The sequence below is a fragment of the Crinia signifera genome, chromosome 3 (assembly GCF_055691185.1).
Source record: "Crinia signifera chromosome 3, ASM5569118v1, whole genome shotgun sequence".
Lineage (NCBI taxonomy): Eukaryota > Metazoa > Chordata > Amphibia > Anura > Myobatrachidae > Crinia > Crinia signifera.
The window spans coordinates 33,275,663-33,347,751 of NC_139219.1; the positions used below are offsets into that span (position 1 = coordinate 33,275,663).

Sequence of the window (72,089 nt, forward strand, 5' to 3'; positions counted from 1 at the left end):
ATGTTTGGTGAATGTAATAGATTATATATAATGGGTTCCCAACTTATTTTACACTGTCTGTTTAGGAGATAGTAAGTAATGGCATGGTCTGCTCAACTATGCAAAGGTACAGCAAGTGTGGGTTTGCGATGCAATGGGTTCGCCCTCTGTTGTGGCGCATACACGCTGTTACTGTCAAAATGAACAATAAAGTTAATACCAAATATCACTCTGATCAACCAATGACAGGACATGATTGCTTGAATTGTGCCATTGCTAAGATGGCGGCCTATGGGAGAGCAGCCCCATTCTCGCCAGCGGAGCTGAGGACACTGGTCTCCGTTATAGAGACCAGGCTGGGGCGGGCGGGCCCATTTATTTCTAACCGCCAGAAGCGGAATGCTTATGCGGTGGCTCCAGCAAATCAGGGCCAGGATTGCGCGATGTGAGTGTTTACTCATTAAATGGCCATTTGTACATGATTGCTTACATGACCTTATTTAAGCCAATAAGGTAAACAGCCTGATCATGAGTTAAACATGGCATACACTATATGTGTGCTACTTCCTGTTTGACACCCTGTAATGGTGATAAAATATGTCATTGTGTAGGATTTTTGTTTGTGATGCTTACAATGGCCCAAATGTCACATCATAACTGCCATGTTACAGGCTGTGTTTTATAAAAGCCAGTAATGAGCTGATTGGCTGTACATTTATCTCTACTTATGACCTTTGTAATTATTGCTTGTTAAAGCTTAATACATCTGTCCAAATGACCCCTAATTGGCATTTTTTTTTGTTCTCAAACACAGCACGGGATCGAGCAAGACAGGCCCGGGAGGAGGCAGAGGCGGCCCAGGCACAGGAGGAGGGCACTGATGGGATGGCCGAGGAGCTAGTGGCAGAGGAAGGGGAGCAAGTGGAGGAGGAGGTGGTGCCACTAGAAGAGGAGGAGGTGGTGGCAGCCGAGGAGGGCCAGGAAGAGGAGGAGGATGAGGAGGCCTGTGAGGTGGAGCAGGCGGCCGAAAGTGGTATGTATACATAAAGAATCATTATTCCTTTTGTCATCTACTATTTGCTATGGAGCACTGGTGATTCAATTGTGTTTGAAAATACTATAAAGTCAAACAACAAACTGGGTAGCAACAGACACACTTTGGGGTTAGATAGGGTGGCCAAACCATCCCTTTCATCCTGGACACATATTTATGACACAGGTTGTGAGGATGGCTTTCAGGTCGATTTTAAGTGCCACTGAACCTGTGTAGTTAATCTGTATCCTGGAAGAAAGGGATGACTTGCTCATGTAAGAGTTACATGTCCCTGCTGCAAGCATACAATCTGTAGCCTCATATAGGTGAGTAGAGTTTACTGGTGATTGATCTTTCTAAACTAGATTAAGTATGGCATAAATGGAGTATAGACAGGCGTGGCTTAGAATGGAGTAACAAGTGGTCAGTGCCCCTGGGCCCTCCTCTAGCTAAACCCCCCCTGCGGTCTGCATGTATTGTTGGCACCATAATTGTGTGTTGATTTGGTCTTAGTAATGATTTTGTGCATGGGAGTGGGTTAGTGCTGCAGCTTCACCTAATTGGCATTATGACAATGATTTATGGAGCAGACCATCAGCAGCCAAGCCATGCTTGATTGCACAAATGTACTGTGCATTCCTGAGAGTTGACTAAGTCCCATGCCACGCTCCATCATATAACAGACACTGAGCGCTTTTTGATGAGTTGGGATTGGTGCAGCTCATGACATGCTTCTCAGAGCTTAGTCATGGGTGGGTTTGGATTCAGAAGGAGCACTATGACTGTGAGGTGTTCTACAGAGTAAAGGGTAGAGGGAAAAAACAGGCTTTCCATCTAGGATGTATGCATGTATGTATAGCTGTATGTGTCATATATATAGTTATATATGTGTCTATATACACATACATATATATATATATATATATATATATATATATATATATATATATACACACACACACCTGTCACCTTGCATTTTTAAAATTTAGGTATGACTATGTTAAATGTATGCATGAATATCATTAGTAATTTGACCCTTTTTAATATGTCCACAGATGAGCCAGCCCAAGCAGAAGAGGGTCTACGTGGGGCCCTCTTGAGAATAAGGGAGCACATGCGGCTGGTCATGGCCGAGTTGGACCAGCTGCTCGATGTAGCTTTATAATTTTTTTTTTTCATTAAAAATATGTTAATTTAATAAATAGTTTATTACAGTTCGAAGTTGTCTGTGTGTTTTGTTTACATGGAACAGTATATGTGTAACTTGTTTATACTCTTTTAAATTAGCAAAATGTACATACTGTATATAGATGTATGTTATGTTCACATGATGTAAGGGTTAATGTGTGTAATGAATGTAGTAGTAATGTGTTTCAGTATGTATTAGGATTAAATTGATTCCAATAGAAAACAAACACTTTTTAATGAGGTGGCCTAATTGCATAAGTGGGTCATGTGATCAATTTCTGTGTTCAGATAAATAGTGTGGAATTGTGCGTAAATACACCGCATCGGTGCGTACGGCCAGGTTCCCGTCCGTTCTGACGCGGTAAGACCGTGCTTACGCTGTAAGACCGTGCAGAATCTGTGCGTGTCCACCGCACACGCAAGGTTTATATGTCGTCCGTAAACACGCCCTGTTCTTAAAGAGTGAGTCCGTCCGAATGCGGAGGCTCGGTGGGCGTTTGTACGGCCGATGTCCGCACAGCGTGGCGTGCGGACCGCTCCGTAAGAATTCGGGAAAGTACGCACCGATCAGAATAAGGGCCATAGTTTTGTCTATCTAAGAAGGATTTTGTCAGAAAGAGTGAACTAAAATAATAGGAATTTGGTACTCACCGGTAATTCCGTTTCTCCTAATCCACAGGGGACACTGCCTTTAACCATGGGGGGATTAAGATGTGGTCTGGAGGAGCCGGCACTTTAAGAAAATTTGACCTGCTGGCTACTTCCCCTCCCATTCCCCTCCAGACTGTAGTCTTAGGAAAAAACTGTGTCCGAGAGAAAAGGAAACCCGGAAAGTCTTGGGAAGAAACAACCAGACAGGAAACAGGAAAATTGAAAAAATAACAAAGAACCATCACCAGTGAAATCATACATGTTCATACACATCAAACAGAAACGGGCCTGAAATAAATGGTAGTGCTGGGAGGGCGCGCAGTGTCCCCTGTGGATTAGGAGAAACGGAATTACCGGTGAGTACCAAATTCCTATTTTCTCCCACATCCAGCAGGGGACACTGCCTTTAACCATGGGGATATACCAAAGCTACCCCCACGGGAGGGAAAGCGCTACTCTTCCTGTAACACGGCCCGGCCAAAAGAGGCCTCCGGCCTTGTAAACAAATCAAACTTGTAGAATCTAATAAAAGTATTAGTTCCTGACCAGGTAGCTGCCCTACATACTTGGGACAAAGATACCCCTCTGGCTGCCGCCCAGGACGTTCCCACTGAACGAGTGGAATGGGCTGACAAGACCCTCGGAATTGGACGGGAAGAAGAAACATATGCTTCACGTATGGTCAAACAAATCCAACGAGCTAAAGTCGCTTTGGATGCTGGAAATCCCTTCTTTCCAGCCTCATACAAAATGAACAAAGAATCTGTTCTTCTGATATTCTCAGTTCGCTTCACGTAAATCCGTAAAGCCCGAACTACATCCAGATATGAATGATCCTCTGATAATACTGGAACCACGATAGGTTCATTGATATGGAATGAAGACACCACCTTTGGTAGGTACCCTTGACGTGTCCTCAATTCTGCCCTATCCGAATGGAAAATTAGAAAAGGAGACCGACAGGACAATGCACCCAGATCCGATACTCTACGAGCTGATGCCAGTGCCAACAACGTAAGAGTCTTCCACGTTAGATAACGTAACTCCACTGTCTCTAAGGGCTCAAAACGTTCTGACTTCAAGAAGTCTAGCACTAAAGGAAGATCCCAAGGCTCTGTGGGACCCATAAAGGGTGGTCTTAACCGAAGTACCCCCTTTAAAAATGTCTGGACTTCTGGAATGAGGGCTAACCTTCTATGAAAAAATACCGACAAGGCTGAGATTTGGACCTTTAAAGTACTCAGACTCAGACCTTTTATGAAACCGAATTGTAGAAAACCAAGAAGCCTGGCTAATGAGAAGACTGCTTTGGGAAACTGCTGCCTCTCACACCATCCTATGTATGCTTTCCAAATACGATGGTAGTGAGCTGATGTAACCTCCTTCCTTGCCCTCACCATGGTCGGAATTGCCACTGGTGGAATACCTCTTCTCTTTAGCAATTCGGCTTCAACAGCCATGCCGTCAAACGAAGCAGATGTAAGTCTGGGTAAACGCACGGACCCTGCAGAAGAAGGTCTTCTCTGAGTGGCAATCTCCACGGTTTGTCCACTAGTAACTGTCTGAGGTCCGTGTACCAGGACCTCCTCGGCCAATCTGGCGCAATCAAGATCACGGTGACTGATTCTCTCTTGATTTGTTTGAGAAGACGAGGTAGAAGTGGAAACGGAGGGAATGCGTAGGCTAGACTGAACCTCCAGTGGACGGAAAAAACATCGGTTGCTGCTGCCGCTGGGTCCCTTGATCTTGCAACATATAGCGGCAGCTTGTTGTTCCTCCTGGACGCCATTAAGTCCACCTGAGGAATTCCCCACCTGAGTGTTAATTGGTGAAATACCTCCGGATTCAGAGCCCATTCTCCTGGATGGAGATCCTGCCGACTCAAGTAGTCGGCCTCCCAATTCTCCACTCCGGGTAAAAACACTGCTGACAAACTCAGGGCATTGTGCTCTGCCCATAGAAAGATCGGCCGTACTTCTCTCATGGCTGCCCGACTCTTCGTGCCCCCTTGTCTGTTGAGATATGCTACGGCAGTGGCATTGTCTGACTGCACTTGAATAGCTCTTCCCTGCAGGAGATGAGATGCCTTGTGTAATACCAACCGAATAGCTCTTAGTTCGAGCAGATTGATGTGGAGATGTAATTCCTGTTGGGACCACCGACCCTGAAAAGAATATCCCAGTGTCACTGCCCCCCAGCCTCGGTTGCTGGCATCTGTCGTCACAATCGTCCAGTCTGAGAGAGCAAACAGACGACCCTTCCTCAGATTGTCTGTGCACAGCCACCATAGCAGCGAAACTCTCGTATTGGGTTTCAGCATTATGCGTCTTCTTAACTGAAGATGAGACCCTGACCACTGGGAAAGAATATCCAGTTGGAAAGTCCTTGATCGGAATCTGCCATATTGGAGCGCCTCGAAGGCTGCTACCATTTTCCCCAACAGCTTTATACAAAGGTGGACTGTAAGGTGTTTCATCTCCAACACCTGCCTCACCAAACCTTGTAGGGATGTAATTTTGTCCTGAGGAAGATATATCCGTTGATGAACTGTATCGAACACAAGTCCTAGGAACAATAACTTCTGCGTGGGCTGCAACTGAGACTTCTGGAAATTGATTATCCAGCCTTGTTTGATCAAAAACTGATATGTTTGATACGCGTCCGTCATCAACTTTTCCCTGGATGGAGCCTTGATCAGGAGATCGTCCAGGTAAGGAATAATGGTAATCCCCTGAAGACGTAATGGTGCCACCATGCATGACATTAACTTTGTGAAAATCCGGGGTGCTGATGACAGACCGAATGGCATTGCTCGGAATTGAAAATGAGCCTTTTGTACCGCAAATCGAAGGAACTTCTGATGAGGTTCCCAAATGGGAACATGGAGATATGCGTCTCTTATATCCAGAGACATTAGGAATTCCTCTGGCTCGAGCCCTGCTATCACTGAGCGGACCGATTCCATCTTGAATTTCCTGTACACAATGAACTGATTTAATCCTTTCAAATTGAGGATTGGACGAAAAGTTCCGTTTGGTTTCGGCACCAAGAACAGGTTCGAATAAAACCCTTGTCCTCTCTGTTCTATGGGCACTGTCACAATTACACCCGATTGTAACAACCCCTGAATCAGGACCTCGAGAGCTTCCCGTTTTAACTGCAAACGCGGAAGTCCTGTTCGAAAAAAACTTTTCTGGAGGAAATGTTATGAATTCCAATTGGTATCCTTTTGTTACCACTTGTAGCACCCAAGAATCTGTGCAAATCTGTTGCCATGCTTCTGCGAAAGCTAACAGTCTTGCACCCACCCGGGGATCTCCCAGGTGGTCTGGTAGACCGTCATGCAGCAGGTTTCTCAGGGGGTTTCTGCTCCTGACGCCTAGGCGTGGGAGCTGTTGACCCCGCCGTGGCTGTTCCTCTGCCACGTCTTCCTCTAAACGCTGAAAATGTACCTCTTCCTCTACCTCTGGCTCCTGCCGCACCTCGAAAGGCCCGAAAGGATGGCCCTCCATAAGGCCTCTTTGAAGCCGGCATTGATGATGGCAAGAAAGTGGATTTACCACCTGTAGCCTGGGAGATTAATTTATCCAATTCTGGTCCAAACAAAACCTCCCCATTAAAAGGTAAAGCCTCTACTGCCTTTTTTATTTCTGCTTCCGCCTGCCAAGACCGAAGCCAAAGTGAACGTCTAGCTAATACCGCCGAAGCCGAAATCCTGGCCCCCAATGTAGCGGTGTCTGTGGCAGCTTCCACCAGATACCCGGCTGCATCCTGGATATATTCTGCAAGAGACAATAATTCAGCTCTAGGTCTATTACCTCTTAGGCCATCTGCCAACTGAGTGGCCCACTTCTCCACTGCCTTACTCACCCAGGCCCCTGCTAAAGCGGGCCTTAACAACATACCAGAGGTAGAATAAACCGACTTAAGAGTGGCTTCCATCCTGCGATCTGGAGCCTCCTTAAGGGATACAGCTCCCGGTATGGGGAGAGTTGTTCTTTTTGATAATCTAGAAACTGAAGTATCCGCTGGAGGAGGACACTCCCACTTGTTTCTAGCCTCCTGTTGAAATGGATACAACACCTTAAACTTTTTAGACACCTGGAACTTTTTATCCGGCGATTGCCAGGCGTCTAACAGCAAACTATCCAGTTCAGGAGACTCTGGAAAGCACACCTGCTGTTTTGGAGTCTTTCCAAAAATAGATACCGGTACCGGAACCTCCGGATCTGATAACTCCAAAGTTTGCTTTACTGTTCTAATAAGAGCATCCATACCTTGAAAATCCTCCTCTACATATTCTGTGAGGGGCTCATAATTCTCTTCTATAACAACCTCCCCCTCTTCTGCTGAGGAATCATCATCATCAGTCTGAAAATACCTCACCTGCCCCCTTTTCTTAGGGGAGGACTGTATAGTCTGTGAAGAAGAAGGTAAAACTCTAGATAAGTTTTCCACTGACCTTATCAAGGACGTGGCCCATGGGGGTTCTGATGATAAGTTCTCCATCTGAACCTGCAAAATTTCTCTCTCTCTGCGAGAGGCAGACAATTCTGCTGCTAAATTAGAGAGAACTGCAGTAAGCTCCGAATTCTGCTGAGAGGCTACCTGAGAGGACTGAGGTGCCACATAACAAGCTTCACATACATACACACCCTTCAGGTGCTGTTTAAACTGCACCTTACACTTCTTACATGTGTATACCTTAAGAGCAGCTTTAGAAGTAGTCCCCTCTGCCATTATAGCAAGTGCTGAAAGACTCCACAGAAATTGAAATAAACTGAGAGTCTACTGGGAATAGGGGAAAAGATAGCCACTTACCCCTAATTCCTCCCACTACCGCACTTTCTCCAGACCACAGTACCTGTGAATGGAGAAATCCAAATATGACCAGCGCAGGTTCCCTGCCACCAGGAGATGCCGCTGCCGCTGAGAACAGGCATGTAGTGGGTTTTAACTAGAAGCCGCAGCTTGTATCTGGCTTCCGGTCCCTTTTGGCGCATGTGAACCAAGCTGCGTTTCCAAACTACACAGCCTGGCCGGACCGCGGACCTGGTAAGCCGCAGCGTGTTCTCCTACAGCTAGTAGCACGCTTTTAATGCCTGTCTCACGCCAACCAGATTGAACTGGTCGGGACCACACCGCGCTCCCAGCGCGCCTTCGATCCTATCCCTGGAGGTGTGTGGAAGCCCTGGGTCCGTAACGCTGGTTGCATGCAACCGTGGCGGACCCCCGTAGAATACCCGGTGGCTGAGTGCAGGAGGTGCACTGCATGCAGTGACGACCAGACTCCCTCCAGGGATCTTTGCAGCCAAAAACACTGCCAATATAAATAAAAAGTAAACCAAAGAAAAACCTAGTCTCACAGAGACATATGGCCGGGGATCCGACTCCTCCGGACACTTTTTTCCAAAGACTACAGTCTGGAGGGGAATGGGAGGGGAAGTAGCCAGCAGGTCAAATTTTCTTAAAGTGCCGGCTCCTCCAGACCACATCCCAATCCCCCCATGGTTAAAGGCAGTGTCCCCTGCTGGATGTGGGAGAAAAGGCCCATAGTATCATAACTTATTTTTTGACATAAAAAAATCAATCTATAAATAGGTATATCTTGTTTTCAATATAGCCAACACCATTTTAAAAATGAAATAATAATAATAAAAAATATATGGTATGTACTATATGTTTGTAGAAATTAGAGTGTAAACATGCTCACGTGTTTAAAACAAATATATTATTTAATGATAACATAATGAAGATCGATGTGTGTATATAAAATAAAAATAATGCTAATAAAGGCAGATTCCAATATTTGGCAATTATAAGGTTAATACTGGAGTGCTGGAACCATACTGCATGATAGCCAATCAGAATTTTAGGCAGGGCATTTAAATTCTGGAAAGAGGACAAACAGGTTGATGCCTTGAGATAGCCAACAGGTGAAATGATCATAGTGAGGGCTGCTGACCATGTGAAATACCAAATGTACTATTGAGCTCACTATGGGCCTTATTCTAGTTCACTCTTTCTGACAAAATCCTTCTTAGATGGACAAATCCATGTGCACTGCAGGGGGGCAGATGTAACTTGTGCAGATAGAATTAGATTTGGGTGAGTTATTTTGTTTCTGTGCAGGGAAAATACTGACTGCTTTATTTTACACTGCAATATAGATCTCACTTTGAAGAAAAACCCCACCCAAATCTAATTCTCTCTGCACATGTTACATCTGCCCCACCTGCAGTGCACATGGTTTTGTCCATCTAAGAAGGATTTTGTCAGAAAGAATGAACTAGAATAACCCCCTATAAGAGCTCCTGTCTTGTACGCCCCATAAATAGATTTGAGGAATTACTAAGTGGACACACTGACATATATTGATAACTATTGGAATTTCCTGAATATGAGATTTCATTAAATCCTTTGGTACTCTTTACCTAGAACGGCGCCCATCGCGGGCATCGCATGTACATCGCATGCCATTATAATGGCATGCGATGCGACCGATTCGATGCCCGCGATTTCACATAGGGAACAATGTTAAATGGCCCAATTGACCCGATTTTACATAGGGAACAATGTTAAATGGCCCACAGAGGCCAAATAGCCACCCTCAAGTGTGAAATGGCCCCCCCAATTGTTAACGCCACCCCACGATGAACGTCAACCTGAAGCGTGGCGTGCGCAGCGAGCCCGCGAGGGGCGGCGGTACGCATCCTAAGACCTTTTCATACCCCCACTATCCATGTCGGCGTGGAGTTGAGAATAGAAAGTGTGGCGAGCGCAGCGAGCCCCGCGAGGGGACGCGGATACCTGTGGAGCCCGCGAGGGGACGCGGATACCTGTGAAGGTATCCGCGTCCCCTCGCGGGGCTCGCTACGCTCGCCACGCTGCGCTCGCCACACTTTCTATTCTCAACTCCACGCCGACGTGGATAGTGGGGGTATGAAAAGGTCGGAGGACTTGTACCGCCGCCCCTCGCGGGCTCTCTGTGCTCGCAACGCTTTGGGTTGACGTTGATCGTGGGGTTGCGTTAACAATTGGGGGGGCCATTTCACACTTGAGGGTGCCTATTTGGGCTCTGTGGGCCATTTAACATTGTTCCCTATGTAAAATCGGGTCAATTGGGCCATTTAACATTGTTCCCTATGTGAAATCGTGGTAATCGCGTCGGTCGCATCGCATGCGATTTTTTGGTCGCATGCGATGCGACCGACGCAATTTTTTACCTTGCGATGCCCAAGATCAAAATCTTGGGCCCCGTTCTAGGTAAAGAGTACCAATCCTTTGTATAGGAACTGGATACATTTGCGTATGTGATACTAAAGTTGCAACATTGATACATACATATTGCAGCTGGAAAACTAATGCTGGGTACACACCAGGATGACTATGGCCCAATTCCCTCAATCTAGACCAATTCCGACCAATTGGATGTAGATTGTGTGGTGATTGGGCCCTTTTCTGTCCTGGTGTGGACCGATACCGATCCGATGCGCAGTCCCGCGGGTCGGTCGGTCGTTATTCAGATCCTACCCGCTGCAGGTAGGATCTGAATAACGACCATACTGTCAGGTGCGCGTCGCCATCGGATCGGACCCGCACATGGTGAGCGGGTCGTGCCCCCCCCGCATCATCGTGAGCGGGTCTGAAGAAACACTGACGACCCGCTCACAATGTGCATCGTGAGTGGGTCGTCATGGTGTGTACCCTACATAATATTGTCTACCTCTCATATATTTTTGACACAGTATAACAATTTTAAGACAGATATCTCACCGAATATTTTGTGAACCAGGTTAAAAGTTCATTATATATTAATGTAAGGGTCTATTATACAATCTTTAGTGCACCCACGCCATTACTTTTTTTTGCTTCAGTGGTTTAAGAAGTAGATTCTGATTGGTTGCTATGGGCAACATCCTCTATCTTCAATAGAACTCCCATCTTATTACATGTACCCCTTTGTGTCTTTCTTGGGTTCTGTCCTCCCTGGCTGGTTCCTCTATATCTCAGATAAGAGACTGATCAGTAACAAGTTGTATTGGGCATCACTGAGCTATGTGACAGCTGGTGCAGTAGGGGTCATGCATCACAGGACGGGGTCATGGCCTCACTTCCCGAGCCCTGTTTTCATTAGGTTCCGGTTGATAGATCTACAGTGTCTGTGACTATTACATATTATACCACACACTGTAATGCCCAAAACACATTATACCACACACTTGCATGATTACACATTATTACCCCACCAATGCCCTATACATAATGCTCCCACCAGTGCCCCATATGCATCATTTCCCAGTAGACTTACCGCTCCAGCCCGGGCTTGCCTCTGTAGGTGCTTCTGGCTGTCGTGAGGTGCCCGCTAGTAGGGTGCGAGTGTTACAACCTGAACCTGTGAGTCACCCTCCAGAGAGGTGACACCAAGCAGGGGACCACCTCCAGTCTCTGCGCTTCATCTGCCGTGGCTCTGGTGGCCTTGTCCATTTGAAATGTGGCGCCGATAATCCAATCAGAGCTTATAGCCCGTCAGCCAAACAGCACGGCTGCCAGGCCATGAGCTCTAATTGGCTCTCAAGCTGGCGCCACAATTCAAATGGATCAGGGCCACCGGAGCCGCGATAGTTCAAGAGAAGAAACTGCTCACGGCTTGGTGTCACACATCTGAAGGGTGGCTGCACCACTCGCACCATCATTTTTAAAAAACCCTAACTGTCAGCAGGTGGCATGCAGTGGTACAGCCATACTACCCCATACCCCCCATACTTGCACCACTGCCTTACATTATATAAATATAAACACATTGTGGGAAATCAGAGCTGACAGCTGTATTCCATGTTCATGGCTATGATTCTCATGTGATATGATTTCCGGAAATGTGATGTGTATTGACAGCTGTCCGACCACAGCTGCAGGATTCTCTCTACTCTCCCCAATCGGTGGCATCTCACCATTGCTGTCTGTGCATCACATTCCCAGCACGGCAGATTATACACGCTTTAGCAACTTGAGGGAAAATGCTAATTCTAGAAGTATATTTACTAAACCTCCTAAAAACGGAAAGAGGTGATGTTGCCCGTAGCAACCACTCAGATTCTGCCTCTCATTTTCTAGGATGCATTACAGAAATGGCATACGGAATATGATTGGTTGCTATCTAACATCACATTCAGTTTTAGAAGCTTTTGTAAATTTACCTCCTAGAGTTGTGATGTAAAAAATGTTGACCTACGTCGACATGGACACTGTATATAAGTGTACCGCATGATTCTTAGGTATCGACCTAGTCACTGTCAACCATTCTTGGTCAACCTAGTGGCTGTCTACCTAGACATTGTCGTTCGGTGGGGCAGTGAGTAGCGCTTACCTGTTTGCTAGGACTGAATCAGGCCCATAGATTGTACGCTCCAAATATGCTCTGTAAAGCGCTGTAGAATATATGCGCGCTATTTAAACAATAATGTAGGGCCGCCATCGGGGTGGGACTGTCAGGACTGGATTCCTGGGCCCAGACAGAGAGGAGAATCTGTCCTTGGCTCCTACCACTGCATAGACGGACTACCAGCGGTGTAGCCAGGGCCGGATTAAGCCCTGTGGTTCCTGGGGCACTTAATAAAGGGGGGCCCAGGTAGAAAGTGTGGGTGGGTGTATATTATATTGTGTATACCTCCCAACATGACCCATTCTAGGAGGGACTGTACTGTATACTATCCTGCTTGGGTTCTAGATGCTTGGTTTTGCTGCTGCATAAGAGGGAAAGCTAGTGATGCTCTGCCAAAGGAGGGCCTGGGGTACTGACTACTGTATGCCCTGCAGCCCCCCCCCTCCTCAATCTGGCTATGGGTGTAACTGCTGCATTGCAATTGGGCCCACTGTACTTGAAGAGCCCACTGCCAGCATTAGTATGTATTAGTATTAGTAATGACTAAGTATAGTACGTCGTCCAGCTCTAATTTATAATGACACAAATATATAGTTAAAGGGATTTTTATACGCCCTTAATTTAAGAGGGTTTTTTTTTTTCCAGAAAAACATCTGCTTTCTATCATTTTCCACTATGTTAGAAAAATGCTTCTACCAACCGTGTGGCAGAAACCAAATACTTTTATTATGGCCACTTATAGACTTCTATCCTGTTTGCAATATTTTAGGGGTACAGGCAGATTTCCCCATTTTCACCTATATTTAACATGCAATGAGCCAGCAATAATTATCAGATGAAACACTTTACACCCATAGTCTGATTGTATTGCACAATAACTTAAGTGAAATGAACAGGTAATATGAGCGATATGAGAAAATAACAGGCAATATGGGCAACAAGGACAATGGGAAGCGGTCATCTATTAGAATTAACTTAGGTCTACAGTCATTAGGTCGACCCCACTAGGTTGACTGGAAGTAAGGTCGACCTGACTTAAGGTCGACATGGGCCAAGGTCGACATGACTTAAGGTCGAATTTGCATAAAGGTCGACATGGGGTTTTTCACTGTTCTTTGAGCCGACATGTGCCGACAGGCGGTATTTCATGCCCTATCATCCACTAGGGCGTGGAGGAGGTTATTAAAGCTGTGGCGAGCGAAGCGAGCCACCATGCCCGAAGCATTGCGAGCGAAGCGAGCGATGCGAGGGTCTGATTCTCATTGCCAACGGTGTCCATGTCGACTGTGTCGACATTCGGATAAAAAAACAGTGAAAAACCCATGTCGACCTTATGACCAGTCGACCTTCCTCATGTCGACCTTTATGCAAATTCGACCTTAAGTCATGTCGACCTTGGCCCATGTTGACCTTAAATCAGGTCGACCTTCCTGCCAGTCGACCTAATGGGGTCGACCTAATGACTGTAGACCTAACTTCATTCTGACAGATGTACCGATTCCATATGGGCCCCTTAATATGCATTTTTTGGGGGGATACAGACCAGTAAATGTAAAACTATTCAATTAGAGGTGATAAAGTATTACATTTAATGTATTGAATTCTTGGAGAGAGAGAGATAAAGTACAGATGGAGCGCCTTTCAGCCAACTCAGGTAATCACAGGCTGGCGGAGAGACCCTCCATCTGACGCGGACGCTCGAGCATCTCAAACGATTGCAGGTCCCAGTCACTTGGCGGCGGAAAGTTGAATTCCTGCCCATCTCTGTTTCAGGGAGACAGGCAGGGTTAGGGGGGAGCATGGGGGCTATGAGTGAGACAGGGGAGCGGTGGGGAGGCGGTAGAGGGCACACGAGTATCTAGTGCACGCCTTCTGGCAGATGGCCAAAGGCGGCGATTGGCGATAGAATCACCAGGAGCAGCTTAAATGAGAGCTGCTCCATCTGTATCCACCAATTAGTTCCTAACTGCCATGTCACAGGCTATGGGGCTCATTTGTCAATGGGTGATGAATTGCTGTGAATGATAAAACTCATTGTGTATGACAAACGGTGCTCCAGCCAATCAGCTCCCAACTGTCATGCAGCACCTAATACCTTTCACACCACACAAATGTTGCCGGGTTGACCCAGGTCACTGTGCGGTGTGAAAAGGCCTTTTGAAAAATAACGGGTATAGCAACCTGGCAATCCGACCCGGGTGTAAAGAAGGGTTCTACCCACGTCAATGGGCAGTGTGAATGGTTAACCCAGGTCGAGCGACCCAGGTCCAGTTCACTTCTATGGAGGAGGTAGCAGCGTCACCTTAGTGCTGCCTCCTGCCCTACCCCCACCTGAAGCGCCCACCCTTCAGACAGCCGGGTTGCTGTCAGTCCCAGTTAACCCGAATGCCGGGTCGCTCCTGGGACGGACCTGTGACCATATCCCTTGTGAGACCATTTGCGATATGAAAGCAGCATAACTGTCATGTGTTTGAAATATGGCTGGATGCGGATTGGCTGGAACACTGAGGTTTATCATGTTGATAAATGTGTCCCTGTGTTTTAAAAATGACAGACAGTTCGGGAGCTGGTTGTTACAGTAGTTTATCTCTCTCCACTATATCTCTCCAAGCTTTGATATATACAGCATGCCCCTAAGAGTGTTACACAACAATATTAAAGAACAGCAACATCGATATCCTGATAGAGTAAAAAGCAAAAATGTGGCATAAGGAAAGAGCAGGCCCCTCTCCTCCCACCTATTACATGTACATTCCTTCTGGAATATAAATATAGAATGTTCTACACCTTTCCTTGTCTTTTGTTTATATTGTCTCAGAAGAATTGGTGATTTTGCTCTAGAGGGTGGTTCTGCAGCTCTCGTGGTAATGACAGGGAGTTTACACCGGGCAGGCGGGTGATTGCTTCCAGTAACTCCCAGCATGGAATAATGTGAGGAAATCACTGGTGGGATAGTACTGGCAGGAGAAACCTAATCCCAGGCGATGTCATCCTGCTATCCGATGTAAGTCGGAGAGAAGAGGCACGCATTGGCATGTGCGTGGGGAAGCGGGGGGGGGGGGCATGCTGTGATAATTCTACAAAATGCCGTTTTCATATGGCACGTGTTCTCACTTATGCCCACATGCTGCTTCGTATGGATGTTATATTCTCAAAGTATAGGAAATGCCTGCGAGAGGAACGTATACAATGAGAGGTCAATGTACTAAGCTACCATATGTGGATGATGAATGTAAGATGTGTGGGATACATATGTTAAATAATAATACCTTTAAACACAAGCACATGCCTGACCTAGGATCTGTAGTGCTGGAGAGCTTAAGGCAGAACTATGGCTTCTCACGTTACTGGGCACTTGTGTTAAAGGATGAAATAGGGTACTTGTCTCCTAGCACGGTGCCCCCGATTTTGATCGAAGTGCATCTTATCGCATCGCATCTCATGCAATATAGTGGCATGTGATGCGATGCAATGCGATTCTATTTTTAATTGTACAAGCACCCTAGTGGGTGCTTACAATGTTAAATGCATCCCCATTGTCAACGCCACCCGCACTATCAACGCCAACCCGAAGCGTGGCGAGCGCGAGCCCGCGAGTGGCGGCGGTACGCGTCCTCCTACCTTTTTCATACTCCCACTATCCACGTTGGCGTGGAGTTGATTTTATATAGTGTGGCGAGCGCAGCGAGCCACCGAGCCTGAAGTGTGGCGAGCGCAGCGTGCCCCGCGAGGGGACACTGATGACTTTACATGTATTCCGCGTCCGCTTACCACGCTTCGGGTTCGGTGACTCACTGCGCTCGCCACACTATCTAACATCAACTCCACACCGACGTGCATATTGGGGGTATGAAAAATTCGGAGGACACGTACCGCCGCCCCTCGCAGGCTTGCTGCGCTCGCCACGCTTCGAATTGGCGTTGATAGTGGGGGTGGCGTTGACAATGGGGGTGGGTTTAACATTGTAAGCACCCATCAGGGTGCTTGTACAATGAAAAATCGCATCGCATGCCATTTGCTGGCATGCAATATTTCATTGTACAAGCACTCCTGTTAATTTAACGGGAAGATCGCATCGCATCGCACACATCGCACACCACTGAATACGGTCTATGTGCAATGTCTATGCCCATGGGTACGCATCGTGCCAAGGATGAGACTTCCTACATCTGTAAAGAAGATCACTGTTCTAGCAGCTCATTATTACTCACGCATCTATTTAGGTAATGCCCCTTTCACATATACCACCCGGGATTTTAAACCCGGTACAATTCCAGGGTTTTTAAAAATCCTGGGTCAATTGCAGGTGTGCAGGACCTGGGATTTTAGTAGACTAAAATCCCAGGTAGAGCCATTCAGACATACGCTAGTCCCGGGATTATGCGCGTCCACGTTATGTCTGAAAGGGGTATCAATTTACTAAAGCTTCTAAAAATTAGGTGATTGACTATAATTTCTCTATTGCATCCTAGAAATTGCTAGACAGAATCTGACCAGTTGCTATGGGCAACACCCCCTCTTTTCATTTTTAGAAGCTTTAGTAAATTGACCTCATAATGGGCCTTATTCTAGTTCACTCTTTCTGACAAAATCCTTCTTAGATGGACAAAACCATGTGCACTGCAGGGGGGCAGATGTAACTTGTGCAGAGAGAATTAGATTTGGCTGGGGTTTTACTTCAAAGTGAGATCTATATTGCAGTGTAAAAATAAAGCAGTCAGTACTTACCCTGCACAGAAACAAAATAACTCACCCAAATCTAATTCTCTCTGCACATGTTACATCTGCCCTCCTGTAGTGCACATGGTTTTGTCCACACGGGGCAATATATCGTTGAGCGATATATTGCTCACGCTGAGCGATATATCACTCGGTGTCTCGTTTGCATCAGCGACCAGAGATGGTCGCTGATGAAAAAGAAACTGCCGGGGGAGCCCGGCAGTGAAAAATCAGCTGGTCGCAGGAGCAAGCTCCTGCGACCAGCGATCACTACGGCCAGAAAACAGGAGCGCGCACCCGGCGATTTATCGCTGGTGCACACTCCCATCGCTGGCAATATGGTCGCTCAGCGACCATATTTCCAGAGATATTCGCCCCCGTGTGTACGCACCTTTAGAAGGATTTTGTCAGAAAGAGTGAACTAGAATAAGGCCCAATATATCAAAGCAATGATTTACTGTACACAATACATGTCATTTCCATAATACATAATAGGCTTTGGTACAAATGTGTAACCTCTGAAGGAAACCCAATAACTCATGTCAAGCACATACACAGGCTCCATAAAGAGAATATAAGGATTGTGTATCACCCGAGGAATCTATATAATGTAAACTATGCAGAAAATCATACCATGTTTAGCGAAACCGTTGCCACGGCTCTGCTTTGTTCCAAAAGGTACTGTAGTTACGGCATGTGTTCTAGTAACCAAAACATACCTCCCAACCAAGGGCGTAACTACCATAGGTGCAAGGGGTGCAAGGGGTGCAGCTGCTATGGGGCCCAGAGCTGAAGGGGGCCCATCTTTGCTGTCTAAGTAATATGTTTTACATACATTTATCACCATCAGTTGCTAAATAGGGGGCCCTTACAAACTTTTGCTATGGGGCCCATGAACATCTAGGTACGCCTCTGCTCCCAACTGTCCCGTTTTTTGCGGGACCGTCCTGGTTTTATGGGATGGTCCTGCCCCCCTGCCTTGGGCCAGCAGCGTGCCCCGGCGGGGGGCACACAGCACCTTTACAGCGGCACAAATGACGAAAATGTGGGCATGGCCATTTACACCTTTTGGGCGCTCGAGTGTCCCTTTTCCACACCTCAAAAAGTTGGGAGCTATGCCGAAATGTTCTTGGGCAATAGACTAATACATTGGCGCTAGAAGCAGATTATAGCCTCCAGCCCAGCCCTGACCTAACGGGTCGCAAATCTGTGTATGGTTCATAGCGTGGACACTGTGAAGGTCGACAGGGTCAGATGGTCGACACAAGCATTAGGCCGACAATTGGAAGGTCTAAAGTCAAAAGGTCGACAAGAGTTTTTCACATTTTTTTGTCCTGAATTTCGCATAGCTCGCTGCGTTTATGCTTTAGGCACACTATTATACTCTCCCCCCATGTCCTAGTGGATGGTAGGGAATGAAATACCGCCCGTCGGCACAAGTCGGCTAAAAAAACTGTGACCTAATGCTTGTGTCAACCTTCCAACCCTGTCGACCTTAGCCATGTAGACCTATTTCATCTGTCGATCTGCCTTGCTACAGTGAAATCCCACCTTCAGAATGAATGCGATCGGATGTGTCGGGCTGCACATCCATACGCAGCCTTGAGAACATGTCCAAAACCCGTCATCTCAGGCTGGCGCATGTGTACTGCAAACCAGAGGCGTAACTAATATTGTGGCGCCCCCCCGCCAAAAAATACCTTACCCCCCCTTACCCCTCCGCATGCCGCCGCCACCGCATTCAGTCCGGCACCGCAGATAGCCTCCGGGCTCGGTCTCCTGCAGTAATGAAAAATGACACGACAAAATGGCTGCCCCCGTACAGCAGACAGTTTTTTTAGGGATGTTAGAGGAGGCGGCGGCCTCCTCTAGCATCCTTAAAAACTGTCTGCTATTAGGGGGCAGCCATTTTGTCGTGTCATTTTTCATTACTGCAGGAGACCGAGCCCGGAGGCTATCTGCGGTGCCGGACTGAATGCGGTGGCGGCGGCATGCGGAGGGGTAAGGGGGGGTCTGACCAGAGTGCCCGGGCACCGGGGGCGCCCCGCTGGCGCTTGCTCCCCCAAGCAGCCGCGGTGGCTGCCTTACGGTAGCTACGCCTCTGCTGCAAACCTTACGCATGCGCAGCGCATCGACAATCATCCGTCCTGCGATCCGGTCTGAATCAGGCTGCTAATTCTGTGATGTCACGGAGGCAGTGATGTATTTAAAATAGGTGCAGTGTGTGGAATTAAACAGGCCCCCCTGAGTCCGGCCCACACAACACACGCCTCATGCATTTATTTAGCCACCGCGTGGAAATAAAGGTAAGAAAAAGCCCGTTTGTTTTTTAAACAATGAAAAAGGCATGTCAACCTTTTTTTTGTGTGTCGACTATTGCCATGTCGACACCTTGCTCGTGTTGATATTTAGCCAATATTGACCAAGTGCATGTCGACCTTTTGTCAGTGTTGTCCTAGCGCATGTCGGCATTTCGGTGATGTCGACCTTGGGCATGTCAAACTTTTGGTGTCGATCTAGGGCATGTCGATCCAGACACCGTCATCCGGATACCAATGTAATCACATGTTATGTGAGAGCTGCAGAACACATTGATTGCCGGGAAAGGATAATGAAGAAGCACAGCACTTACAGTACATAACTGTGCTGACCGCATAAATAAATTGTAAGAAAAGCAGAAGTATCTGTCCTAGAAGGGATTATTCCTGGCAGAAATCTGCAACCGCAAGTATCATTTTTACTATTGTTATGTTTTATGTGTTTGTGTAGAAACCAATCACTGGCGTAACTTGTTATCAGTATGAAGTGTTTCTGATCCATATAAATAAGAAATGGAACAGCTGGGAGCTGTATAATACTGTACTCACAGTACAGTGCGGCTTGTTAGATATACACGGCATTATTGTGTACTCAGAGACAGGGTGTTGCAGGGTCTCTCCCCAATAAAGGAAGGCAGTTGAAATTCTAGCGAGTTTCTCAAGAAACTGCTGACCAGCTCCACCCAGCCTGAATTAGTTCAGGGTGTATCAGTATCACTTCCAGATCACTGAGCAGGACCATTAGGGCCGATTCAGAATAGCGGCGTAGCTGTACCTCACTTTTGTTATTATTTCTTTACTGAGCTGAAGTGTTTAATTACAAAAAGTTGTCAGTCCCTGACTGAAACCAATGTCTACCACCCCCCCAGTGTCTCTCCAGCAAGGTCCTTCTGTCTCTCCAGAACCCCATCCTAGAGATCCAAACCCCCCGAACTTACCTGATCCGAGGAGTTCGATGTGTCCCCGCCATTTTCTGAGTCCAAAACGAGGCCGAACGTCATCGTCACGCTGTCGGATTCTCGCAAGACCGCAAGATATAAAAAAAATAATAATAATTTTTAAATTACTGCTGCCAGTGTATCAGGATAAGTCCAGGGTGCCAGCATCTGTGCCGTATAATTCCATGGGTGCCCCCATTTGTCCTGTATCAGTCCAGGGGTGCCAGCATGTGTCCCGTATCAGTCTAGGGGTGCCTTCATCTGTGCCGTATAATTCCATGGGTGCCCCCATTTGTCCTGTATCAGTCCAGGGGAGTTGCCCTTTTTTAATGAAAAGGAAAAAAAGTGTTTTATTTTTATTTTTACTGCAAGGGCTGTTAAATGCGCTGTATCAGTCCAGGGGTGAGCCAAGTGTGCTGTATAATTCATAGGGTGTTGCTAAGTCTGCCGTATATAATTCCAGGTGTGCTGCTCTTTTTGTAATTAAAATAATAAAAGTTTTTCTTTTTCTACTGCAGGAATGTCGCCATGTCTGTCGTATAAGGCCATGTCTGCCGCCATGTGTGCCGAACTAGTCCAGGGGTGCCGCCATCTATGCCGTATAATGACATGTGTGCTGTATCAGGTCAGGGGTGCCCGCATGTGTGACGCATAATTCCTGGGGTGAGCCAAGTGTGTCATATAATTCAAGGGTTGCTGCAAAGTCTGCTGTATAATTCCTGGGGTGATGCTAAGTGTGCCGTCACAGTCCAGCGGTGATGCTAAGTGTGCCATATCAGTCCAGGGGTGAGCCAAGTGTGCTGTATAATTTATGGGGTACTTGTGGAGTATCATGGCTCCCATCGTATGGCATCGTATGCCATATGTAGTGGCATACGATGGCATACGATGCGATACGATTTTTACAGATTTTTGAGCATTTTTGCTCAAAAATCGTATGCGATCGCATCGGATGCCATCGTATGGCATCGTATGCGATGGCACCCGATTACGATTTTTACCGATTTTTGAGCATTTTTGCTCAAAAATCGTATGCGATCGCATTGGATGCCATACGATGGCATCCGATGCGATGCGATGCGATGGCACCCGATTTGGCACTGAAATGCATCAAAATGTATTGAAATGTGTATTAAACTTGTGAAATGCTCCCAAATGCCATTTTTCATAGTGCACCACCCCCACTATCAACGTCAACCCGAAGCGTGGCGAGCGCAGAGAGCCCGCGAGGGGCGGCGGTACGCGTCCTACGACCTTTTCATACCCCCACTATCCACGTCGGCGTAAAGTTGAGAATAGAAAGTGTGGCGAGCGGACGCGGATACCTGTGAAGCCCGCGAGGGGACGCGTATAGCTGTGAAGGTATCCGTGTCCACTCGCGGGGCTCGCTGCGCTCGCCACGCTTCGGGCTCGGTGGCTCGCTGCGCTCGCAACACTTTCTATTCTCAACTCCACGCCGACGTGGATAGTGGGGGTATGAAAAGGTCGTAGGACGTGTACCGCCGCCCCTCGCGGGCTCGCTGCGCTCGGCACGCTTCGGGTTGACGTTGATAGTGGGGGTGGTGCACTATGAAAAATGGCATTTGGGTGCATTTCACAAGTTTAATACACATATCAATGCATTCTGATGCATTTCAGTGCAAAATCGGGTGCCATCGCATCGCATCGTATGGCATCCGATGCGATCGCATACGATTTTTGCGCAAAAATGCTCAAAAATTGGTAAAAATCGTATCGCATCGTATGCCACTATATATCGTATGCGATGCAATGCGATTTTTAGCATACAATCAGCATACGATGAAGATCGTGGGAGCCGTGATCCTCCACAAGTACCTTTTATGGGATGCTGCTTAGTCTGCTGTATCAATCCAGGGGTGCTGCCATTTTTTTTATTAATAGAATAACTTTTTTTACTGCAGGAGTGTCACTATGTGTGCCGTATAATTCCATGTGTGCTGTGTCAGTCCAGGGGTTCCGCCATCTGTGCCGTATAATACCATGTGTGCCGTCATGTGTGCTGTATCAGGTCAGGGGTGCCACCATCTGTGCCGTATAATTCCTGGGGTAAGCCAAGTCTGCCGTATAATTCATGGGGTACTGCCAAGCAGAGGCGTAACTAGAACTTCACAGGCCCCATAGCAAAATGTTTAAAAGCCCCCCCCCCCCCCCCCCCCCCCCCCCCATTGTCACAAAAATCATAAAATGCGCCTTAGGGGACGGAAGAAAGAGTGAGGGGAGTGAGAGACAAAGCGGGTGTCCAGAGAGTGGATGTTGTGAGTGGGTGTTGCACTCACCAGCTCTGATCTGGCTGCTGATTCTCTTGCTCATCGGTGCCAGCAACAGGGTCTCCTGCTCTCACTGCTGCTGAACTTTGGCACAGGATGGCAGCGCAGCCACTTCCTGGGTGACAATATTTAAAAAAAAAAAATTAAAGGGGTGCAGGGGATTGTCTGAAAGAGGGGGACAAAAGAGGGAAAATGGGTTGGGTGGGGAAGATTAAGAGAGAGGGGGTGAGGAGAGAGGGGGAGGGAAGGGGGAATAGAGAGATGGGGTGGGGTGAGGAAAGCAGGAGTTTGAAAGAATTCCGATTTTATTTTTTGGGGCCCTCCTAATTCCCCCCTGCACTCACTGGCTCTGTGTAAACTGCTCAGCGGCTCTGGCTACTGGTATCTTGCGTAACGCTGCTGGGTCTCCCGCACAGCGCCGCTGGATGCCGGGTCTCCCATTCATCAGTGGCAGGCAGCAGCAGGGTCTCCCGCACAGTGCCGCCAGATGCCGGGTCTCCTGCACAGCGCCGCTGGATGCCGGGTCTCCCATTCATCAGCGGCAGGCAGCAGCAGGGTGACGGTCTCCTGCACAGCGCTGCCGTCCACTGGGGGCTCTACACTCTACAGCACATCAGCGGCAGGCAGTTGCTGCAGCGTTGCCGCGCTTCGGCAGGGTCTCCTCTCCTGCAGTGTCTCCGCCCTGGCTTCAGAGTTGCTAGCAGCAGTGTCGTCTGCTCCCAGCCCTGTTGAACTAGGGCATTGGATGGCGGCGCAGCCACTGACTGGGCGACATAATTTACATTTAATAACTAAATATATAGTTATGCTACTGGGTATGATATAAACCGGGCAGGGGTGAAGCAGAACTGCGGGACAGCAGAGCAGTCAGTGACTGGGTGCAGGGGGAGCATCGGGCCCCCGGATCAGCTCGGGCCCCATAGCAGCTGCACCCCCTGCACCCTCTGTAGTTACGCCACTGCTGCCAAGTGTGCCGTATCAGTCCAGGGGTGATGCTAAGTGTGTCGTATCAGTCTATTGTTTGTGCCGCCCACTTGTGTCGCTTATCATAGTTATCCAGCTACTTTGGTGCAACCTTTTGGCTTAAAAACAATATTGTGAGGTGTGAGGTGTTCAGAATAGACTGGAAATGAGTAGAGATGAATGTTATTGAGGTTAATAATAGCGTAGGAGCAAAAAATTCTGTGATTTTAGTATTTTTTATGCTTTAAAAAAAAAAAAAAAATCAGAACCCAAAACCCAAAAACCCAAAACGTTGAGGGGGTGTTTTAGCAAAACCCAGTAGAACCCAAAACCTGAAGGTAATCAGAACCCAAAACCCAAAACGCGAAAAGTGGCCAGTGCACATCCCTAGTTATGTGTACATTTTTGGGTGCATTTGACCAATTTTAAAAACACAGAGATGTACTAACTCTAAACATGGCTGAACAAACACGATTCTATCTGGTTTAACGCCCAAAATACAAATACGACTAAATACACCATCGATCCAACTCACAAGTACTTTCAATAGAAAAAGATACAACACACCAAGAATCGCGATTGCAGACGTGCCCCAAAATACTTTTTAAATATAATGTTGGCTGGAGCTACCAATCAAAATGCTAACACCCAGTTACTATATGAAAACCTGTCGATGGACTGCAGGAGGGGTCATTTATGATTTTTTATTTAATTAGGGACCCACTTAAAAATTACCATCCAGGATCGCATTGTAATACGCAATCCTATCACCTTCCTGCACACACATGGAGGGAGCCTGTCCCTGCGATGTGCTTAGCCGGGTGGTCTGCATATGCGCAGTCAGTGCTACCCCCCACACACACACACACCGAACACCGGCCTTGCTGATGGTGGGAAGTGCGGCGCACAGCCCCTATCACCCATATTGCCATCCCAGAATTGCAGTAAGTTCGAGACAGAAAACTGTGACTAACAGATAATGAACAATACAAGTATAAAGAAAGGACTACTAGCACACACACTAAGCAACAATAAGTAAATCAAAAGTTCCTGCTACAATTGCACAATAGGAAGGGTTACCACCCGTCTGGGATTACTCTGGACAATCCAGTAATTAAAGCCGGCTATTCCCGGTCATGGACTCCAGTCTTAAATACCGAACTGTCCGGAGTAATCACAGACGGATGGGGGTAACCTTAACAATAGGGTGACTTGGAGTTTGGCCTTAGTGCTCAAATGTTGCCATTGGGGGGCAATAGCAACTTTGCAAAACTGCAACCCTGGGTTAATATCTTTTTTCCCGGCAAGCAGCTCAAAGTTTCGAATTTTTAGTCAAAATTTTAAAACTGATGGGGTAAATTTCATAAAGCTTTTGAAAATGAAAATAGATTCTGTCTAATTTCTCTACTAGAAATGACTACTACTACTACTACTACTACTACTACTGCTACTACTACTACTACTCATTTCTAGAAGTTTTAGTAAATTTACCCCCAAGTACAGTATTTTTGAAGTTTGGTTGGTCCAACCTCAAAGTTAGGCATATATGGGTCAATAAAATTCATGGATAAGCACAGGTATCCCTCACAGCGGGGAGATTTAGGGGTGGAGCGATACATAGCAGTGTGTGTGTGATCTTTCTCTAAGGAGAGGGGCGGAGTGATTTATCCTGGGGGTGATTCGTCCTGTCAGAAAAACTCCTGAGGGAGAAGAGCAGTGGCAATGGAGGAGAGAGCTATGTGCCAAGACACTTGTAATGGAAAGCAACTGTTATTTATTGATGTAAACCAGGGAGAAGCCCGGAGAGGAGACATTCAGCAGGAGTTCAGGGGGCTTGAACGTGACGTCATTAAGCCCCGCCCCATGCTTGAAAATTATCCGTTTTGCCCATCTCCATGGAGGGGGCGGGGCTAAAACGGCGCGATTATGACACTTTAGCCCCCGTCCCCTCATCGGAGAAAAGCATATCATGTTACATCTCACCCAAATAGGAATCTTTGTACATATTCCCCTAGCCGTGGATTGGGCCGCCGGGAAACCTGGAATACTTCCTGCTGGGCCCGAAGGCCTCTCTTATTAGCAGCCTGATTCTAATCTGATTGATCCCCTGGGTATTCGCTCCGGGGACCGATGTTTGCATTCTGCGCATTTGCAGGGCGGCTGTGCAGATGCAGAGATCTTCGCATGGGGGGAGGGGTGGGATGGAGGCGGGTAGGACCTCCCCAGGGTGTCCGCATGTAAACGTCAGCTGCCCCATTCTTGGACCCAGAAGGTGCAAATATAGTTCGGTCAAATGATTTGGTATCGAATGCATATGAAATATTTTCTATTAAAACATAAAAGTACATGAGACACCCTTTACTGGACAGTGAGAGGACAATGAGCAGTGTATGCTGAGTTAGGTAGAGAGGCCGCTGCAGCCTGTCCTCTCTCACTGACTGTCCGGCTCCCTGCAACACAGGAAGGGGGAGCGGGATCGAGCCCCTCCATCAGACCCGGGCCTGGGTAAAAATTACGGTACTTGTGGAGTATCACGGCTCCCATCGTATGGCATACGATGGCATACGATGCGATGTTTTACCGATTTTTGACCATTTTTGCTCAAAAATCGTATGCCATCGCATGGCATCGTATGCCATATGTAGTGGCATACGATGACATACGATGCGATACGATGTTTTACCGATTTTTGAGCATTTTAGCTCAAAAATCGTATGCGATTGCATCGGATGCCATACGATTGCATCCGATGCGATGCGATGGCACCCGATTTTGCACTGAAATGCATTAGAATGCATTGAAATGTGTATTAAAGTAGTGAAATGCCCCCAAATGCCATTTTTCATAGTGCACCACCCCCACTATCAACGTCAACCCGAAGCGTGGCGAGCGCAGCGAGCCCGCGAGGGGCGGCGGTACGTGTCCTACGACCTTTTCATACCCCCACTATCCACGTCGGCGTGGAGTTAAGAATAGAATAGTGTGGCGAGCGCAGCGAGCCACCGAGCCCGAAGCGCGGCGAGTGCAGCGAGCCCCGCGAGGGGACGCGGATACCTGTGAAGCCCGCGAAGGGACGCGTTTACCTGTGAAGGTATCCGCGTCCCCTCGCGGGGCGCGCTGCGCTCGCCGCGCTTCGGGCTCGCTGCGCTCGCCACACTATTCTATTCTCAACTCCACGCCGACGTGGATAGTGGGGGTATGAAAAGGTCGTAGGACGCGCACCGCCGCCCCTCGCGGGCTCGCTGCGCTCGCCACGCTTCGGGTTGACGTTGATAGTGGGGGTGGTGCACTATGAAAAATGGCATTTGGGGGCATTTCACAAGTTTAATACACATTTCAATGCATTCTGATGCATTTCAATGCAAAATCGGGTGCAATCGCATCGCATCGCATCGCATCGCATGGCATCCGATGCGATCGCATACGATTTTTGAGCTAAAATGCTCAAAAAGCGGTAAAACATCGTATCGCTTTATATGCCATCGTATGCCACATGCGATGCGATGCGATTTTTAGCATACGATCTGCATACGATGCAGGTCGTGGGAGCCGTGATACTCCACAAGTACCAAAATTACGGTACTTGTGTATTATCACGGCACCCGTTAAGTAGTTTATGTACTGTCCTATTCACTGGGATCGCATGCAATGCGATGCAAAGCGATGCAAAGCGATGGTATTTGGGCAATTTTATGGCACCCCTGCCCGCGAATCGCATCGCACGCAAATCGCATGCGATGCAATGCGATTTAGCACACCCCCTCACTATCCACATCACCCCGAAGCATGGCGTCCTCCCAACCTGTTCATACCCCCACTATCCACGTCGACATGGAGTTGATCCTATAAAGTGTGGCAAGCGGATGCAGAATATTCATCAAGTAATCCGTGTGCGCTTACCATGCTTCAGGCTCGGTGGTTTGCTGCGCTCGCACACTTTATAAAAGTACGCAAGTACCAAAATTACCCCCCTTCCCCCTCTCAGTACCACTGCCCATAGGCTACAATACACTTCCTCCAGTATTGAAAAAATGTTTCCTTCCATATATTGGAATATTGGGCAGCATCTCACCAACCATAGAAACCTATTGGCTGCTGATAGAAATGGAGGGATACAGCAGGTATCAGTGATGTCTTCTGCCTTCCCTCCTACATACATGGCAGGGATACTACATATTTGTAGCTAACCCCCAGAAAATGGGTGTTTGGGGGAAAATAGCCCCAAATATAGTTTAATGAATAGGTCCCTTAGTATACCCAATGTGCGCTCAGACTTGGTTAAACAGGCGAGTCATCTGTATGTTTGCCTCAGGAACTGCTGTTACACAGTACGTTTCCACAGATAAGACACGAGGCTTTGGAGTTTCTCACTGTGAATTGTACAAGAGCTTATCGCCCAGGCAGCCAGTTACTGTTTCCAGCTGTAAACTTTTCATCAGAGAGCTGTCAGTCATTACTAAGGCCTGCAACAGCTGCTCGCTATGTCAGCTGACTCATGTTCAGTCAGGCTGGCAAAGGAGACTGTTGGGGAGAGCGAGTCCTCATATGGGCGTACTGTATCACTGCTTAAATGCTTGTGGCCAGAGACAGTATTTCTATATAACATTACAATATTTTATGGAAATTCTGCAAGTATTGATGCTAACAATGCTATCTGTGATATTACATTTCTTATTTGCAGCAGGAGATTACACAGTGAAAGGGGAGTTCAGTGTATGTGTGTGTGTGGGCGGAATGTATTAATATACATCGCCGCCCGGCTGCCGCGCTGCCAGCGAATATGTACTAACATATGCGGCTGGCATCGCAGTGCGGTGATGGAGACCCGCCGAGATACCTGTAATGTGGTGTGCAGAGGGTCTCCGTCACCTCCCAGCCGCCTCCTGCTCCGCTCATGCCGGGACAGCTCAGCATGCCTGTCCCCGGCGCCTCCTCCTCCCCCCTGCAGCCTGAAGGACATCTGGCTGCGCCACTAGGGAGAGAAAGGTTTTACCTTCCGGGTCCAGGAGGACCTGGAACAGGTAAGCCAGAGGGAGGGGGAGAGGGGGGTCGGCGGGTTTGCAGTGGTGGCTTTGCGCGGCAAAAATAAGCCCATAGGTTTCCATAGGGTATCGCCACCCAAAGCGATACCCTACTATGCGGTATTGTGGCGGCGGCGTTGACCTTCTCCATGAGGGAGAAAATGTTCTGCTCCTGGATTTCCCTGGTAATGTGTGATTACCATCACCTCTATATCTGTCTGTTGTTACCCAGTTTGTTCTTTTAGTGTTGTCAACATTTGTAAAGCACAACGGAATCTGCTGCACTATATAAGAAACTGTAAATAAATAAAAATATATCTATATATACAAGGTGGTCTAAAAACAAGCACAGGCACTCGGTGGTCTTGTAAAAAATAGCAAAACTTTAGTGAATAAAGTGACCAACGTTTGGAGGTTCACCTTGATAAATGGGTTTGTGAACCCCGAAACGTTGGTCACTTTATTCACTAAAGTTTTGCTATTTTTTTCACAAGACCACTGAGTGCCCCTGCTTGTTTTTGGACTACCTTGTATTTATACACTGAGAGGGCACCCGAGGCAGCTGCTCTGCAATAGGAAGAGTGCCAGGCTGAATCCAAGGCTGATATAGATAGATAGATAGATAGATAGATAGATAGATAGATAGATAGATAGATAGATAGATAGATAGATAGATAGATAGATAGATGCCACACATTGGACCTTATTCTGATTCACTCGCAGAGTCAAATTCCTTCTCAAATGGACAAAACCATGTGCAATGCAGGTGGGGCAGATGTAACATGTGCAGAGAGAATCAGATTTGGGTGGGGTTTTACTTCAAAGTGATATCTATATTACAGTGTAAGAATAAAGCAGTCAGTATTTTTCCTGCACAGAAACAAAATAACTCACCCAAATCTAAATCTCCCTGCACATGTTACATCTGCCCCACCTGCAGTGCACATGGTTTTGTCCATTTCAGAAGGAATTTGCCTCTGCGAGTGAACCAGAATAATGGCCATTATGAAGACCTGCATTCGATTTCACAAGTAATAGCTCCTAATCAATGACATCAAATCACAAACCATTTATTGAACTGAAATTGTCACAATTTTCCAAAGCAAATACAATGTTCCACATCCACACTGTACATAGCTGTACAAGGTCTTCATAATAAATAACTATTCACATGTAGTAAGTGCATTATAACCAGAGTCCCTGATAGTGTTTGGCACACAAAGATCTCCGTGCAACCCAGCAAATATCCAGATCAGTATTTATGTAGATGGGTCTGGGTGACTTGGAGCATTGAGTTGGCAGCAATTTGCTACTGATCACCCTGAATGCTTATTACACTAAGCTACAATTCATGGATTATAGTAGGTAACTTCAAAAGCTGAATTATTTAGATAGTTTAAACAGTAATACTGATATTGGAGAGAACAAAAATAATACTTCTGTTTCATATTACTGTGGTCAAGACTCAGTGAGTGAGTGATGGCGAATTACTAACATTACTTACCTTGCATTGAGTACAAGTCTGTACTAAAACCATAACAAGCTGGGGTTTTTTTATCACGTTTGCACTAGAAAAAAATTAAAAGATCTTTATATAAATTGCATTAATGAACAAATGGCTTGTAGGTTTAGTGCAGAGGAGCACCGCTGAGCAATGTAAGTACAGTATACAGTATATTTACTTTTCTTAACATTACTAAACAAAGTGCATGACATTACTTATACTGCTTTCAGATCGCAATGCCGGGTCGGATTTCACATAGGGCGACCCAGGCTTAACCCTTCTTATAACCCACGTCGAATTGCCAGGTTGGTCAACCCCGGTTATTAAGATTGGTGTTTTCACCCCGCACCTCAACCTAGCAATAAACTGGGGTTTTAATGCAATTTAAATAGGGGTTTTACTTGTTTCCGGGTAAAAGACCAAATCAAACTTTCCGAAAACTTTACAGAATACTCCATATAGTGCTATTGTTCCTAAACTAAAATAGTAGCAATCCATTACTGTTTATATCAATCCTTAGAATCCTTAGGGATTATAACCTGGACCTCCAAGTACTGTAGGCAGCCACCTTCAGATTTTCAGATTTTCAAATGATTCCCATATTGTTTATGGGCTTTTTACTGATTGAACTGTGACTGTGAAAGAATAAATTAGAAAAAAAATTTGGGATCTACCGAAAATACTATATCATTCCTTTCTAAATTGCTGAACCTATAACACAGAGCTGTGGCTTCCCACACAACATATGTGTTACTGATTGAAGATGACTTTATCTCATTAGATTATAATGTCACCTAGTGTACCATATCCCTCAGATTTTAAACTGCATTCGTAATTTATTTACATCAGTATCTATAACTACACAAGGAAAAGGTAACCCAGTACTGTTATTTACAGGTCAGCACATGTGATATACAGAGGTGATATATTAAGGACCCCAGATTACCCCTCTCTGAGTAGCCAGTGACCCCAGTGTACTTGCCTTCACAGTTAATAGTCCCAGACTATGTATAATAGTCTTAACTCTGTAGAATGGGCTGCACTCTGGTTGGGAGGGAAGGGGGGGGGGGTGGTATTCACAATGGGGAAGCTGTATCAAGCCTTAAAAAACGATAACGTTGACAGAGATAAAGTAACAACCAGCCAACTCTTAACTGTCATTTTTCAAACGCAGCCTGTTCCATGGCCGTTAGTTTCTGATGGTTTGATACTTTATTTCTTTACTCTAATCCTCTGCTAGGTGTGATACATCTCCACGGTTGGCACTAAAGTGTCCTTTGTGGTTCTGTCTTTACTTGCTGGAGGATGACATCTTTCTCAGTGTTCTTACACTTATAGTCCAAGGCCTTCTGTTCTAGGCTCTGCTTTCTCAACATGTGGCACAGGATTGCTATAAGGACAGTCAACATGGATATAATTCCAATGCAGATCCCCAACAGCATGGCTGGCTGTAGGCTATGGATGTCTGGAGGGGTGGATGGAGATGGAGGGACTTCAGGAGACGCTCCAGGCCCACCTGAACCTTCATCCTCTGGAGGAATGCATTTGGTGTTTTGGGCAGTGTAGCCCACTGGGCAAACACATTCGTATGATCCAAACAAATTCTTACAAGACCCGTCACAGGCCACAGAATCACACTCATCCACATCAGTACAAATTGGGTCACCTTCGTCATTTTCATCCACTATGTAGCCTTCTGGGCACTGGCACTTGTCCTTGTGGTTGACATCGCACTCGGCCTCGCAGAATGAGGTGTTGCAGAAGCGTTTGCATTTGTTTGGCCTTTTCTCGTCAATGACAAAACCTTCATCGCAGACACACCTGTAGCCACCTGGGTAATTCTCGCAGCCATGCTCACAGAGGGTGGCTGGGTTTATACACTCATCAATGTCCTGGCACTCTGACCGACACTCTTCTGGGTTGTCACACTCATCCACCATCTCAAACCCAGGTTTGCAGCTGCAGACAAAGCTCCCAATGGTATTGGTGCAATGGCTTTCACAGATATTGGGGTCAATGGCACAGTCATCAATGTCCTCACATGTTGTGTTATCATCTGCCAGGCTGTAGCCCTCAGAGCACATACAGAAGAAGCCAGGGGCTCTGTGAGTGGGACGCAGAACTGGCTACAGGGGCTGGGGTCACAGGGAGTGGAACAGGCTCTTTTATCTGCTTTGAGCTGTGATCCTGGGGGGCACTGGCACTCTGGGGTGCCAGATGTGTCCACACATTCATGTTCACAGCCCCCATTCTCAATCAGGCAAGTCCAGGCTGTGGGGGTATCACTGCTCCATACCCCAACACTGGCACCTTTATCTTGGCAGAGGAGAGTGTCCTGGAAGGTGGAAATGACTGCATTGGTTCCACGGGGGAACACAGGACCCTCACTATGACCAAGGGATGTGTGGTAATAGGTGACATTGTAGCCTGCAGGTATACTCAGTGCGTTACATGGAGATGAAGAACTGATCTCACACAAGTAGCCATCAGCTTTGTACTCGCAGTCACTTTCCTCCCAGGTCCCATCTTTGCGCACAGTGACGCAGAGCGCACCGCATTTCTGCGCTCCATCCTTCCAGTTGCTGTAATCGGTGTAGCTGCCCCCTGTCACCAGGTGAATCCCCTCAGGGGCTGCAGTGGGTCTGTGCATCTGTTCTTATAAGGCTGCTCCAGCCCTATCCACACTCTGGCATCAGCTTTCTCCACTTTGGCCATAAGGGACGCGATGGCATCGGCTTGTACAGAGTTTGTCACTGTCATCAAGTGTCCCTGGATGTCACTGCAGGACTTACTGGCTTTGGCAAACCGTTTACTCGTCCAGGATACGGAGTAACAGGCCTGCCCCAGACACACAAACTCCGATGTCAGCTCATCCAGCGGCGCCAGATGCGCCAAGTGCGCAGAGAGGAGCGCAGCGCAGACCACGGGGAGCAGCAGCAGCGTCATCATGTCCCTGTGTGCGGCCAAGAGCAGAGCACGGTGCTGGCAGTCAGGCCGGGGGAGGCTGGTAATTAGGAAAGTGCAAGTATCCCAGCCAGAAGTCCTCATGTGTCCGCACAAAGAGGTCTGTGTCATTTCTCGAAGTTTGTGCCCAACTTTATATGCTCGCAGCCCTCCCTACAGCCCAGGAGAAGGGAGGAAGGAAGGAAGTGCCTGGAAGGAAGGGCTGGAGCCGCTGGGGATGATGATGATCTGCCTGCAACACTCACAGATTGCTGAACAGCTTGGGCTGTGACCGGGACACGGTTCATAGTCAGTATCTGGAATCTTATTAGTAAATCATCATCAGTGAAAGTGCAGAATGGGATAGGAGGGGGATTTGGGAAGGGTGTGGATGGGCGGTGCACCAGGCTCCTACTGATCCTCTTCTGCTGGGAGGACTCGTGTGTGTTCACTTAACTGTTTTAGGGCTGGGGATGTTTCATTTCAGATCTATCTATCTATCTATCTATCTATCTATCTATCTATCTATCTTTCTATCCATCTATCTTAACTTAACTGTTTTAGGGCTGGGGATGTTTCATTTCAGATCTATCTATCTATCTATCTATCTATCTATCTATCTATCTATCTATCCATCGATCTAATTTTATCCATCTATCTATTTCTATCTATCTATCTATTTATCCATCTATCTATCTTTTTATCCATCTATCTATTTCTATCTATCTCTCTCTCTCTCTCTCTCTCTCTCTCTCTCTCTACCATATATCCATCTTTCTATCTATCTATCTATCTATCTATCTATCTATCTATCTATTCATCTATCTATCTTTATATCTTTATGTAGACCTATCGATCTATTGATCTATCCATCTACCATCTATCTTATATCCATATATAGCTATATCTATATTTTATATATAGATCTATATAGATAGATATTTCTATCTATCTATATATAGATCTTTCTCTCTCTCTCTTTCTCTCTCTCTCTCTCTCTCTATACTGAATATATCTATATAGATACTGTAGATAGATAGATAGATCGATATATATATATATATATATATATATATATATATATATATATATATATATATATATATATATATATATATAGATCTCTCTCTAGACATCTATTTATTTAAATACAGTACACAGCCTGTTATGCTTATTGGACAGAAAATAGTGCACTACAATAGGGAACAGCGCTGATGGAATATAAATCGCACGAAGCTGTTCAGACTGCTCTCCTGTGCGTGCGAGTAACGGTCCACACTGTATACATGTGCTGCAGAACAGCGCTTATAGGAATTCTCATGCAAATCAGTCTAATGCGTGTCCAGAATCTCAATTCCTTCCCTTGTTGGCCAGACAGACGGCAACAGGCTAGCGCCGTGGTCTGCATGGCAATTACACTAACGAGCTCTCGGGGTGGTTTTAGCATCATTTAATTGGTTTGCAATTGTCTGGAAAATAAAGTATGGTTTTCTGTTCATGGAAACTATTTGGGAAATCTTCAATGTTCTGGAGTATTAGATACACTGCAAATCTAAATAGATGCAGTGTGAATCTAAATAGATGCAGTGTACATATAAATAGATACAGTGTGAATCTAAATAGAGTGTAAATATAAATAGATACAGTGTGAATCTAAATAGATCATGTAAATCTAAATAAAAACATTGTAAATATAAATAGATACAGTGTGAATCTAAATAGATACAGTGTAAATCTAAATAGATACAGTGTAAAAATAAATAGATACATTGTAAATCTAAAAATATACAGTGTAAAGGGTGCCATACATCTACAGATCGATTGTCAGATTGGGCTGGTTATGGGCCCCATACATCAGCAATTAATTGTAACAATCCTCAGATCTGGAGATGATTGTCACAATTAATCTTTAATGTCTGGGCTCCCCCTTTTGGCGATCCCAATCAACAATTAATAAGGATCGCCAATCAATTGCTGAATCAGATTTTTTTAACATGTTTAATAAATCTGGTATTATCTGCGGTTGTTTTTTATATGTGTGGGCATTCCCGTTTCATCTTCTTCTTCTATTTAAATTATGAAAAGAAGTAACATCTGATGACAATCGATTGAGGTGATGTATGGGCACTTTCCAGATATGAAGATGCAATCTTTAGATGGGAAAATCTGCCGATCACTGAAATAAATCTGTAATGTGTGGGCAAGTCAAATAGATTGTAGAATCAATTTATCTGGGCAAAAAAATCACTGGATCTGGAAAACCATTAATTGTGATTGCTGATGTATGGGGCCCATTAGAACAAAAAACCTGGTAATGTCTGAATGACAGTTTTGGCAGTTTTCCAGCATGTCAAAGCAAATGGCCAACTGTCATTTGCTCTCATCCGTTACCAGGATTTTGTTCCAAGCAGCCCAATCTAACAATCGATCTGTAGATGTATGGCCAGCTTTAATATAGATACAGTGTAAATACAAATATGGATTATGCAATAAATAATGATAATGTGAAAACGGTTGTAGAATAATATGTCCATGTATGCCAGTCAATACATTGTTTTATATTTTTAAGACAACAAATATTTCTTGGTGCAAAACATTTGTGTGTGTACTGTGTGTATGTGTGAGTGTATGTGTGCACGCTTATGTGTGTGTACGTACTGTACGCACACACTGTATACTTAGTGCTGCCCCTTTAATAATATGCTGTGAGGTTATGGGCTGGCCAGTCAGACTGCTTGCTGAAGGCTTCTGATATGCACTATTGCACTTTACGCAATGGGATCGCATGCAATACATAATGGCCCTTATTCTGGTTCACTCGCAAAGGCAAAATCCATCTCAAATGGACAAAACCATGTGCACTGCAGGTGGGGCAGATTTAACTTGTGCAGAGAGAGTTAGATTTGGGTGGGGTTTGTGCTTCAAACCGCCCCCTGCCTGCTGTCCTGGGTGCGCGTGTGCACGCAGCAAACAGTCTGTCCGCCGTGGGTGCACGCACCCTGTGTATGCACATGCGCAGAAATGCACATGCGTAGTAAGAAAACATCGGCCCCAGAGCGAACGCAGCCCTGCTGCGAACGGACCAGAATAAGGGCCCAAATGTGCTTTGCGAGTGAACCTGAATCACCTCCATTGTGTAAAAACTTAGAATGTATTTATTTATGTGACTCCATGGTTACAATAATTATAACAGCGGATGATTCCTCTGTGATTTGTTTCCATGATATAATTAGAGAAGCAAATTGTAAGTGGCTAAGAGGCATAATAAATGCTGACATATCAAGTGACGCTTTGATTAATGGTCTGGGCGTCTGCATAGGAGATATACATTGAGGGCAATGCAGAACTGGCAGGAAAATGGGCACAGCCTGCATTCACAGAATGCCAATGCAAATGTGGCATAGTTCCAAGTACAGTATATGGAGAGCAACACTACAACATTGTTGGATTGAGTTTTCAGGTGACAGCCAAGGAATAAAATGCAGGCCTAATTTATCCCATGCTTGTTATCTATCACCCGTCCTGATGTGCTGTGGGGGGGTAACCTTCTTAAGGTGACTGCCAGGTGGCTGTGCCAATGTAACCTACTGATGGAACCAATACTTTATGTACATTGTGCTACAATGCCAGCTGGGCAGCCTAAAGTCAAAGTCTCCATCACACACCACAAGCATTAGATCCTCCATGCCAGCTGTACAGGGGTTAAAGTGGGAGGGAACGGGGTGGAACTGAGTTCCACCACCTCTAATGGTGAGGTGGAACTAGATCAGCTCTGCTTTGGCTCTGGCACAGTAAATCTAGCAGAAAAGCATTATAATTTGCATAAGGGTACCACCGGCCCTGGCTCTGCCTAATGGGGGGAGGGGAGGAGGGGTAATAAGGTGGCAGATGGAATGGAGATTCCCCCACCTCTCCAGAAACACTTTAAGCCCTGCAGCTGTACAAAGCCCCTTTCACATTGCAGTTTTAACACGGCATATTGCAGATTTTTAACTGCTTTAAAACAGGTACAGCTGCAATGTGAAAGCTCCACAATCAATTTACCGGTTACAAAATACCGGTATTTTGAAACGTGTTAAAAGCAGGATCCTACACGTTTCTGAGCCGTTTTTCCTGCAGTCTGAACAGCTCAGAAACGGTATTTGCTACAAATGATAACCACACAAGGGTCATAGGTTATCTCCCTGCATGATCCCCGCCCACAAGCAGGAAAAAAAAAACATTTAAATTGACATTGTATGGATTTCTATGGGTGAAACGGGTTGAATCTGAAGGTACAAAAATGGTATTGTAACTGCAATATACCTGTACAACATGCAATATGAAAGGGGTTTAACTGACTTTTGACCCGTTTTAAGACACGTTTACAAAACCGGGTTGAAAGCAGGTTTTTGCAATGTGGGCAGTATGACTAGAGATTCCCTATGCGCATATTAAATACATGTGTGTCAGCATTAAAAGGGGAACTACATGTCATATAGATGGTAACCTTACAGTATCTCTTTGTGACCGCATTTAGGAGGAACTTGACCTCTGTATTGTGTTGGGTGAGTCCCGGGTGTGAGGAGGATCTGGGGGTTGTGGCTATGAATTGTCACTTGTGTTGCTAGAAGTTGGACTCAATCTTGCCAAACTCATTGTTCTTGCTGGAAGTGTGCTGACCCTTCACCCCAGGCAGAATTTATTCTCAGTATATGAACTTTCGCTGACATGATATGTTTTCCTTCCTACGCCGCTTCTCGCTATGTTAAGGAATATGCTGTTCCACTGACAAAGGCCTCGCTGAAGGAAACGCAGCATACACCTAACTTTCAATTGTTTGTATTTGTGGCATTGTTTCCATTCAGGGTGTAGCTGTGATTGTGTGCTGGTTTGCTCTGTGGGGAGCAATGTCTCCACCACTCCCTCGGATAGCGGTTTCCAGCGAGTACTGCTGCCACTCAGGGAGGAAGGGTGAAACCATTACGCAGAATACAAAGGGTTAATTATAAATGTGAAGAGAGGCGAAGGGGGGTGGAGATTCTTAGAGAATCTCCCCCAAAGAGGGACCTGATTCCTGACCGCACACTACTCCTCCGCTAACAGAGACAGTATACAGCCAGCGGCCAGACACAGAGGGACCTGATTCCTGACCGCACACTGCTCCTCCGCTACCAAAGACAGTACACAGCCAGCGGCCAGACACAGAGAGACCTGATTCCTGACCGCACACTAATCCTCCGCTACCAGAGACAGTACACAGCCAGTGGCCAGACACAGAGAGACCTGATTCCTGACCGCACACTACTCCTCCGCTACCAGAGACAGTACACAGCCAGCGGCCAGACACAGAGAGACCTGATTCCTGACCGCACACTACTCCTCCGCTACCAGAGACAGTACACAGCCAGTGGCCAGACACAGAGGGACCTGATTCCTGACCACACACTACTCCTCCACTACCAGAGACAGTATACAGCCAGCGGCCAGACACAGAGGGACCTAATTCCTGACCGCACACTGCTCCTCCGCTACCAGAGACAGTACACAGCCAGCGGCCAGACACAGAGAGACCTGATTCCTGACCGTACACTGCTCCTCCGCTACCAGAGACAGTACACAGCCAGCGGCCAGACACAGAGAGACCTGATTCCTGACCGCACACTACTCCTCCGCTACTAGAGACAGTACACAGCCAGCGGCCAGACACAGAGGGACCTGATTCCTGACCGCACACTGCTCCTCCGCTACTAGAGACAGTACACAGCCAGCGGCCAGACACAGAGGGACCTGATTCCTGACCGCACACTGCTCCTCCACTACCGGAGGCAGTACACAGCCAGCGGCCAGAGACAGAGGGGCCCGATTCCTGACCGCACACTACTCCTCCGCTACCAGAGACAGTACACAGCGGGAGGGGGGGTGTTGCGGGGGGTGCCACGAATTGCGGGAGGGGGGGAGGGTGGCGCGAATCGTGGGAGGGGGGGTGTTCCGCGAATCGCAGGAGGGGGTGGTCACAGGGGGGGGTGCCGCGAATCGTGCGGGGGTGTTTTGCCGAGGGGGGGTCGCGGGGGGGGCGCGAATTGTGGGAGGGGGTGGTCGCAGGGGGGAGCGCGAATCGTGGGAGGGGGTGGGTGCCGCAAATAACAGGAGAGGGGGGTCGCGGGGGCGCGAATCGGGGGAGGGGGGTGGTCGCGGGGGGGGCAAGGGGGTACGGGCGCTCGTCTGGTGGCTGTGGAGTAGCTGGGCAACATGGGGAGGCAGAGGGTGTCTGGCACTGTGGGCTCACTGGGCTGTTTCTCTGTCATGTGAGTCAGTCATGTGAGTCAGAGGCTCAACCCAGCGTTACAGCCACACTCACACACTTTGAGTGACAGATGTAGCCAAATACATAAGAGATTATTGTAAAGTAGACTTTGTAAAACATGTTTGGCAAAAATACGATCATTCCCTTACTTTTACTTTTAGCCCTCAGAATTGGTGTAAAGGTAACATAAAAAGTCCAATTTTCTACTATTTATGTATCACAGGTCATAAGCTCCGGCTCAGTGTCACTGAAAACTATTTTAAAATGTTGGCAACTGTGGAATTATGATAGAAGTAGGGAATCAGAGGCAAGCAGGAAGCCACAGAGCAGATAAAGGTTCATATATCCAACTTGTTATTTGGAGTTAAAGAACTTTATGAACTTTACTGAGAATTTTTAAAGTAAATTCAGGAAATCAACCGGGAACCTTCCCAACAAAAAACAATGTACTATTATCTAAATATGATCATTGCCTACAACACATTTCACTTCTAACTGTCCATCTTGACACTGGACCTGAAGCCATGAAGATTTGTTTAATGTTTTACATATTGTTGCTCTTTAGTGCTCTTAGCACAGTCTGGTCTGTATCCCAGCACTGAGAAACAGGTCAGGCTGTGCTAGAAGCACCACAGTAGGGAGACCCCCTGCCTAAAAAAAAAAAAACATTTTCATGTAGTGGTTTTGCTCAAATATGCAACAGGCAACTTTTTTTAAACTAATTGCCAACTGCCTGCTCTTGCGATTCACCATCGCGTCCGAACGCAAGACCACTGGACATTTAAAAAACCCTCTGATTACTCAGGATATCTGTCAAAATCAGGCTCCAAGGACACAGCCACTGGCTTCATCATGTCCAGAAAATGGGGCCAACTCACCTGGGACGCTGTGATCTTTTGTACATCGAAGCCCCAGATCTGCACATGTGCATCATACAAGGCCATACAATTCACACTCAGGGGACATACTGAGATATACTCAGCATTCAACTTAATGGAATCAATTACGGGGTTTGTCTTTAATGACACAGTATGTTTATTCTCCATACACTGATTTTGCAGGCAAAAAGCTGTTCTCATGATCTCTCAAGGTTGATGCTATTCAAGAATAAATAAATAAAAAACAATTCTATCTATCCTTGTAGGTATGTTTTATTCTATGTGTCAGTACATACAATGTATTAATTAACTACAGGTACGTGACATACAAACTAAGTCGAAACATCTGATTCTTTAATTGATACAGACTTGCAGAAATATGGCACAGTGTAGTGAGCAACTGGATACATTTCTGGGAACTGGGACAAGGGGTGTACAGCAAAAAGGTAGACAACCATTAGGTGGACACCATTAGGTCGGCAAACAAGAAGATCGACAAGCAAAAAGGTCGACCTACAAAAAGCTTGACATGTAAAAAGGTTGACATTCAAAAAGGTTGACACAAGCATTAGGTCGTCAGTGTCTAGTTTGACAGTCAAAAGGTCGACATGGGGTTTTTCACAGTTTTTTTACCCGATTGTCGACACAGTCGACATGGACACAGTTTGAAGTGCACCGCATCCACTAGCGATGCTTCAGGCACGGGGCCTCGTTGTGCTCGGCACACTATTTTATTCTTCCACCGCGCCCTAGTGGATGGTAGGGCATGTCGGCACATGTCGGTACTCAATGGCCCTTATTCTGGTTCACTCGTAAAGGCAAATTTCTTCTCAAATGGACAAAACCATGTGCACTGCAGGTGGGGCAGATGTAACTTGTGCAGAGAGAATTAGATTTGGGTGAGTTATTTTGTTTCTGTGCAGGGGAAATACTGGCTGCTTTATTTTTACCCTGCAATATAGATCTCACTTTGAAGTAAAACGCCACCCAAATCTAATTCACTCTGCACATGTTACATCTGCCTACATGTGGGTGCGCATGTCATATTTATCTGCTACAATAAACATCATTTACCCTTATAATACATTATTATTCACCCCCTTTGCTTTTTTCTTTACATATAAAATTGCAAATGTAAATGTCCACACATTTTTTAAGAATATTCAACTTTATTTATCCCCATCCAAAATATAAGATTTTACAAGGTATCTAAAATAAATTATTATTCACAAATAAGCACAATATTTATAAAAAAAGAAAAAAAAAAATATTTCCGTTGGCATCTTACAGATTTCTCAGTAGCAACATTCATAAAAGTTAAAGTGGGCGGGTTGTTCAGACCTGACCGCAAAGCCCCCCCCCCCCCCCCTTTTTTTTTTTTTAGCAAAACCATGCTGCACTGCAGGAGGGCAGATGTAACATGTGCAGAGATAAGATTTCGAGTTATTTTGTTTCTGTGCAGGGTAAGTACTGGCTGCTTTATTTTTACACTGCAATTCAGATTTCAGTTTGAAAACACCCCGCCCAAAGCTACAGTAGCTACCTCTGCATGTATTACATCTGCCCCACCTGCAGTGCAACATGATTTTGTCCATGTGCTAAAAAAAATGCGCCTCTGCGATCAGGTCTGAATAACCCCCAAAGTACCAACCAACCAGCAACTCACTCATTTTTAAAACACAGCCTGTAACATGGCAGGTAGGAGCTGATAGGCTGGTACTTTATTACACTTTAGTACATAGCCCCCTTCATTTCTTATCACTGTTAGTGTATATGCATGGGCCGCCATCATATATTCAGCAAATTGTGAAATAACAGCGCAAAAGAAGACCCCCCCCCCCCAAATGACATTTCCACTGGTAACAGTAACAGCATTGCTCATCTCTACCCAGCAGGCTTTATATCAAGAACAAAAGAGAACACATCTAAAAAAAAATGTATAATGCAAGTAAAGCAATGTTCACATTAACCAATAAGATGCATTTGACTGTGTAACATTTAGAGCTGAAAGTTTAATCATAGCTAATATCATTTGCTTGTTGTGGGTTATACTGTAGCACATTCATACTTTTGTACAGATTGTACAATTATTAACACAATATGGGCAATTCAATTGTTGTTCATCACATGGGCCACTAGATGGCACCAAACAGAGCAATTCAATTGTTGCTCCATTTGGGCTCACATTGAACTGGAATTTAAGTGCCTTAACCTGGACTTTAGATGGGTTTAGCTGCTGGTAACCTGGTATTAATGTGTGTGTGCACCCAAAGCATTTATATCCACCGGGGGGTGGCACAATTGAATAGTTCCGGTGGGTGCTTATTGAGTTTGGGCACCCACAAAACCCCTGTAAATGTAAAGTACAAACTGCATTTTATTGTAGCACAATTCAGAATATGAAACCAAATGTTGCTATTGGAAACAACAGAAATATTTACACTAAGTTATTAAAGAAGGAGCTTTTTAAGACTGAATTAATGATAAACACTATGCGATAGTATTTACACCTAATGCATGTAGTAGTCTGAAAGAGTATTCATATTATGAACTGGAAAAGTCATTTATCATGAAACACAAATAAATAAAAAGTATTTTTGGCAATACTCCATATATACCGCTTTCACACTGACAAAACGTTTTAAAAACCGGTATTTTTCAAACGGTATTTAAAATGGGTCTCAAGCCCCTTTCACATTGCAGTTTTAACACGGCATATTGCCGATTTTTAACTGCTTTAAAATGGTACCAGCTGCAATATGAAAGCTCCACAATCAATTTACCGGTTACAAAATACCGGTATTTTGAAACGTGTTAAAAGCAGGATCCTACACGTTTCTGAGCCGTTTTCCCTGCAGTCTGAACAGCTCAGAAACGGTATTTGCTACAAATGATAACCACACTTGATCCCCGCCCACAAGCAGGAAAAAAAAAACATTTAAAATGACATTGTATGGCTTTCTATGGGTGAAACGGGTTGAATCTGAAGGTACAAAAACAGTATTGAAACTGCAATATACCTTTACAACATGCAATATGAAAGGGGTTTAACTGGCTTTTGACCAGTTTTAAGACACGTTTGCAAAAACGGGTTGAAAGCAGGTTTTTGCAATGTGAAACCAGCTTCAGCCTTCACATTGCAGTAGATTACCGTTTTAAATACCGTTTAAGTACAATTCACATCAGTCAACCCGTTTAATCCCCTGAACACGTTTCAAGGCAGAATGCAGGAGCCAGCCTATCACAGGTCTGTAATATGCTGTTTTCTACTAAATACCGTGTCAGAGCCATTCTCACTGCATAAAAAACGGCTCTGAAACGTGTAGGACTCTGCTTTTTTAATGTTTTGAAACACTGTTTATCTTTAACCGGTAAATCAACTCTGGAGCTTTCCCACTGCAGCCTAAAATGTTTTAAAATGGGATAAAAAAGGCAATATACCGTTTAACAAGTGCAGTGTGAAAGGGGTATAATATACACAGCTATTTTGGCACACACCGGCTGCTCATAACTTCAAAGCAAAAAAACACAGGTTTAGTCGTCCAAGTCCAAAATGCCAAAGTGACCAGCACCGTAGTGTCACTAACCCTGGTGACACACACTGTGGATGAAAGATTCCACAGACGCTCATAAAAAATGAGACCGTGGGGTAAATAAACAAAGATGTGAGTTCTATTGAAGATGGGGTGTTGTACATAGCAACCAATCACATTCTATCCATTATCTTCTAGAGCAGTGGTTCTTAACCTCAGTCCTCAGGACCCCCCCAACAGTGCACGTTTTCCAGGTCACCCGGCAGATGCACTCATTATTCACTGACGCTTTTTAAAAGATCCACAGGTGGGGCTAATTATGTCACCTGTGATTCTGTGTGGGGACCTGGAAAAGTTGCACTGTTGGGGGGTCCCGAGGACCGAGGTTGAGAACCACTGTTCTAGAAGGTCCTAAAATATAAGTAGAATCTGATTGGCTGCTATGGGCAATATCTCACCTTCAATAGAACGCCCATCTTAGTAAATGCACCCCTGTCTCTTTGCAGTGCTGGCTCCAACACTGTGATAGAAGAGGAGTGCTGCGTGTAATGTTACAGTGCAACTGGCTCCTACACTGTGATAGAAGAGGAGTGCTGCGTGTAATGTTACAGTGCAACTGGCTCTTACACTGTGATAGAAGAGGAGTGCTGCGTGTAATGTTACAGTGCAACTGGCTCCTACACTGTGATAGGAGAGGAGTGCTGCATGTAATGTTACAGTGCAACTGGCTCCTACACTGTGATAGGAGAGGAGTGCTGCACGTAATGTTACAGTGCAACTGGCTCCTACACTGTGATAGAAGAGGAGTGCTGCACGTAATGTTACAGTGCAACTGGCTCCTACACTGTGATAGAAGAGGAGTGCTGCACGTAATGTTACAGTGCAACTGGCTCCTACACTGTGATAGAAGAGGAGTGCTGCGTGTAATGTTACAGTGCAACTGGCTCCTACACTGTGATAGAAGAGGAGTGCTGCGTGTAATGTTACAGTGCAACTGGCTCCTACACTGTGATAGAAGAGGAGTGCTGCATGTAATGTTACAGTGCATCTGGCTCCTACACTGTGATAGAAGAGGAGTGCTGCACGTAATGTTACAGTGCAACTGGCTCCTACACTGTGATAGAAGAGGAGTGCTGCACGTAATGTTACAGTGCAACTGGCTCCTACACTGTGATAGAAGAGGAGTGCTGCACGTAATGTTACAGTGCAACTGGCTCCTACACTGTGATAGAAGAGGAGTGCTGCATGTAATGTTACAGTGCAACTGGCTCCTACACTGTGATAGAAGAGGAGTGCTGCACGTAATGTTACAGTGCAACTGGCTCCTACACTGTGATAGAAGAGGAGTGCTGCGTGTAATGTTACAGTGCAACTGGCTCCTGTCACAGAGGAGGAGGTGGCAATTTCGTGTCACTCCTCAGCAGAGACCTAGGAGTGGCCTGCAAACCCCCCTCCCCCCCCCCCCCCCCCCCACACACACACCGCCTTACCTCTATTGTGATAGCACTGGTCCATCCAGTATTTTGGATGTTCTGTATTTTGGAATATTTGCACATCATAACGAGATTAGTTCTAAACCTGTACAAGTCCTTTAGGGCTGCATTTATCAAACCATATTTAGTATTACTGAAATGTGCCAAATGGGGACCACAGCAGGAATCTCTGATCCCTACTGTGACACCCCCCCCCCCCCTGCATCGCTGCTTGCCCCATAGGTTTCTATGGGGATTTGAAGTTGCCGGTATATCAACATTGGGCAGCCCAGCTTTGTATCCCTGGGATATCGACATTCTGAGATGGCGATTGCCCATTGTAGCCTATGGCTACGGGATCACACTGCTGAGTGCACTCAGAGGGGTCGGAGGGGGGGTCAGCGCAGATCCCCCCCCCCACCCCCACCCCCACCCCCCCCCCCCGGTTTCCGGCTGAGCGAATCGCAGGGACTGCCTCCTTTCGGATGCCCTGTCCCTGCAAGCAAAGGGATGATACATCCCAGATCTAGGATCCGCCCAGATTGCATTGGAAATGAGATAATTGATAAATGGGCACCTGATAATTGATTATGCTGCCTTTAAATTCTGCAAGTGTGTGTGTGTGTGTGCGTGCGTGTGTGTGTGTGTGTGAGTGTGTGTGTGTGTGTGTAAAAGCTTTACATGGTAGGATTATCACTCTAATAACAGATTTACAACATAACCTTTATATGTTATTTACAAAAAATAAAAACAACATATATATATATATATATATATATATATATATATATATATATATATATATACTGCCTTTGGAAATGCATACAGTGGGTAGTTAGGTTTTCAATATCTTCACACAAAGAGCTTATATTACACCAGTATATACTCCGGTGACCCCAGACTACATCTGTATATACTCCGGTGACCCCAGACTACATCTGTATATACTCCAAGGACCCCAGACTACAGCAGTATATTCTCCAAGGACCCCAGACTACAGCAGTATATACTCCAAGGACCCCAGACTACAGCAGTATATACTCCAAGGACCCCAGACTACACCAGTATATTCTCCAAGGACCCCAGACTACAGCAGTATATTCTCCAAGGACCCCAGACTACAGCAGTATATACTCCAAGGACCCCAGACTACAGCAGTAAATTCTCCAAGGACCCCAGACTACAGCAGTATATACTCCAAGGACCCCAGACTGCAGCAGTATATTCCAAGGACCCCAGACTACAGCAGTCGCAGTTTTCAAAGTGGCCACTTAATGCCCATGGACTGACGCTATAATCACTGTACCTGTGCGCAGAATTGGGTACAGTATAGTTTTGGGGTTGCTATCCGACCATGGCATGCCAGACACTACAGTTTTCCCCAGGGATCTGATTTCACCTGCCGCAGCACTACATCCTTCTCACTGTTTTTACACTTATAGTCCAAGGCATGCTGCTCCATGTAGTGCTTCCTCAGCATGTGGCACAGGATCGCTATCAGGACGGTTAACATGGATATAACTGCGATGCATATTCCCAGCAGCATGGCCGGCTGCAGACTGTAGGTGGGTGATGGGGATGGCATGGACGGTCTGATTTCAGAAGGAGCACATGACGCACCCTGGACAATGTATCCCTCTGGGCAAGTGCATTGGTATGACCCAAACAGATTGGTACAGGACCACTCACAGTGGTCTTCAATGCACTCATCTACATCAGTACAAATGGAGTCCCCAGCATCACTCTTCTCCGCTATGTATCCATCTGGGCACTGGCACTTGTCATTATTACTCACATCTTCACATTCAGCCTCGCAGGAGGATGTGTTGCAGAACCTCTTGCATTTATTAGGATTGCTTTCATTAATGATAAATCCTTTCCTGCACTCACATCTGAAGCCACCCGGGTAATTCTCACAGTCCTGCTCACACATACTGGTGAGACACTCATCAATGTCCTGGCAATCCTTATTCACCATCTCAAACCCAGGTTTGCAGCTGCAGACAAAGCTCCCAATAGTATTGGTGCAATGGCTTTCACAGATATTGGGGTCAATGGCGCAGTCATCAATGTCCTGACATGTTGTCTTATCATCTGCCAGGCTGTAGCCCTCAGAGCACATACAGAAGAAGCCAGGGGGCTCTGTGAGTGGGACGCAGTGCTGGCTACAGGGGCTGGGGTCACAGGGAGTGGAACAGGCTCTGTTATCTGCTTTGAGCTGTGATCCTGGGGGGCACTGACACTCTGGGGTGCCAGATGAGTCCACACATTCATGTTCACAGCCCCCATTCTCAATCAGGCAAGTCCAGGCTGTGGGGGTATCACTGCTCCATACCCCAACACTGGCACCTTTATCTTGGCAGAAGAGAGTGTCCTGGAAGGTGGAAATGACTGCATTGGTTCCACGGGGGAACACAGGACCCCCACTATGACCAAGGGATGTGTGGTAATAGGTGACATTGTAGCCTGCAGGTATACTCAGTGCGTTACATGGAGATAAAGAACTGATCTCGCACAAGTAGCCATCAGCTTTGTACTCGCAGTCACTTTCCTCCCAGGTCCCATCTTTGCGCACAGTGACGCAGAGCGCACCGCATTTCTGCGCTCCATCCTTCCAGTTGCTGTAATCGGTGTTGCTGCCCCCTGTCACCCAGGTGAATCCCCTCAGGGGCTGCAGTGGGTCTGTGCATCTGTCCTTATAAGGCTGCTCCAGCCCTATCCACACTCTGGCGTCAGCTTTCTCCACTTTGGCCATAAGTAAGGCGATGGCATCGGCTTGTACAGAGTTTGTCACTGTCATCAAGTGTCCCTGGATGTCACTGCAGGACTTACTTGCCCTGGGAAAGCGCCTGCTGGTCCAGGATACGGAGTAACAGGCCTGATCCAGACACACAAACTCCGATGTCAGCTCATTCAGCGGCGCCAGATGCGCCAAGTGCGCAGAGAGGAGCGCAGCGCAAAGCATGGGGAGCAGCAGCAGCGTCATCATGCCCCTGTATGTAGCTGGCAGTCAGGCAGAGGGGTGACAGGTAGCTGATACCGCTGCTCTGTAGATCTGCAGAGTCCGCTGACAGAGGAGAGAAGCACCGTTTATAGCTAACTTTATAAGCCCCCAGCCCTGTCCAGCCCAGTAATAGTGAATAAGGAAGGAAGTGCCTGGAAGGAAGGGCTGGAGCCTCCCTGGACGCTTGTGTGCTGGAACACTTAGCACAAGTTAGCAGGCGACGAACAGGACACGGATTATTTATGTAAGACTCAAGAGTCACCTTCAGACTTTACAGTTTATAATGTGCACACACAGAGCAGAGGGTCCTGTTTATCCGTCTGTAATGTTCACTACTAGTATTGTCCCATCCAAACCCCAACGTCTGTGTATTCAGTTACCTTTGGCTGGCAGCGGCCCAGTTATTATTTATCAAGATTTCCGATCATTCCGATTTTTTATAGTCGCTATTCACAGCAAAGAAGCTGTTTACAGCCCAAAGGGGTGATTCAGGTTGGCTCAGTAAACCGTGAGGATCGCAGCTTAGCGAGCATCAGAGACGCTGTCCATCCAAGTGCCCACCCTCCGCCGCCGCGATTCCCCTCTTTAACATGCAAAGAGATGTGTAACGAAAAAACATTCGCCAAATTCGCCCCATTCTGAGGGAACTAGAATCAAGCCCCAAATGTATTCAAATAACACACATGCAGCTAACACTTTATGCTGGGGGACCTCCCTGTGCTGTCATCTGACAAAGCACACACCTGCACCCTCCCTCCCTACAGCCCCACCTTCCCCATGTATGAGGGGGAGACTGCAGCAGATACTTGCTGTGATCCCTTACTTCCCCCCAGCAGCTGCATCCACCCATAGAAATCTAATTACCAATAAGTGCAAAGCCTTCCCGATATTGTCCCACATAGCTACCGCCACCTGAAACTGACGGTAGCCCCTGTTAGAGTTATTTTATATATTGCGTATACTTTACTCAGGACCCCAGGTAAAACTTTGAATCATTGCACCCCCAGACCCCCCACTGCCACCAATACCCACTTTCCAACCCCTTAAATAAAAGCGTGGAAGTGGTGTCTAATAAGTTTTACAGCTGCCACCTGCAGTAAGTACAACAAGGATGTATTCCTTATAGGCATCCTTAGTTTTGTGGTAGGCATACTTGGTGGCGACCCCCCCCCCCCATCCCCCAGATCCTGGAGCCCTAGGCAGCTGACAAATGTTATTGCCAGCCCTGTTCAATTGTACTGCCAAGGGCGGGCTGGGCCCGGGGGGGCAGGGTGCCACATGCCCCCCCGGGCCGGTATGAAGTGGCTGGGCCAGGACTGGCTGTGTGCATCTTGCACAGCCCTGCTCCTGCCATCTTCGGGTCCTGCCGCACACAGACCTCCATGTATGGTGACGGCCCCTCCAAAAATGGCCGCAGCCTTGGAGGAGACAGACACTAGAGGTACTGCTGTACCTCTAGTGTCTGTCAGAGCCTGGATGACAGCGCGGCCAGCAGTGGCGTAAGTATGGGTCCGCACACGCAGTCCTAGCGGCAGCGGGGGGGAGCCATCTCCACGGGGGCGCAGGGTCACGGCAGGCACAGTTATCTGCGACTTGCTGGAACCGTAGACAAGTGACAGGCTGGAAGCTGCAGCTACTCCCTCCCCGGACATCGGATAGCGTCCCAACCATCTGTGGCACTGCCTGCAGTCACCTGCCCTGCCATAAGCCAGGTCCTTTGTCCCGCCCGGATCACACCGCGTGGCTCTCCTGCTGCCTGCTGCACCGGGTAGAGGCCACTTCCTGCAGCAGTGCACAGAGACAAGTGTATATATATATTTCTAAAATATGGGCTGACCCTGCTAGAAAAAACTGCCTGTACTCTAAATAAGACTTATACATTTAGATATTCATATACATGTGTATGTATGTAATGAAGAAACAGTGGTACTCCATGGGTTAAAGCAGGCAAATATATGTTTAATTGGCATTACGGTGTGTGGCATTATGTTTAATTGGCATTACGGTGTGTGACATTATGTTTAATAGGCATTACGGTGTTGGCTTTATGTGCAATGGGCATTACGGTGTGTGGCATTATGTGTAATGGGCATAACAGTGTAAAATTTTGCAGTGCGCCTTCAGCGCGCGCTGTACCCATTTCGGGTGTGTGTGGGGGAATGATTGTTTAATAATTGCTGCATACTAGATAGAGGGGAGAGGGTAGGGTGGTGAAACGATGGTGATGGTGGTGGGCCACTTGCATGTGTTGCCCCCCAGGCTGAAAGTTGCCAGCCAGCCCCTGTGTACTGCATATGTCAAGATAGCACTTTTCGGTACTTATGTATTATCTGGGCTCCCGATTTTGGAATCGCATGCCACTACTTAAGCCATGCGATGCAATGCGATTTTCAATTTTAAAGAGCCGATTTTTGATTGTATACTCACCCATGGGTGCTTAGTATGTGAAATCTCCATATTGGACCTTTTCATACCCCCACTATCCAACTACGCATGGAGTTGATTTCATATAGTGTGGCGAGCGTAGCGAACCTCCTAGCCCGAAGCATGGCGAGCGCAGCGAGCCCCCCAAGGGGAGGCGTAATACATATGGAATAATATGCAATATGCAATAATCAGTGTCCCGCCACGCTTCGGGCTCGGTGGTTCGCTACGCTCGCCACACTATATAAAATCGACTCCATGCGTAGTTGGATAGTGGGGGTATGAAAAGGTCCAATATGCAATATGGGGGGTGATTTCACATACTAAGCACCCATGGGTGAGTATATAATAAAAAATCAGCTCTTTAAAATTGAAAATCGCATCGCATGCACTATATCGCATGCGATGCGATTTGATTCCAAAATGGGGCGCCCAGATAATACATAAGTACCCACTATTCTTATGGTGCCCATACACGCTACGATTATCGTATGCGTTTTGTACTTTTTAAGTACAAAACGCATCGCATATACGATAATCGCGGCGTGTTAAGTGTCTGCCGCGTTCAGATCCGACGCAATGCGCGTCCCCGGGAGCCCGGTATAGTAAAGTACAAAAAGGATGTGCAGGCACATCCTTTTTGTACTGTATCGCATAGAATCGCATGCACTTTTGTAGTATAGTGCGATGCGAAGCGATGCGATTATTGGCACGCCCCCACCCGCTGCCAGTCACCTCTTCTCTTCCGCGCCAGGCTGTCACGCGGAGGAGAAGGAGCTCCCAGCACTTCCGGCAGTAAGGTGAGCCGCAGCACTGGGAGAGGCCCCCGGGTAGGAAAGCACGCCGCCCCGTACATAATCACACAGCTCTCCCTTATATCCTTTACCTCAGGAGCATTTTTTTCTAGATACAAAACGTTTAAAACAACTTTATTTATTGTTTTAATTATGTGGACATTAGCAGAAATAAAGTTCTTGAACTTGCAATAAAAAAATAGGTTAAAATATGATCAAATCAAATCGCATCTGAGCTCATCGGACGCATCAAAGTACAAATTGCATCCAATCCAATTGGAAAGGATTGCATACTGCAAGAAAAAACTTGTATAGTCAAAATCAAATCAAATCAAATAGGACCAAAAAAGCGTAGCGTGTATGGGCACCATTATTTTATGTTCCAGTGCAGCAGTTTCCAACCTGCCATATGTGCACCCCTGGGGTAAGGAGCAGACCAGTTGGGGGTACATGAAAATAAGATTGGTAATGGTGGAAGAATTCTCCCTTTTCCGTGAAAACTAACCATGTTGCGTCACTTCGGATTCTGTTAGCAGTGTCGTCATCACCTCTTGCCTTTGCCTGACCAGAAATCCACTGGGAGCTACCCACGCTGCCCTTAGACATCAGCTGTCATCTGCCCCGCGCTGGCACGGGTGGAGGAACTAGCCGCATTAATCCTACATGCGTTAGTGGGAACCCCGGAGACAGTACACAGCCAGCGGCCAGACACAGAGGGACCCGATTCCTGACCGCACACTGCTCCTCCGCTAACAGAGACAGTACACAGCCAGCGGCCAGACACAGAGGGACCCGATTCCTGACCGCACACTACTCTTCTGCTACCGGAGACAGTACACAGCCAGCGGGCAGACACATAAAGACCTGATTCCTGACCGCACACTACTCTTCTACTACCAGAGACAGCACACAGCCAGCGGCCAGACACAGAGGGACCCGATTCCGGACTGCACACTACTCTTCTGCTACCGGAGACAGTACACAGCCAGCGGGCAGACACATAAAGACCTGATTCCGGACTGCACACTACTCTTCTGCTACCGGAGACAGTACACAGCCAGCAGCCAGACACAGAGGGACCCGATTCCGGACTGCACACTACTCTTCTGCTACCGGAGACAGTACACAGCCAGCGGCCAGACACAGAGGGACCCGATTCCCGACTGCACACTACTCTTCTGCTACCGGAGACAGTACACAGCCAGCGGCCAGACACAGAGGGACCCGATTCCTGACCGCACACTACTCTTCTGCTACCGGAGACAGTACACAGCCAGCGGCCAGACACAGAGGGACCCGATTCCTGACCGCACACTACTCTTCTGCTACCGGAGACAGTACACAGCCAGCGGCCAGACACAGAGGGACCCGATTCCTGACTGCACACTACTCTTCTGCTACCGGAGACAGTACACAGCCAGCGGCCAGACACAGAGGGACCCGATTCCTGACCGCACACTACTCCCCCACTTCCAGAGACAGTACACAGCCAGCAGCCATACACAGGGACCCGATTCCTGACAGCACACTACTCCTCCACTACTGGAGACAGTACACAGACAGTGGCCAGACACAGAGGAACCCGATTCCTGACCGCACACTACTCCTCTACTACCAGAGACAGTACACAGCCAGCAGCCAGACACAGAGGGACCCGATTCCTGACCGCACACTACTCTTCTGCTACCGGAGACAGTACACAGCCAGCGGCCAGACACAGAGGGACCCGATTCCTGACCGCACACTACTCTTCTGCTACCGGAGACAGTACACAGCCAGCGGCCAGACACAGAGGGACCCGATTCCGGACTGCACACTACTCTTCTGCTACCGGAGACAGTACACAGCCAGCGGCCAGACACAGAGGGACCCGATTCCTGACCGCAAAATACTCCCCCACTTCCAGAGACAGTACACAGCCAGCGGCCAGACACAGAGGGACCCGATTTCTGACCGCACACTGCTCCTCCGCCACCGGAGACAGTACACAGCCAGCGGCCAGACACCGAGGGACCTGATTCCTGACCGTACACTGCTCCTCCGCTACCGGAGACAGTACACAGCCAGCAGCCAGACATAGAGGGACCCGATTCCTGACCGCACACTATTCCTCCGCTACCGGAGACAGTACACAGCCAGCGGCCAGACACAGAGGGACCAGATTCCGGACCACACACTGCTCTTCTGCTAGCGGATACAGTACACAGCCAGCGGCCAGACACAGATGGGCCCGATTCCTGACCACACACTACTCCTCCGCTACCAGAGACAGTACACAGCCAGTGGCCAGACACAGAGGGACCTGATTCCTGACCGCACACTGCTCCTCCACTACCAGAGACAGTACACAGCCAGCGGCCAGACACAAAGGGGCCTGATTCCTGACTGCACACTACTCCTCCGGTACCGGAAACAGCACGCAGCCAGTGACCAGACACAGAGGGACCCGATTCCGGACCGCACACTACTCCTCCGCTACCAGAGACAGTACTCAGCCAGCGGCCAGACACAGAGGGGCCCGATTCCTGACCACACACTACTCCTCCGCTACCAGAGACAGTACTCAGCCAGCGGCCAGACACAGAGGGGTCCGATTCCTGACTGCACACTGTTCCTCCGCTACCAGAGACAGTACACAGCCAGCGGCCAGACACAGGGACCCCATTCCTGACAGCACACTACTCCTCCGCTACCGGAGACAGTACACAGCCACCGACCAAACACAGAGGAACCTGATTCCTGACCACTTACTACTCCTCCGCTACCGGAGACAGTACACAGCCAGAGGCCAGACACAGAGGGTCCCGATTCCTAACCGCACACTGCTCCTCCACTACCACAGACAGTACACAGCCAGTGGCCAGACACAGGGACCCGATTCCTGACAGCACAGTACTCCTCCGCTACCGGAGACAGCACACAGCCAGCGGCCAGACACAGAGGGACCTGATTCCTGACCGCACACTACTCCTCCTCTACCTGAGACAGTACACAGCCAGCGGCCAGACACAGAGGGACCCGATTCCTGACTGCACACTACTCCTCCGCTACCAGAGACAGTACACAGCCAGCGGCCAGACACAGAGGGACCCGATTCCTGACCGCACACTAATGACAACTGCCTGCTCTTGTGATCCACCGCTGCGTCCGAAACCAAGTCCATCGGACATCTATAAAACCCTCTGATCACACTGGGACGCTGTGATCTACATCAAAGCCCCCAGATCTGCACATGTGCCTCGTACAAGGCCATACCATACACACTCAGGGGACATACTGAGATATATTCAGCATTCAACTTAATGGAATCAATTACGGGGTTTGTCTTTAATGACACAATGGGTGAGATTTAATAGGATGAGAGACTCAGAAAGTGAGAGATTTGGTAAGAAATCTCCAGTTTTTTAAAGCGGCAATCATTTATACTGCAAAATCAAACTGGTTCTGCAGTGTAAATGATTGCTGCTTTAAAAAAATTGGAGACTTCTTACCAAATCTCTCACTTTCTGAATCTCTCATCCTATTAAATCTCACCCAATATGTTTATTCTCCATACACTGATTTTGCAGGCAGGAAGCTGCTCTCATAATCTCTCAAGGTTGGTGCCATTTAGGAATAAATAAATAAAAAACATTGTAGGTATGTTTTATTCTATGTGTCAGTACATACAATGTATTCATTAATTACAGGTACATGACATAAAAACTAAGTTGAAATGTCAGATTCTTTAATTGATACAAAAGTGGCAAAAAATGTTAAACAGACTTGCAGAAATATGGCACTGTGTAGTGAGCTACTGGATAATTTTCTGTTTCAACACAACTGCTGGCATGTTGTTTAAGAAAAGTGAAAGCAATTGTAAATGCATCCCCTCCCTCTCTCCATCTCTCTCTCCCTCTCTTTCTCTCCCATTGGCACCATTGTTAGAAACATAGTGATACAATAACTTTAGTCGCTTCTGCAATAAATCTAGAAAATAATGTCACAACATCGTGCAGCAGTTACAGAACTGTTTGGACTTTGCTGCTCTCCTCGCCATAAAGTGTGTCTAATACAAGGAATTATTTGCAATAATTTAAAACAGGATTGGATTAAGGCTTGGGGGCCCTGGGGCTCTTCAGACATTGAGGGGGGAGAGTGTTTGAAAAAGATTGTGCATACCTCCCAACATGACCCATTCCAGGAGGTCAAAATGCCACCTACCTGGACTTCCCCATACCTCCCAACGGTCCCAATTACTGTGGGAACGTCCCGGTTTTCGGGGACTTTCCCACTTCCCTCCCGTAGTAGGCAGTGTCCCACGGCAGGGGGGCTGTTGGGAGTCCCACCTGTCAGCTGCTGAGCAGCGGTGAATAAACGCTGTGCTATTCCCGCAGGCTGGGGGCATGAGTAGAGGCTCAAAGAGCCTCTGGGCCATGCCCCACAGCATCAAAATGGGGGCGTGGTCTCATGAGAAGATGCAAGTATAGGCCACACCCCCTTTCCAGCTAACCACGCCCCTTAATTTTCCTTCTTCAGGGATCATCAAAGTTGGGAGGTATGCTTCCCTATTAATATATGATTGGCACTAGTACACACTGGGACATAAATCAGGAGAGCTAGTTGTGTCACAGTGGCCAGGCAGGGGACCCCCTGATAGAGGGGGCCCTGGGGTATAGTACCGCATCCCCTGGGCCCCCCCCCCCCCTCCACCCTAATCTTGCTATGGTTGAAAACAACATACCTGTAGATATAACTATAACCAGAAATTATGATTAGTGCACACAGTAACTAGTAGTATATGTCACTAGTTAACCCAGGTCTTGGTTGTTCTCTTGTAAAAGTGCTTATGTACCTGTAAAATACAGCATTGCTTCTGGGAGATTGCTGCCATGATTATGCTTTAAAATGTAACTCCCCTGCTAAAGTACTGTCTGTACGGGATGCAGTCATTTGGTCTACAGCATGATGGTCGACAGTCATTAGGTTGACACCATTAGGTTGACATGGGAAAATGTTGACATGGGTCTAGGTCGACATGGGAAAAGGTCGACACAGTTCTAGGTCAAAAGGTCATTAGTTCGACAGGTCATTAGTTCAACAGGTCATTAGTTCGACAATGTCTAGGTCGACAGTCAAATGGTCGACATTTTTCACTGTTTTTTGAGCCAACATGTGCCGACAGGCGGTATTTCATGCTCTACCATCCACTAGGGCGTGGTGGGAGAATAAAATAGTGTACCTTGTCTTCACGGATGCTGCAACACCCAAAAAAATAGATCATTTACTTATTGCCTTTACTGTGTCTTGCATCTATTCTCTCCTTATGGCCTTTCCCTAGCTGACATTTTCTAACCAACCCTCTTTTGATTGGCAATTCAATTGTTGTTAATCACATTGGCCACTAGATGGCACCAAACAGAGCAATTCAATTCTTGCTCCATTTGGGCTCACATTGAACTGGAATATAAGTGCCTTAACCTGAACTTTAGATGGGTTTATCTGCTGGTATTAATGTGTGCACACCCAAGGCATTTATATCCACCGGGGGAAGGGGGACGGGGGGCGGCATAATTGAATAGTTCTGGTGGTCGTTTATTAAGTTTGGGTACCCACAGAACATTTGTATCACTGACAGAAATATGCAGTAAATATTTAGGAACACAGCAAAACCCCTGCAAATTTAAAGTACACTTACCCAGGTGACAAACACTGTGGATGACAGATTTCACAAAAGCTCATAAAATTTGGGGCATGATTTCATGGAAGGGACGTGGCTTCACAAAAAGAAGGCGTGGCCTTGCATATTGTCACTCTAGGGGTCCAGAGATGCTGGCCTGCCCCCAGAGACTGTGGGGTAAATAAACAAAGATGTGCGTTCTATTGAAGATGGGATGTTCATAGCAACCCATCGCATTCTATCCATTATCTTCTAGAAGGTGCCAAAATATACATAGAATCTTCAATAGAATTCCCATCTGTTTGTCTGCAGTGCTGGATCCTACACTGTGATAGGAGAGAAGTGCTGCGTGTAATGTTAAACACCTGGCTCCTGTCACTGAAGAGGAGGTGGCATTTTGGTGTCGCTCCACTGAAAGTGACACCTAGGAGCCGCCTGCACCCAACACCCCCCACCACCACCCACCCACCCCCTGTATTTTGGAATATTTGAGTAATAATAACATGACATGCCAGACACTAGTTTTCCCCAGGGATCTGATTTAACCTGCCGCAGCACTGCATCCATCTCACTGTTTTTACACTTATAGTCCAAGGCATGCTGCTCCATGTAGTGCTTCCTCAGCATGTGGCACAGGATCGCTATCAGGACGATTAACATGCATAGGCGTGCGCAGCACATTTTATTAGGGGGTGCACCATCAAAGGGGTGTCCCTAGCACCACCTATTGGGCATGTCTAACACCGCCCATTGGGTCTGTCTAACACCACCAATCAGGCGTGTCTACAATCATCTATTGGCACTCGCTACAATATAAAACATCTATCAGCCACACCATAATCCCCTGCCTATTTCAGTTTTAATCTTCTAATCATTCCATGCAAATAAAGTAAAAGACATATATGGATGACACAGGTGTGTAGTGATATGACAATGGTCTAGTACAATTAACAATGCAAAAAGATATTGCTGGTTTTGCTAGTGGCAGAGGTGTTCATAATGGAGGTCACAGCATTAGGGGGTGCCTGTGCACCCCTAACACTCAATGGTCCTTGGGGTCCTCAATGGGCAGATGTAACATGTGCAGAGAGAGTTAAATTTGGGTGGGGTGTGTTGAACCTGAAATCTAATTGCAGCCAGTATTTACCCTGCACAGAAACAAAATAACTCACACCAATCTAACTCTCTGTGCACAAGTTACATCTGCCCCACCTGCAGTGCACATGGTTTTGCCCATTTTGAGAACAAATTTGTACTGCGATCAGATCTGAATAAGGGCCAATGTGCACACGCCTATGTTAACATGGATATAACTGCGATGCATATTCCCAGCATGGCCGGCTGCAGACTGTAGGTGGGTGATGGGGATGGCATGGATGGTCTGATTTCAGAAGGAGCACATGACATACCCTGGACAGTGTGTCCCTCTGGGCAAGTGCATTGGTATGACCCAAACAGATTGGTACAGGACCACTCACAGTGGTCTTTAATGCACTCATCCACATCAGTACAAATGGAGTCCCCAGCATCACTCTCCTCTGCTATATATCCATCTGGGCACTGGCACTTGTCTTTATTACTCACATCTTCACATTCAGCGTCGCAGGAGGATGTGTTGCAGAACCTCTTGCATTTATTAGGATTGCTTTCATCAATGATAAATCCTTTCCTGCACTCACATCTGAAGCCACCCGGGTAATTCTCACAGTCCTGCTCACACATATTTGTGTGACACTCATCAATGTCCTCACATGTTGTGTTATCATCTGCCAGGCTGTAGCCTTCAGAGCACATACAGAAGAAGCCAGGGGGCTCTGTGAGTGGGACGCAGAACTGGCTACAGGGGCTGGGGTCACAGGGAGTGGAACAGGCTCTGTTATCTGCTTTGAGCTGTGATCCTGGGGGGCACTGACACTCTGGGGTGCCAGATGTGTCCACACATTCATGTTCACAGCCCCCATTCTCAATCAGGCAAGTCCAGGCTGTGGGGGTATCACTGCTCCATACCCCAACACTGGCACCTTTATCTTGGCAGAAGAGAGTGTCCTGGAAGGTGGAAATGACTGCATTGGTTCCAGGGGGGAACACAGGACCCCCACTATGACCAAGGGATGTGTGGTAATAGGTGACATTGTAGCCTGCAGGTATACTCAGTGCGTTACATGGAGATGAAGAACTGATCTCACACAAGTAGCCATCAGCTTTGTACTCGCAGTCACTTTCCTCCCAGGTCCCATCTTTGCGCACAGTGACGCAGAGCGCACCGCATTTCTGCGCTCCATCCTTCCAGTTGCTGTAATCGGTGTAGCTGCCCCCTGTCACCCAGGTGAATCCCCTCAGGGGCTGCAGTGGGTCTGTGCATCTGTTCTTATAAGGCTGCTCCAGCCCTATCCACACTCTGGCATCAGCTTTCTCCACTTTGGCCATAAGGGACGCGATGGCATCGGCTTGTACAGAGTTTGTCACTGTCATCAAGTGTCCCTGGATGTCACTGCAGGACTTACTGGCTTTGGCAAACCGTTTACTCGTCCAGGATACGGAGTAACAGGCCTGCCCCAGACACACAAACTCCGATGTCAGCTCATCCAGTGGCACCAGATGCGCCAAGTGCGCAGAGAGGAGCGCAGTGCAGACCACGGGGAGCAGCAGCAGCATCATGTCCCTGAATGTAGCTGCCAGTCAGGCAGAGGGGTGACAGTTAGCTGATATCTCTGCTCTGCAGATCTGCAGAGTCCGCTGACAGAGGAGAGAATCATTAAGTGCCGTTTATAGATAACTTTATAAACCCCCAGCCCTGTCCAGCCCAGTAATAGTGAATAAGGAAGGAAGTGCCTGGAAGGAAGGCAGTGGCATAACCAGAGAGGGTGCTGGGGATGCAATTGCTATGGGGCCTGGGGCTTGGGGGGGCCCAGCCCCAAGGTCCTACAAGCAATCCCCCAAGGTCCTGCAAGCAATCCCCTGCACCCCCATAACTTTTTTCTAATAGGGGCCGGGCATTGCAGGCAGAGTCTTCTTCAGCAGCAGTTACATGCCACTGCCTGCACAGGAGACCCGGAACACATGAGCCGCGCTGCCGCATGGGATACCAGGCCAGCGCCACCTCAGAGAGCGCTGGTGCTGCATCAGGATACCGGATGTGACTGCCTTCCGGAGACCAGCCACCACATCAGAGAGTGCCGGCGCCGCATCAGAAGGCCTGCACAGGAGTAAACTTAAAGACATGGCACTGCAGTTCAATGGGCGGGCGGTGAGTGGAAGACCTGCCAGATGTATACAGCGTTGTTTGTACTTGGAGAGGGGTACCAGCGCTTTGCATATACTCCTATTGAGGTCTTGCAGTAATTATTCCATGTATGTGACTTATCATTTGTCCGCACTACAAGTAACAGCGCTCTGCATATACTCCTATTGAGGTCTTGCAGTAATTATTCCATGTATGTGACTTTTCATTTGGCCGCACTACAAGTACCAGCGCTCTGCATATACTCCTATTGAGGTCTTGCAGTAATTATTCCATGTATGTGACTTATCATTTGTCCGCACTACAAGTACCAGCGCTTTGCATATACTCCTATTGAGGTCTTGCAGTAATTATTCCATGTATGTGACTTTTCATTTCTCTCCTGAAATCACTTTTAACTGCTAATCTGAATTATGGCAATTGCAGAACCAGTGTTGTATTGTTAAGGATGTTTCTAGCCTTTGCATAACCTGTTTGAAGCTGTTGTCAGTGAGGCCTAATTTTTTGGGGTATATATTTTTGGCTAGTGTTTATTTAAAACAAGCTAATTGATGTCCTTTGATTAGCTGGTCATGTGCCCTCAGCTGTAGCCTCTTCTAATCAGACTTGGTATATATCTTCACTTATAAGGCAGTCCTCTGCCTGGGCAGTTCTCTAAGTTAGAAATCTACTAAGTGAGAAATTACAAAGTGATATTACTTTTAAAGAACAGTTAAAAAACAGTTGACAACATTGAACAACATCAAGCAAGGTAAATACAATATACATTATTACATCATGCTCACCAAACTGCTACTTCTCATTTCATTACATGGAATTTTCACCAAACTTCACTCATCCTATAATCTCCCTGACACTCACCACTCTGTGCACATTGCCTCTTCTATTATTCTCTCCCCTCTTCTAAACACTCATGAGCTCTTTACTTACTTTTCTACTTGTACTTTCACATCCACATCCCACCACCAATACAAAAAAACACAAACATCCACCTTTATCTATCTCTCCTTTCTAATCTTATTAGCTGGTGACATATCACCAAACCCAGGCCCAAACCACCTGTCCCACTTTTACTGGTTGTATGCCTAGAAATTTGGCTAACCTCATAAATATCACATGCCTCCCACCACACTCCAAACAACTTAAATGTGCCCTATTGAATGCACGCTCTGTTTGCAATAAATTAACATCCATCCATGACCTCTTTATCTCTCACAACTTCAACCTGATGGCCATTACAGAAACCTGGCTCACACAATCAGACACAGCCTCACCTGCAGCACTGTCACATGGTGGTTTCCACTTCACTCACACCCCCAGGCCTGGTAACTGTAAAGGAGGTGGAGTTGGTATATTACTGTCACAAGACTTCACCATACCTCCCAACTTGTGTCCGGATGAAATAGGGACACTCGCGCGGCGAAGCTAATTAAGGGAAAAGGGGGCGGGGCGTATGCAAATGAGGGCGCGGCTTATGCTAATTAGCCGCGACCTCATTTTCATACGAGAATAGACGCTGTGCGCATGCGCACAGCGTCTATTCTACTAGATTGGGGGGTCTCCCAACTGCCACCCCCCGCAGCGGGACAATGCCTGCCGCGGGTGGGACGTCGGGACAGGACCCGAAAATCGGGACTGTCCCGACGGAATCGTGACAGTTGGGAGGTATGCTTCACATACTCAGTTCTACCATCTGCTCCTTCACTCACATTTACATCATTTGAAGTTCACTCTATTAGGGTTTTTTCCCCTTTCTCTCTGCGTGTTGCTGCTATCTATCGCCCACCTGGGCTTCCCAAAACTCAATTTCTAGAAGATTTCTCTGCCTGGCTCCCCCATTTCTTATCCTCTGACATCTCCACTGTCATCCTGGGTGACTTTAATATTGCTATTGACAGTCCACCATCTTTGCATGCTTCCAAACTCCTCTCTCTAACCTACTCTCTCTGCCTCTCCCAGTGGTCTGGCTCCTCTACTAATGAGGAAGGCCACTGCCTTGACCTTGTTTTCACCAGGCTGTGCTCAGTCTCTGATTTTACTAACACTCCCTTCCCTCTCTCTGATCACAATCTCATTACCCTCTCACTCTCTTCCATTACCCCAAGCTCACTGACACTGAAATCATGCAAGCCTACTCTAACCCGCAGAAATACTAATGCAATTAATTTTTCACAACTTACCACCTCCCTGCAACAACAGCTCTCACTAATTTCTACATTTACCTCTCCTGACTCTGCTGTTTCCCACCTCTACCAGACTCTTGAAACAGCCCTTGATGACGTGGCTCCAGCTACCCATTACACCCCACGTAGGCTTAGATGCCAACCGTGGCACACCAAAACAACAAGACAACTACGAAATCAGTCACGTAAAGTAGAACGCCAATGGCACAAATCTCGTAGTACGACTGATTTCCTCGCATATAAAACTAGCTACTACTTCTACAGCAATGCTTTGGACACTGCCAAACAAACATACTACCAATCTCTCATCTCTTCTCATGCCACCAACCCTAAGCGACTTTTTAACACCTTTAAGTCTCTTCTGTACCCTCCCCCTCCTCCCCCACCGGCTACCATCAGTGCACAAGAACTTGCCTTCTACTTTAAGGACAAGATTGATAACATCCGAGATGAAATGGTATGCTCTTCCACAACCTCTAACCCTCTTTCTTTCCCACCTGAACCCTCTGGCACTTTCTCTTCATTTGAGCCCACAAATGGAAGGAAGTATCCGCACTCTTCTTATCCTCTTACTCTACTACCTCTCCTCTCGATCCTATACCTGCGCAAGTCATTAAAAATCTATCTCCTGTGATTATTCCAACCTTAACTAAAATCTGCAATCTCTCTCTTACTACTGGTACTTTTCCTTCTCTGCTCAAACATGCAATGATAACTCCTATTCTAAAAAAACAGAATTCTGACCCTAACTCTCTCTCTAACTATCGTCCTATATCTCAGCTCCCATGCCTCTCCAAGCTACTGGAGAGACTTGTCTACTCTCGCCTCACAAACTTTCTTAACTCTAACACCCTATTAGACCCACTTCAGTCAGGTTTTCGCTCTCAACACTCCACTGAGACAGCACTGACTAAAGTGGTGAATGATCTGGTAACGGCTAAGTCTAAAGGCCATTACTCACTACTTATTCTTCTTGATCTTTCTGCTGCATTTGACACCGTCGATCACTCTCTTCTCTTACAAACACTACACTCCCTAGGTCTTAATGATACAGCCCTTTCCTGGTTCACATCTTACCTATCTGATCGCTCTTTCAGTGTTCGCTTCTCTAACTCTACTTCCTCTTCATTACCTCTGTCAGTTGGAGTTCCGCAAGGTTCAGTCTTAGGTCCTCTGCTCTTCTCAATCTATACTTCCTCTCTTGGCAAACTAATCAGCTCTTTCGGATTTCAGTATCACTTGTATGCTGATGATACTCAAATCTATCTATCAACCCCAGAGTTGTCACCAGTGGTTTTGGGTCGAGTTTCTGATTGTCTCTCTGCCATCTCATCTTGGATGTCTTGTCGCCAACTCAAACTCAATATTTCCAAAACGGAATTACTTATATTTCCGCCAACTAAGAACAGTTACCATCCTGACATCTCCATCGCTGTTGACAACTCGATAATCTACCCTACCCCACAAGCTCATTGCTTAGGGGTCATCCTCGACTCTGAACTGTCCTTTCTTCCCCACATTCAATCTGTCTCCAAATCATGTTACATGCATCTAAAAAACATATCCAAAATACGACCCTATCTCACACAAGACACTACCAAATCTCTTATCCATGCACTCATTATATCCCGCATTGATTATTGCAATAGTCTCCTAACTGGTCTTCCCAAGAAAAGACTCTCACCACTGCAATCAATTTTAAATGCTGCTGCTAGGCTGATCTTCCTTGCAAGACGCTCATCGCTGATCCGCTCTGCCAGTCCCTCCATTGGTTGCCTGTATATTACCGTATTCAATATAAAACACTTCTACTTGCTTATAAAGCTATTAACCATACTGCACCAGCATATATCGCTGCACTTATCACAAAATATCTCCCATCTCGACCACTACGCTCTACACAAGATCTGCGTCTCTCTTCTGCACGGATCACTAGCTCCCATTCATTATTACAGGACTTTTATCGGGCTGCTCCCATCCTATGGAATGCCCTTCCACGCACATTAAGACTCTCCTCCAGTCTCCGAACTTTCAAGCGTTCCCTGAAAACTCACCTCTTCAGGCAAGCCTATCATATTTAAGTTCTACATGCATAACCCTCCGAGGCACTTATGTATTATATAGCTTCCCTTCTGGACTTGTAACTGCTATGCTATTACTGGTGCCTGTCCTTATGTTTCCCCCCTATATCCCTATAGATTGTAAGCTTGCAGCAGGGCCCTCCTACCTCCAAGTCTGTCTGTTGTTACCCAGTTTGTCTTATCACTGTCTACTATTGTAAAGCGCAACGGAATCTGCTGCGCTATATAAGAAACTGTAAATAAATAAATAAGGAGGGACAAACTTATGCCTGTTATATGCACTGCTGTCCACCCTATCCCCCCTGTCCACTCAACCCCCATTGCTTCCCATCCTCTCACCCTCCCCCACACTTTACCTCTGCTCTGTCCCCCTGGCTTTCTCAATCCTTCTGCCGCCGCCAGTCTTTTCTAGTTTTCGCTCTCTCCCCATCCCCTTTTGTCTTTCCTTTTTTTCACTCCCGCGTCCCCCCTCCCACACCCTATTTCTCGCCCATGTCCCCTCTCCCACACCCCCTCTCTCTCCCTTGTCCCCTCTCCCACACCCCTTCTGTCTCCCGTGTCCGCTCTCCCACACCCCCTCTCTCTCCCATGTCTAGAGATGGGTTGTTCGCGAATGAAGCAAATCTTTTGAACGGATCCCATGAAAGAACGAGTGAGCCGCCGATCCCAAAAAGGTGATCCGTCGTTCTTTTACTTTCAGTTTAGTTTTTAATTACAATGCATTTTCCTGATCTCAGCGCTGCCACCTGTGGCAGCTGAGATGTACTGACTCTGGAGACTGAGTACAGTGCTGTGACTGCAAGTGAAAGAAGAAATAATAAGGCTGCTGCTGCTAGGGATGGCCATCGGTGCAGACACCATCGATGGTTGCCATCGATGGCGATTCTGCACCCAGCCATCGATCAGTGTTTTACTCAGTTATGTATGTTCTTATTTGTTCAGCTCACTGTTTTAAAAAAAAAAAGTAAAAAAATGGCAATAAATGATTGTAAAACAAATTATGCTTCGTTATTAACAAATTACCCCTTCTCGCAAAGTGAACTGTCGACCCGCCTAAAAGATACGGATCTTTTCACTGACTGATCTGCTGGATCCCAGCTCGCGCTAGTGACCCGTTTTGCCCATCTCTACCCGTGTCCCATCTCCCATACCCCCTCTAACTCCAATGTCCCCTCTCCAACACCTCCTCTCTCTCCCCTACCATCTCTCCACTCGTTCACTCCCCCTGCCAACTGTTTCTACCCCCTGGACTCTTCCCTCAACACTTTCTCCCTTCCCCTTTGTCTCACCTCTTTCTCCTCCCTCACTTTCTAACAGCCTCTCTCTTACTCTCTCTCTACCTGACACCTTCTCTCCCCCTTCTCTCCCAGAAGCCCTCTCTCACTCTCTGGAAAGAATGTAATGAAGTCCTAGTACGGTGGCCATGCGGGATGCTGGCCGAATTTGGACATTTTTTTAAAGAGGTAAATCACTTACGAGGCAAAACCATGCCTTGTAAGTGATTGCTCCTTTAAAAAGAATGTCAGAGTTCGTCCGACATTGATACTCTCTCTCATTCCATTTCTGTCCCTGTTTCTCTCTGACATTGCCTCTCCCTCACATCCTCTCTTTCTTGTGAGAATGCTAGGGGGGCCCCTTTCAAACTGTTGCTATGGGGCCCGCAAAGTTACCCCCTGAAGGAAGGGCTGGAGCCTCCTGGGACGCTTGTTTTCTGGAACACTTAGCACAAGTTAGCAGGTGACGAACAGGACACAGATTATTTATGTAAGACTTAAAAGTCACCTTCAAACTTTACAGTTTATAATGGGCATACACAGAGCAGAGGGTCCTATTTATCTTTCCATTGGGATGTCTGTAATGTTCACTACTAGTGATAGTCCCATCCAAACCTCGGGATACGGTAATTTGTTCTACAACAACTAGGTCGACAAGCATTGGGTTGACATGGGTCTAGGTCGACATGAATCTAGGTCAACAGGGTCATTAGGTCGACACAAGTGTAACACCCTAATTGTGGTGTCAGTGAGTTGATTAGGTACTGCTTTAGCTCTGGAAGCTGATTGAGGCTGTGTGTACTGGATTTTGGCCACTCCTCTGTTAGGCTGCTTGTACCATGGCAAAGGGACAGGGGACCCCCTCCCCCAGAACCCCAATACAGTCACCACACGTTAGGACAGTGACTTGGTCATTTATTTTGCAGTAGCAAAAAATCACTTTCTTATTCAAGAAATAAGGGTTAAAGTTGCAGAAAACAATGCAATTAATTATAGAAAACAATTACCACACAGCATATAACAATTTGCTCAATACTATTATTCCACAATACTATTATTCCACACAGCATCACATAAAATCAAACAACATAATATAACTTCAGTGTGTATCCCAATCATTAGTTCCAAAAGGAGCACTTTTGCTATGAGTGCTTAGAAAGGCAGTGTCTCTGAGTCCAGGGCTCTACTTTTCTGCTAGGTTCAGCCTTAAGGTCCCCATACACGGTCCGTTTATCGGATCCATTTTGTACTTATATAGCACGCATCGCATCGCATGCATTGTGCATTCAATGCGATGAAAAGCAGGTACAAAAAGTATATGCAGTACATACTTTTTGTACTGTACGATGAGATCCTGCGGGAGCGCGCATCTCAAAGTATAAAACGGATCCGCCGCGAACGGACCGTGTATGGGGACCTTTAGAATCAACAGGACTCCTCCTGAGTACAATTCTTGGATTTAATGTCCCAGTGTCACACAAGTGGTCAGAAGTTGAAGTACTTGAACTTATAAAGTATATTATCAAATCAGCAGTTTACTTAGCTCTGTATTAAGCAGTTTCCCCAAAGGTTAGCAATGGCTCCCTGTGTGTCTTATAGTTCAAATGTCTGTGCAGTGTGAGCAGTGCAAATCTCACCACTGTCTGGTAGCTAGCTGTGTCTGTAGATGAGGCTGGCTGTATCTTCATGGCTGCAACAGGCTCTCTCCCTGTCTTTTGTCTGCAAATGCTGCTGCATACTGTACATCCTCCTGATTCTGGTTCAGGCTGTGTCTCACTCCAGCAAGCATCTCTTCTCCATGCTGGCTGACCATCTCTCTCCCATGCTGTATCTCTGTCCTCTCAGACCCTGCCCCCAGGTTCAAGGGTCATCCAATAGCAGGGCATGCAAGGGCTGTTGATGTCACAGAGGTCCTTTTATTAACTCCCGCAGTACCTGCAGTTCAGCTGAAGCTGGTCAGCAGCGTCTGGGATTCCACATGTTGCCCTGGTAGAAACGTGCGTGTCCTCACGCAATAAACAAACTATCAAAGTCCAGAATAAAACAGTCTCTAGTATAATATGGTAAAATAACAATGTAACATTTCAATTAAAATTTTAAAACCTTCATTTAGACTCTACAATGAGCAGGAAACACACCTTTGTTATTTTTCTTAGATCTCCATATAGCCTGCTGAAACATAGATATAAATTCTTCACCACTTATTGTGGTGTACTCGCTATCTGGGCCATGCCTTTCTGTATATAGATAGGTCACAACCTCTTTAGCTACACTCTGGGCTTCTACAATGACAGTAGATTTGGTATGTGACGGAACCAATTTTGTGCTGTTGGCTGTAGGGGGCCCCAATCCTAATGCCATGGCTGCCTGGACCTCTTCAGTGTCTCCTTCCTGATCAGGGCTACTCAAATTTGCCTGATAGGAGTTGGCTGTACTGAAATCTGTTTCTTTCACTTTTGGCATGCTCTCATGTACTGGCTCTAGAGGGAGTTTGGGCCTGGCTGCATCCTGCAAGCTTGATTGCACCATTTCACTCTGACCCTGCACATCCGATTCATCCATTTGCCCCAAAGATTCATTCTGTCCTGGGATGCCAGCTTCTTCTCGTCTGGATTCCTTTGGTCTCACCTAGTCAGCTGGTTGATAACAACACCTAAGGCCATGGACATCTAGCAGTTTCTTCTGCTCTGTGAATGCCTGACAGTTGCTCGCCACCTTCTTTGCATTGATAGTTCTGCCAACAGTTGCATGGAGGACTTCTGGGATGTGGGTTGCGCCATTGCTGATTGCTACTTGCTGCATATTTGATGCCTTCTATGGGAGCACCACCAGGACCAGTTATGTTAATGGCTTTGATGCCCTTCTTTCCATTCTTCAATTCTAATTCAACCATTTCACAACTCTGCAGGCTCCTGAAGTACTCCTTATACTCTTTATAATATACCATGAGCATGCACAGTCGACCAAACATCGGAACGGGCCTCATGTATTAGGGGGAGACTGCAGCAGATACTTGCTGTGATCCCTTACTTCCCCCCAGCAGCTGCATCCCCCCACAGAAATGTAATTTCCATTATCTGGAGTGCAATGTCTTCCCGATATTGTCCATTATAGCTACCGCCATCTGAAACTGACGGTAGCCCATTGTAAACTACTGGCTACTCATAGTGTAGCTTGCCGGGCAAAGGGTTCCCCGGATTAGGCCGCTGTGCAGTGTGGCCTGGCTGATCTCCCTGGCAGCTCACTGAGGACATCGCTGCGAGCCGCTGTCCCTGTGAGTGCTGATTGTTGCATGTCGTCAATGTGATCACATATTGCACTGTGATCTTGGGCAGGAATATTGCGCCCAGATGGCATAGAATATGCAGTCATTGATAAATGGGCCCCTAAGCTTGGCACATTTCACATCATTGTAGGAATTGCTATTGGACTCTGATTTCTGCTGGGGGTACCCCAGTAAATAAGTGCAGAGGATACTTACATGTTGCGAGTATCCTCCAAAAACATAAATTCTGGGGGAATTTCACTTACAATTGTTTAACAATATACCCCTTAGTCTAAGTAAAATCTGTTTCCAAAAGTTTTGTAGGATGCCCCATTGCTGAAACAGCTGCTCAGAAAGACCCACACTGACCCAGAGGCACTGCTGCCCCTATCACCCTCTTCCTGTCACCCGCTGTTTTTCCCTGTCACACTCTGCCTCCCCTGCCTCTTCCTATCACCCTCTACCTCTCCCTGTCTCACTCTCCCTCCCCTGCCTCTCCCTATCACCTTCTACCTATCCCTGTCACACTCTGCCTCACCCTGCCTCTCCCTATCACCCTCTACCTCTGCCTGTCTCACTCTGCCTCCCCCTGCCTCTCCCTATCACCCTCTACCTCTCCTTGTCACACTCTGCCTCCCCCTTTCACCCTCTACCTCTCCCTGTCACACTCTGCCTCCCCCTGCCTCTCCCTTTCACCCTCTACCTCTCCCTGTCACACTCTGCCTCCACCTGCCACTCCCTATTACCCTCTGCCTCTCCCTGTCACACTCTGCCTCCACCTGCCTCTCCCTATTGCCCTCTGCCTCCCCCTGCCTCTCCCTGTCAACATCTGGCTCTCCCAGTCACCCACTGCAGTGTTGCATATTGTGAACTTGGGTTGGGGTGGAGGAGGGGGTCCAAATGATTTTTTTGCACCTGGGCTCACCACTGCACTCACCCATGCTGTCCTTGGTAATATTTGCCAAAATGTTTACACTGCTGAGTTCCATCCCTTTAGTATTACTAAGCATGTACCATCTTAGGTCACATACTGTATGTGTATTGCCTGGGCAATCCAGAAGTGGTGGAGGTCTTATAATAATCCATAGTCACAATCCAGCCCCTCTTCCATTAAGAGAAGAGCTCAGGCCTAAAATGGAATAAATCACTGCAGTCAAGCTCTGAAAATGATGAAAAGATATAATTACTAAGTCCTGTTATTAGCTTTAGGGGAATGGTGTGTCAAATTGAGCCTATACTGTATCAATGATATTTATTTATTTATTAACAGTTTCTTATATAGCGCACACATATTCCGCAGCGCTTTACAGAGAATATTTTGAGCTTTCACATCAGTCCCTGCCCCAGTGGAACTTACAATCTATATTCCCTACCACAAGTAAACGCGCACACAGACATTCTAGGGTTAATTTGTTGGGAGCCAATTAGCCTACCAGTATATTTTTGGATTGTGGGAGGAAACCGGAGTACCCAGAGGAAACCCACGCAAGTACGGGGAGAATATACAAACTCTGCTATATCTATATAATAAGTTGAAGAGTCTGTGTGTGTGCGTGTGTGTGTGTGTGTGTGTGCGTGTCCGGTGCATTGCAGACACACCGTGGCACTCAGAGCCCCCAAATTTGGCAACAAGGTACCTCTATACCCGCTGGTGTGCACCTCGAAGCCGTTTTTGGGAAATTTCACTCAGAAATTTAAAAAAACACCAAGATTCAATTTGCCTTGAATCAGGATCTGGAAAAAAAGATTGACGATCTGGGAAACAGATGATGACGGAACACCACACCTGAATTCATTGCTCCCATTGAAAAATAATGCAAACACATTCCAACATTATGGTGAAGGATTTCAACAATAAGGAATTTTTGGGGATATACATATAACACACACACACACACACGCACGCACACTATACTTGCATACCTCACCCTCTCCCTGGTAATGTGTGAACCTGTGGTGAAATACCCTTCTTATCAATTAACCAGCTCACAAAAGGTGACAGTAATCAGACATTACCAGGGAAGTCCAGGAACAGAGTATTTTCTCCTGAAAGAGAGAGTCAGGTAGGCAAGTTTCACACACACATAACACACACAGTACACCACATACGCACACACAGCTAGGGTGACAAACTCATCCCTTTAATCCGGGACACATATTAATTACTCAGGTTCTGTGGCTGGCTTTCACCTGGTTTTAAACTACCACACTTCAAGACTCCATTTCACCTGGTTTTAAACTGCCACAGAACCTGTGTAATTAATATGTGTCCCGGATTAAAGGGATGAGTTGGTCACCCTACACACAGCACACGACACACATAGATACATAGCGCTCTACACACACTTATACATTAGTTAGATACACACAACACACCACATGCAGTACAACATACACCCACAAACACTGCAACACACACCCTAAAAGAGTACAACACTCACAAATACACGCACACACACTTAAATATTGCACACATACAGAAACACACAGAACACACACTTAGACATTGCGCAGATACACACAGCACACTACACACTACACACACATATATACATAGTGCATACATGCCGCACACAGACATCCATTCACCTCCTCCCTGACTCCGCTGCAGTCTGCAGAGTACAACAGCGGAGGCGGTGTATAGGGTTGCCACCTCATCCCTTTAAAACTGGAGACATATTAATTACACAGGTTCTGTGGCTGGCTCACTTCAAGACTCAATGTCAACTGTTTTTTTGTTTAAACAGCCATCAGACTTCATTCCAACTGTATTTTTTTTAATCAGCCACAGAACCTGTGTAATTAATATGTCTCCAGTTTTAAAGGGATGAGGTGGCAACCCTAGCGGTGTTACCCCCATTCAACCTCCATACTGACCACAGGATGCTGCGGTCTGGAGGTTGGGCTTCCCCCATTGATGTAAACAGGAGTTGGGTCAGATGAATGTGACAGGTAGCAGGTGGGATGAATGTGACATGTAGTGTGACATAGAGTTGCATGTCCCTGCATCACCCCACCATCTCTGTCCCTGCATTACCCCGCCATCTCTGCCCTGCATCACCCAGCCA

General features: G+C 46.8%; 2 protein-coding genes across 2 annotated transcripts; both read right to left on the minus strand.

Moving 5' to 3' along the window:
• Nucleotides 1-29,534: 29,534 nt before the first annotated feature.
• On the minus strand, nt 29,535-48,202 carry LOC146062858 (uncharacterized). Its single transcript, XM_083174865.1, is given in 5 exon segments — nt 29,535-32,089; nt 32,092-32,594; nt 32,597-33,101; nt 43,590-43,602; nt 46,467-48,202. Coding segments are annotated over 5 exon segments (3,480 nt in total). The 5' UTR covers nt 48,086-48,202; the 3' UTR covers nt 29,535-31,249.
• An 8,344-nt stretch (nt 48,203-56,546) lies between these two features.
• Nucleotides 56,547-59,632, minus strand: LOC146062859 (thrombomodulin-like). The gene is made up of 4 exons (XM_083174866.1): nt 58,275-59,632; nt 57,490-57,629; nt 56,996-57,009; nt 56,547-56,555 (listed from the first exon to the last, which is right to left on the minus strand). Exons 1-4 carry the CDS (start codon nt 59,630-59,632, stop codon nt 56,547-56,549), a joined length of 1,521 nt encoding a protein of 506 aa, XP_083030992.1.
• Nucleotides 59,633-72,089: the final 12,457 nt, after the last annotated feature.

Excerpts from the sequence above, each read along its gene's own strand:
- LOC146062859 (XM_083174866.1), bottom strand. The coding sequence starts at position 59,632 with ATGCTGCTGCTGCTCCCCGTGGTCTGCACTGCGCTCCTCTCTGCGCAC. Across the intron at positions 57,630-58,274 it reads GCAGTTATATCCATGTTAAC|CGTCCTGATAGCGATCCTGT; the intron begins ATAGGCGTGTGC and ends ATGCATGTTAAT.